The sequence below is a fragment of the Gallinula chloropus genome (assembly GCF_964237585.1).
Source record: "Gallinula chloropus genome assembly, chromosome: 1".
In the NCBI taxonomy this organism is placed as follows: Eukaryota; Metazoa; Chordata; class Aves; order Gruiformes; family Rallidae; genus Gallinula; species Gallinula chloropus.
Genome location: NC_140085.1, coordinates 183,816,340 through 183,888,428, shown reverse-complemented (window position 1 = coordinate 183,888,428; position 72,089 = coordinate 183,816,340). Strand labels below are relative to the sequence as shown.

Genomic DNA, 72,089 nt, shown 5'->3' with positions numbered 1-72,089 from the left:
ACCTAATTAAAGTTTATAATTATCTGAAGCAGGGGATGCAGGGGGAATCAGCCAGCCCCTTTTCAGTGGTCTGTGGGGACAGGACTAGGGGCAATGGCTGCAAGTTGGAGCACAGGAAGTTCCGCACCAACACGCGGAAGAACTTTTTCCCAGTGAGGGTGACAGAGCCCTGGGACAGGCTGCCCAGGGAGGTTGTGGAGTCTCCTTCTCTGGAGATATTCAAGGCCCGTCTGGACACCTATCTGAGTGATATGTCCTAGGGAGCTGCTTTGGCAGGGGGGTTGGACCTGATGATCTCTGGAGGTCCCTTCCAACCCCTACAGTTCTATGATTCTATGATTCTATGATTCTATGATTCTCTGGTGGCAAAAAGCAGCTGCTTGCAGGTTTTTTTCCTTCTTAAATACATTATCACAGAGGTGCTGTGATAGTTGCTGATTGGCTCAGCCTTGGGCAGCAGCAGGTCTGGCCTTGAGCCAGCATGGGCTCTGTTGGACCTAGGGGAAGCTTCTGGCTGCTTCTTGCTGAAACCACCCCTGCAGCCCCCCTCCTCCACCAGAACCCAGCCATGCAAATCCATGACACCGGCACACCAGCGTACAGGCAGCTCTGTAAATCCTTGGGGTGGATGTGCCCAACTCTGGGGCAATGCTCTATTGCACCCAGATGACTGCAAATGGGAGGGGATGGGTGCACTGGGCTCAGCAACAAGCAGAGCAGCAGGGCAGTAGTTGCCACCCCACCAAACACTGGGTGACCCCTGTAAGCATCAGGTGGGCAGGAGTTTCTCCAGGCTCCTTGCTACAGAGACCTTTCTCTAGCTTAAACCAGCCTTGCCTTATTCAACACTAGCCTAACAAGGATGTAAGCAGTTAAATCCCTGTGACTTTCTCTTTTACACAGCCCTGCTCTCTCCTCCTCCTTTCTACCCCACAGCCTTAAGGTGGTGCAGTTTTCTTTCATTTCAACTTCGGTTTGTTCAAAAGAAAAACATTAACTCTCTAGGAAGTTTCAACGGTTGTAAAAATAACCTGCTATGAGCAGGCAGAGAGGAAAAACCCTGTCCTCCCCTGCCAAGTCGCCTTCCAAAGCAGTATCTGCTCCTCCAGCTTATTACAGGTGTCAGGTTGCCTCAGGATCCCTTGGTGATTTTCTAGGATGATCCATGAAGGAAACATATTACACAACTCTGAGCTCAAAGGTTTATCCAGGAGGCTGCTAGATATGTGCATGCGGAGATACAGCCCAGGCCACAGCCCCCCCCTTCCCATAGCAGGGTGACTTTGCTGGAGACCTGGGATGGGTTTTGTGGCCCACATCCTGCCTGAAGTCTTGCAGGGTTGGAGCCTCTGGCAGGGCAGAGATCCTGGTGCTCATGGGGAAAAAACTCCAGAGGAGGATGTAGTGCTTTTTAGGGCAGCATCCAAGGAAGGATCTTAATACACAGCAGCTTGGAAACCTGAAGAAAGTCCTTCTTGCTTGGGTAAACCACAAGTTCTCATCTTACTGAAGATAGAGACAGGATTTGTTTATCAAAATATGGTAAAACTGTGTGATTTTCATATAACTATTTTTGTCTCCCAGAAGAGGCACAAAAAAAGCAGTAGCTTTTCCTCACTTTCTTTCCTGGGCACGTCAATGTTTGCTGTGTACCAGGAACAATCCTCATGTTTCACTGTCTTCTTTGTAAGCTCACCTAAAATCCAACGTTGTCAGCAGTTTGCTGTGTCCATCACCAGGAGACACTGGGTACAGTGGAACAGTCATGCTGTTGTGAAACCTTTTTGGCATACAATTCAACAAGTGCTGCTGCTCCTTTAACCTGTTCATCCTGCCTTCCACTGAGAGCTGTGGATGATTTTAAAGAGGGTGACTCTCATCCCTCAGCAACTGCCAAGGACACCGTCTTCTCTTTAGAATAATGAAGAGGTGATTCATGGCCAATAGTTTCATCATTTATATCTGCTTCTCTGGTGGGTCAAGGATATTTCAAAAGCCTTTGGCCCCAGAGTGTGTGTGCCTGTGTTAAGAGGCTGACGGGCACAGCCTGTACCACCCACACGCGCTGCTCAGGCAGCAGCTCAGGCTGGTGTGTGGTGGCTAAAGGAGACAATTTAATCTTTAATCTTCCTACTATGTCCCCAGTTTAAATCAATACCAAAAGTAGAGGGGATGCTCTTGTGATTTGGCTTAAATACGCTTCTGATCTGGGTAAGCTGAGTTGAGATCAGGTTTTTTTAATGCCCCAGCATGTGGTTTCTTCTATGTAACCCTGTCATTTCAAGGACAGGTTGGAGAAAGGAAAGAAGGGCAAGGTAAAAGCAACATTCCTGCAATGAAAAAGCCATTCCCATGTTTCCTGGGGAAACCTGATATGGTGTCCATCAGAGTGGTCAAAAAAAAACCCCAATGCCAGCCAAACCTGCCATGAAAAACTCCAAATGCAACAAGACCAGCCACAGGAGCCCTTCACAGGACTTGTGCCTGATAAATCTCAAGATGAAAGATGATGCTTGGAAAATTAATTACTTGAGCCTTAATTGAGTTCTTTGCTCTCCCCTGTGTTGGCTCCCTGCTGCTCAAGAAGAGATTTGTAGGAGCAGGGCACGAGCTTTGCTGAATGCTGCAAGCAAAATGCTGCAGGCAAGAATGGGGACTGTGTAGGTGACAGGGAAGGGTCACAGGTGCCACAGAGTGCAGGAGTGGAGCAGATGTTGTGCCTTTGGAGCCAAAGTGCAGGCAAAACTCACGGGGGAGTGTTTGGAAAGAGATTGACATGGTGTCACCCATTATTTTGGAGGGTATGTAGGAGAGAAAAGGTGTCAGCCAGTCTAGGTCTCAAGCAATCCGACTTCTGTCACCTGCTTCATTAACAGCAAGCATCTGCTCTGGATTCCTTCCCCATTTCTTGGCTTCTCAAAGGTGGGTTAAAAGCCAGTTCCCTGAGCTGTGGATAAGGCTGGCACCTTGTGAAGTCACTGCTGTAATATGGTGGTTCGGACCTACGCTTGTGACAGCTATCCAGGCTGTTGCTGGTGTTTCCTGTGCCCATCACTGGGACATCTTTCATCACTGGGACTGGTCTTCTCAGAGGTTTCCTGCTGATCTGTTGGAAGTGCAACTTGGGCAGCAATTAAGGAAAGGCGACTGCCCTCTAATTCATTGCTTTGCCTCTTGTCATCCTTTTGGGGAATGAACTGAAATGTAGGTGCTACATCATACCCCCTATGAGGGATTTATTGTTATTTGAATGCTATAAGTAACTCCCCAAAACTACAGCTCCAAACAACATGTGTCTATTAGTCAAATATATCTGAGACGTGAAGTTTTAATGGCTGCATTTGTCTTCCCAGACTGCATTTCTGCTGGATTTACAAAGCACATTCATATTTCACTCTCTCCCTAACAATATAGGTTTCTAATGATCTGCACAGAAATCTTCTCATTTCTGCCTTCACTGAAGTTAAATGAGAAGGAAAGGTGAAGAGTGAGTGGTTGGGCTTGATGCTCTTGAAGGTGTCTTCCAACCCAAGCAATTCTATGCTTCTATGATTCTTCCCTGTTTACAATCCACAAGGATTTCCCCTTCAGCTTCAGGACCCCGATGTGTATTTCCAGTGCCTGTAATTATTCAGCAAACTACCACCAGCACCTAGTGAGACTGGGGTACAAACCCAAACGTACCAGCTATCAAACCAGGTATTTACATCTAACTGCATGTCAGTCCTCCAAGCCTCTGTAGTAATCAGAGATGTTTATTCTGGCACTTTCCCCATAGCAACCTAGGAGATTTCAGATGTAACAGCCATCAGTCAATGCAGACTGAGCATATTTGGAGCAGAGAGACCCCCCTCCCCCCAGCATTGCTGTCATGCCTGTAAGCTTAAATTGAAAAGCAGAGTTTTCTTTTGTAGCCTGGAGCATTGTTATATCTTCTCAAATACAAGGAAGCCCTATTCCTTTCACACTGATGAAGCGATGCCAGGCCATCACCCAGCGTGCTCTATACAGCATTAAAAAAACCCCAAATTAAAACCCGTGGTGCTGACATAATTATCTGAACTCTCACTTACTAGCGGGAAGGGCAGAGATCTGGCGGGAGCTTTGGCAGAGGCGTCGCCTGTTTCCTGCCAGGGAAGGAATTCCCCATAGCCAGGAGGGCACCTTTCGGTTTCTCTTCCCCTTGGCCTCCCTCCTGTTCTAACACGGGCGTGCTGAGTGCTGCCAGGGGACGTGGTGATGTGCGGAGCGGAGTGGGACGGCAGCTCAGCTCAGCTCCAGCTTGTGACTCTGCTGAGATGCTCTCTGAGGGGCACCCACCCCTCCCAACGGGAGGCCCTGTCACCATCGATTTCCAAAGTGGATGAAGAAGTCTTACAGGGTTTGGGTTGGGGTCACCGCTGTTGCTTTTCCACCCTGCTTGTGTTTACCTTGGTAAAGGCCCTCCTAGTCTTTCACTTAGTAGATGGCCAATGGCGGAAAAAAGCAGCCTGGGGAAAACCCCCAAAAAACCAAAGAACCCCCCAAACCTCTCTCCTTTTTTTCTATTTTCCTCTTGGATCAGTTCTCTGACCTGGTTCACCACCAACCTGCCAACTGTCTGTACTGGCTCATGGTAGAGGCCCTCTGGGAGCAGAACCAGCTCTCGTGGCTGGGCTGGGAGGGGGAAAGCTGTGCCAAAAGTCAGTACCCATCTCCTCACCTAAATAAATTGGTATAAAATATTAATTTCAGCTAAATTTTAGGAACCACACTAGGCTGGCTGACACCCAGTTCAACTCAGGCAGATTTTACATCCACTGTGTTGAATCATCATAAAACTATCTGCAAACAAATGCTTACAAAAAGCTCCCTCCCCTCTCAGTTACTCCACACTCACATTTTTTATTCATGTTATGTTGTCATTGTCATGCTTCAGCATTATATAGAGTGTTGCCAACACTCGTGCTCTTTGGGGTCACACTATAAACCCACTGCAGCTTGGGACAAACAGTGAAGTAAGAACTAAAGCCCTTCCTATTAGCCTTCCCTTCCCTTCCCTTCCCTTCCCTTCCCTTCCCTTCCCTTCCCTTCCCTTCCCTTCCCTTCCCTTCCCTTCCCTTCCCTTCCCTTCCCTTCCCTTCCCTTCCCTTCCCTTCCCTTCCCTTCCCTTCCCTTCCCTTCCCTTCCCTTCCCTTCCCTTCCCTTCCCTTCCCTTCCCTTCCGTTTTCCTGCCTTTTCTTATCTCTGCCTCTCTTTTGCTTTCACCTTGCCTTGCCTTGCTTTTTTCTCCTCTTGCCTTGTCCTTTACTTTCCCTTTTTCCCTGCACTGATGAGAAAATCTGGATGATCCCACTTGAGCTCACCCTGAAGAGAAAGCCAACCTCAGGACTGGCTCAGCTCAACACCCGCTGCTGGAGAACAGCAGTCGGTGAGTTTGTTTCACCAGTGGGTCACATGTTCTTGCCCTGGGATGACAGCATCCATCCATGGGTTCTGGGGACAGGAGCAGCAGTCGGCTGTGGCAGTGCCTCCATGCTGCTGCCAAACACCTCATGGCAGGTTTGGAGGTGATGGAACCCCAATGTCTAACAGCAGGGCCCTGGCAAGTTCAGTGTGGTGCCTGGCATTGCCCCATACTGTCCAGTGAGCTGTGGGGCCTCGGCCAAGCCCCATGGGGATGCATCAGGGTGCCCCTATGCCAGCCAGCCTGCCAGAGCCAAGCAAGGACCTGAAGACACTTGCATTTAAGCAAGCTTGCTCGCAGCTGGTGAGATGCCATTGTAGCAAGCGGCTGTCGTCACTGCTCTGCTGGTTGTGATAATAAAATGAGACAATTTAGAGCTGTACAGCTCCAACTGGGAGCGTTTCCCAGCTCCAGGCTCTCTGTGTGCTTCTCAGCCATGCCCTGGCTTTGCTCTGTCATGTGTAGAACCTAAAGTGCCACAATCTGTGTGACATTAAGGGCTCCTGTCTGCAGCCTCCTCACTGCTCTGTGTCTCCTCCCCATACTGCTGGGTTCTCTTGAGCCCCTGGGTGGTGGTTTTCCCTTATCAACTCACATTGGTTTAGTCTTATTCTCATGCCTGTGCACCTGCAAGCCCTGTTATGATGGTGCCCCATGAGAAGTGATGGCCACCAGCATAAGAATCACCTTCCTCTCCCACTTTTCCTACTCCTCAGCTGCTGCTCTCAGCTTACATTAGGAGAGCTGAGAAAATGCACACACAAAGCTTCAGAAACCACCAGTGTGCCTCATCAGCATGTGCTCCCACCAGCACTAACAGCTTTGTCAGCAAGAACGACCAGCAGAGAGTTTGAAGGGGTCAAAAAAAAAAACACCCCAAAACCCCAACAAACCAACAAAAAAACCACCCCATATAGTTATAATGGGAAATTTGTCTTCAGGGAGGGCACCCATGCCACCATAGAGAATGTCCAGGGGAGGACAGTTCTCTGGGGACCTCCTGTTCCTTCTCCTCCCAGCTGGCCACAGGGGACAGTTTTCCTTTCCCTTCTGTTTCTCTCATTTTTTTATCTTTCCCAAAAAGCAGCTATTACCTCTGGAGTCAGTACAACAGCTACAGACCCTGTGACTAAATCTTCACACAGGTCCAGCTGTCTCAACATCCTCTGCACAACAACCTGGGGGAAGCTGCCAGCAGCAGAGTGCCAGCCATCAGGCAAGAACTAATGGCAAGTGGTGCCCATCTTCCTATGGGACTTGGTGCCCACCAGCCCCTGGCACTGCTGCACTGGGATCAGGCTGGGGGCAAGCTCCAGGAGTGATGAAGATCTGGGCAACCAGGAGATGAGGTCTGTGTGATACCTGGTGGCCTGCAGGAAGAGGTCCATCCAGGCACTTGCAGGAGCACCCTCACAAATCAAGGTCCATCAGAAAGGCAGAGAGAGCTGTGAGCAAAGAAAGTGCCTGTTTAGTTGATTCTTCCTTCATCTCACAATGTCTTCAAACACTCAAGGCAGCATCAAAGATGAAAACAAATTCCTAGTCTTAACCAAAACAACTCATAAGGCTTCCCATGTTGATTAATAACTCCAGTCCAAGGGGGGAACACATGAATATACAAAACAAGGTTAGGATCCATCTTCCTGCTTCTCCTCTCCTGTGGCACCGTTTCAGTGGTGTATCACTGGGAAGAGTGATGCCTAATGACATCCTGGTGCACGTGAACCAGACCGGGTCTCATCAGAAAGCCACTCAGAAGGATGAATGCCAGCCTGCTTTAAAAAGTGACAGTGTGAAAAACAGCATTCCCTCACTTGTCACAGCTGACCAAGTAGAGCAGATCTCTACGTGTGCCCAGCTATTTACTCTCATGATCGAAAGGAAAACCCTCTTCCCGCGAGCACGCACCCCTGTGCTCAGCTTTACGCATGTGCAGAGTCTGGTTTGTCAGTCAAAATAGCTGTGCACATTGTTATTTTCAGGATTTGAGAAGCTATTGCCATGGGGACTGAAGATCCAAATAGATCCTGAGATCAGATCGCAGGAGGTTTTAAAATAAAATCGCCGTTTCTGCCAATAATCATGTGAAAGCAGCTGCAGTGTGTGAGTGTGAGGGCTTGCTGCTTTGGTGACTTCTTACAAATTGAAGTTAATGGAGCAAGGAGAACGTTGTATGTTGCTCATAACAGCTTCACACCAAGTGTATAATTATTTGCAGCCTTTAAATATGCAGAACATCTCCTCAGATGAGCAGGAGACGGTGGCGTTAGCCAGCTGAAGTGTAGTGTGGTGTTGGTACCAGACGTAACTATTCTTGAATTTTCCTCCATCAAGGCACACAAAGGGAGGTGTCTCCTGTTCTAGATTGACATAGCACCACATCTCTGACTTCCTTATCTCTGCAGCAAGATGAGTTATTATATAGAGGGAGATATTAAATAAGCAAACAAACAAAGAACAACTCATTCCCAAGAAGAAACTAAAACTTGTTCTGCAGAACAGAAGTTCTGGGAATCTGCCTCTACTTCTCCATAATCTCTGCAGTGAAGTGATCTCAGGCTGTGCTGTCAGCTCTGGGAAATGAAGCGATGTCAGGGCAGGTTAATGCTTGAGTATGAGAACACGAAAGAAAATCCGCCTTTCTAAGGATGCTGTAATCAGAGCTGCATTAACTGGGGACAGAGACAGCCTGCTCTGGGTGGGTGTAGGGAGGCACTGGTTGCACAACATGCACACAACGTGGAAATGCACGCTGCACCGCTGGGAATGAAGGGTCAGGGGGGAATGAGAAGTCTCCCAAACCCATCTCAGTAAATCTCTGCCTTGCCTGCCATAATTATTCACATTAACTTGTCTTTGTTTATGCAAAAGGTTATTCATCTGAGTTAGTGAAAACAGATCAAATCCAAGTGAAGGCTCCTGATAAGCTGGAACGATGTGAGCACTGGAGATACTTCGGTGTCACTTTGACTTCCACTAAAAAAAATGCCTCCTTTCTGCAGTGCAGGTGCAAGTCCTGCAGGAACCAGTAACTGTTTAGCAAAAAAAAAAAAAAAAAAGAAGTATTGTTAAAATGGGCCAAAATCTGAAACGGGTCATCAGGCTTGATGATGGTGTGGTGGGTTGACCCTGGCTGGAAGTCAGGTGCCTCCAAAGCTACTCTATCACTGTCCATCCTCAGCTGGGTAGGGGGACAAAAATATAACAAAAAGGCTCGTGGGTCGAGATAAGGGCAGGGAGAGATCCCTCACTGATTACCCTCACGGGCAAAACAGACTTGAAGCAGGGACATTAATTTATTACCAATCAAATCAGAGTTCGATAATGAGAAATAAAAGTTATGTCTTAAAACACCTCCCTCACCCCTCCCTTCCTCCTGGGATTAACTTTACTCTGGATTTTCTCTTCCTCCCCTCCCCCAGCAACACAAGGAATAGGGAATGGGGGTCGGGGTCAGCTCATCACAGGTTGTCTCTGTGGCTCCTTCCTCCTCAGGGGGAGGACTCCTTACACTCTTTCCCTGCTCCAGTGTGGGGTCCCTCCCACGAGAGACAGTCCTCCACTAATTTATCCAATGTGAATCCTTCCCAAGAGCTGCAGTTCTTCACCAGCTGCCCCACTGTGGGTCCCTTCCATGGGGTGCAGACCTTCAGGACAAGACTGCTCCAGCATGGGTCCCCCATGAGGTCACAGGGCCTGCCAGAAAACCTGCTCCAGCATGGGCTCCTCTCTTGATGGGACCACAGATCCTTCCAGGAGGATGATCTAGCATGGGCGTCCTATGGGGTCACAGTCTTTTTGGGTGAACGCCCATGCTCCAGTGTGGGGTCCTCCACAGGCTGCAGGGGAGTCTCTGCTTCCTCGTCATACTGCATGGGTTACAGCAGGACAGCCTGCTTCACCACAGTCTTCTTCATGGGCTGCAAGTGAATCTCTGCTCCAGTGCCTGGAGCACCTCTTCCCTCTCCTTCTTCACTGACCTTGGTGCCTGAAGAGTTGTTTCTCCCACATGTTTTCACTCCTCTTTCTGTCTGCTTTTGCCCAACATGTTTGGTTCACCTTCTTAACTATGTTATCCCGCAGGTGCTGCCACCATTGCTTGGCCTTACCACTGATCGGTCTGTCTTGAGCAGTCTGGCATTGGCTATATTGGACATGGGAGAAGCTTCTAGCATCTGCAGCCCTTTGATGTAACCTTCAGGCACAGCATAGTCTGTGCCAGGGATCTCCTGGCCTTTGTTAGCTCTGGGACTGGCTTCAATCAGTTTATCTCCAAGCTGCCTGTGCTGAAGGCTATGGGCCATGGCAAAGACTGCCAAGAACTGTTCCCACTGGTAAATACAGTTAACCCATCAGATTTTGTTGTTTGTGGCACAGCCCAGCCCAGCCTCCTGAGCATCTCCATCCCAAAGCCAAAGCCTAGGCAGCTGGGGACCCATGGCTCTACAAACACAGAGGTTAACACTTGCCGGAGCCCAAGTTTTATGGACTCAACTTGGATCAATGTGATCAAATGCTGAGCTCCTTCATTGAAACACACACAGAGTTTATATAGGTTTCTATACACGGGTTACATTACATTGCTACTGGTTAGATGCCCTGTTCACACACCTTACACACGTCTCACTATTGCTAATAATTGGTTAAAGCTACACAGTCATGCTGTTCCTTTTTAAGGCAGTTGTTAACATTCTTGCAGTTTGTTATCTCATGGATTGTTTCTTACAAGCTCCTGTTCTCACAGACATCTGCTCTCCTGTTACTGCATACCAACATGTCTCTGCTAGCTTCCCCAGGCCTCATTACATGGGGGTCAGCAATAAATCTGGATGGGCCACAAAACCCACTCCTCTCATACATTGCTACAAACACTCACCTGAACATGAGCCAGCAGTGTGCCCAACTGTCCCAGAAGGCCAGCAGCATCCTGACTTGTATCAGGAATAGCATAGCCAGCAGGAGCAGGGAGGTCCCTCTGTGCTGAGCACTGGTGAGGCTGCACCTCAAATACTGTGTTCAGTTTTGGGCCCCTCACTACAAGAAAGACACTGAGGCCCTGGAGTGTGTCCAGAGAAGGGCAACAAAACTGGTTTGAGACTGGTTAGTCTGGAGAAGAGGAGGCTCAGGGGATGCCTTATTGCTCTCTACAACTACCTGAAAGGAGGTTGTGATAAGCTGGGGGTCAGCATCATCTCGCAGATAAGTAGTGATAGGACAAGAGGAAATGGCTGCAAGTTGTGCTAGGGGAGGTTCAGGTTAGAAATTAGGAGAAATTTCTTCTCAGAAAGAGTGGTTAGGCATTGGAACAGTTTGCCCAAGGAGGTGGTGAAGTCACTGTTCCTCAAGGTGTTCAACAAAAGGTTGGATGAGGTACTCGGGACATGGTTTAGTTAGTAATAGAGGTGGTAGTGGGACAGTTGGACTAGATGATCTTGGAGGTCTTTTCCAGTCTTAATGATTCTATGATCTCAGGAGCTTTGCTTAGATTGAAGCTCTAGACAGGATGGCATTCTGGCTCCTGATCACCATCTGCCTTAAATCTGGGAAAGCTGTGCAGGCCCTGGTGCGAGCCTCCCCCTGTCCCTCTGGTTCTGCAGCAGCCTGGAGCTCAGACATTGGGAGAAAAGGATGTCTTCAGCTCCTGGTGGGTGCCTGGGCCCTGAGCACATCCCCCTCCTCCTGGGGCCTGGGCTGCCTGGGCCCAGGGCCAGCTTTGTCAGAGCAGCTGCCTGGCCTTGAATCAAAGAGCTGTTTGAGAACAAGCTGTGAGGAGCCTTGGCGGGGACTCACTCCCCTTATCTCAGGAACTGCTTTTAAGCAGGGCCCTTGCCCTTGGTCTCTGCCTAAGCTACATTGCAACTAGCCCCATACCTTGCCATATAACTCACCGGTCTGAACCCTGACGTGACCTGGCACCTGCCTCGTCACTACGGTCTTGTCTGGTGTTTGGCCTTTTGACTGATCTCAGCTATCACCACACAACCAAGCTCTTCTTGCTCGGATACCGTGGCAGCAGGCCCTTGTCCATGAAGCCCCTATCCCATATCTACCTTGCTGTCACCCTCAACCCCAGCTCACCTTCTGGCATGGAGTTGACTGACAGTGGGAAGCAGAAAAAGATGAGGAATCGGTGTGTATTTACTTGGTGGTTTCTTGTGAGAATAGCGGAGGAGGAAAGTGATGCTCAGTCCCAGGAGAAGCTTCCCCTAATTCTTCTCCCAGTCAAAGAATGGACAAAGTTGCTGAGACGGCAGTTTGGCTCAGACTGAACACAGAAAACCTATGAATAACCAGAGATTTTACAGTTCCTCCTTCACTAACAATGTCCCACAGATTCTGGAAATGCTAGCAGACCAGCCAGCTGCTCCATCAATGCCTCTGTTCCTGATTTGCAGAGAATAAGGCATTTATAAATCTTGACACTGTGTTGTTCACTGGATCTTCCAAAACCAGCTTCACACCAGCTCCTTCACCAGCTCTGTGTTGCCCCCAAGAAGCAACTTCTCCCAGCAGCAAGGGCAGCAGTCTGGGACTGGTCCTGGCACAGATGTATTGAGGAGGGTCCCCATTTCCCTGACCCCTGTATCAGTCCACACACCTCCTGACAAGCCAGTGGAGAAGACTTTTTTTTTTTTGTTTTTTTTTTTTTGCAAAGTCCCAGTGACTGTGCTGTCACTTGGCACTAACTTTCTGGTGTAAATATAAGGACTATTCTGGGTCAGATCAAAAGCCTGTCTTATTCAGTAATGCATCTTCAACCATCACCAGTAAAGAGATGTCTTAAGAAAAGCATAAGAGCAGGAAAAAAATGTGATGTGTCCCCCAACACTTTCCCAGCTTTCATCCACTTTCAGATTAGGGGTTTCCTGATCTGGGTGTGGAACTTTGTATACAGCAACTCTCCATGGTGTTCTCTTTGGTGGACCTATCTTGTTATCTGAGTGCGAGTTACCTCATAACATCCACGGTATTTGATGGCAGCCTTTGACAAAAGTGGAGCCTATAAGAGGGTTTACCTCACATTCACTACTAAACCTTAGTTACCATGAGGTAAGAGCATAACTCTTTTCCTATGAAGAGAAATTTTTACTGCAATGATGGAGAGAACTGCAAACATGCATTAATAATTTCACTGAAGTGATACATGTATCCTAAGGGAAAATGGGCATCAAAGGCATTGTCTGTAGAAGACTTTGCCTTAGTTTATGTGTTACTCACCCTTTTTTTGTCCAAAAGCAACACCCAGTGAGACGCTGCTCAGCCGGTTGCTGGAGAGCTGAATGTATGGTGGGGACAGCTGAAGATGATGCAGGCAGGGACCCTGGCTGCATGCATGTCTGAGCCTGCACCAGTCACCCTGCCTTAAACAGACACAAGAAAGAAAGACATGAAAATTAGTGTCTGCTGGGAGTTAGAGCACGTCATGAAGAGTGTCAAGTTTTGTAGGGCTAAGCTCCCTCCCGTTCTACCATGCTAGTGGCACTACATGGTTACAGCTGTTGTGCAAATCAAGCCAGAGGTGCTTAGGTGTCCCATTTGGAGATGGGCAATTAAGATGTGAGACTCATGAATGGTTTACATCAACTTAAAGGCTTAGATAACTGTTCTTGCACACTTTGTGATTACAACCTGCACGATTTTACAGGCTGTTCTTGAGAGGTGGCCTACAGCCAAATCAGCAGCAGTGGTTTAAGACAATAACATCTCCCCACCTGCCCCACTCCTCTGCTGGGAGCAGCAGAAGGCATCCACACCTCCTCTGCCCCACAGGTCTTGGCTTCAGCTGCTTATGGCTGTGAACAGAGAGACCGAGGAGCTGACACATGTTTTACTTGCCTCTCCTGCCTCGCCTTCCAAAATCCACTAGCAGGGTGGGACTGACAACAGCTAGCGTCTTAAAGCACTGCGCCTAAATCTCTCCAATCCTTCTTGGAGGGACTGCCAGAAAGAGCATGACTCAGGTTCATTACATTTCTTTGACACATTGGTTTTCTTGTAGCTGTATCAAGTGGTGAATATAGACAAGATCAGTGACTGCACAACAGTGAGTGACAAGCTACTGCGGGGTGAGTGGCCTGTGTGTGGCCTCTGACTCCGGAGCCGTAGATGGGGTGCTGAGCTGATCATGTGCACTGCCCAAAATATGGCAATATCACCTGTTGGATTCATTTTGTTTTGCTGAAGCCAAAAGGTCATCCCAGAAACAAGCACAGCTCAACCCTGTTCAATAATGGGACACCTGAAGAGCTGTTATTGTACCCTATCTTTGAATTATGAAACATCTTTCCTCTCTGTAGCTCTTTAAGCTATGAAGTTTATGTTGTCGGAGCACTGGAGGCACCCACAGACCTCACTGGCCCTAACCAGCTCCTTTTCCTCCCCATCACTCCTTCCCACCACTCAGAAGCCCTGTTTCAGCCTGGCCAGGATATCAGCCTGTGTATCAGGGCCAGGATTGTGGTGAAGCTGGAGACTGGCACTGTTGCAGCGGTGCTGGGGCAGGGACTGACAGCCCCAGAGTGCTGAAAGAGAGTGCAGGGAGGCTGCTCAGTGCCAGCGAGTCCAATCGGTGGGTTCACAGCCCTGACAGGTATCTTGCAGGGCTCTGTGACAAGAACATATTGATATGAAGCTTGTGTGGTTAGGAAGAACGGCCACCCTGAACCACATGGTTTGTTTGGTTTTCAAAGCAGTAAATTACTCGTTCCTTGTATTTTCGTAGTGTCTGTTAATTACAGTGCCAAAAAGCAGCATTTGCTCAACTACATCAAAATGTTTTCTTTCTGAATACATGCAAGTTTTAATTATCTAGTCAAGAGCTCCACCAAGAAGCTTTATTCAGGCAGTAAAACTCATCAAACTCCCATGTAGCTCTGTCTGAACTGGTGTTCAGTTCCTGAGTGTCTACTAAGACTAATGAAATGCACTATAGAAACTCTGAAAGGCTTACATCATGGATAGGAAAAAATGGGAAAGACACAGCATTGCCACTGTTGTATCTATAAATGCTACCTGTTCGAATGGGAACAGATTTAGGGATCAGTAAATTGGGTTGTCCCAGTCTGGAGACACTCCATTTTTTATTTGCATGCTTTCCTTTCACCTCACAGATTATGCTGGATGGAGCTGAACAAAAGTCTGTTGTTAGTGGTAATGGTGAGCAACTCCTTCAGAGGATAACTGCAACACCCCACTCTGGGAGGGACTGGATTGGCACTGCTCTGATGTCCCAGCAGGCCTGAGTAAGCCACAGCTGGCAGCTACGGCCACCTTCCGAAGCAAGCGAAACAAAGTTCTCAGCTTCTGAATCTGCTCTGGCAGCTCTCTTGGAGACCGACTGCTGGATCCAATTCCCTTCAAAAGAGCAAGTGTCAGAGCCTAGAAGCCATTACTGACATTAGTGGTCTTAACAGTCACATCAGCCGTGCCATTTGGGCTTTGCCTGCTCCTGGCTCCTTCTCTTCCACTGCTAGCCAGAATGGTGCAGCACACCCAGACAAAGCCCTTGGGAAAAGGCATGGAGGAGTCCCGAAACTACTTGGATATGAGAGGGATGGAAACACTACATTGCTCCCTCAGACAAGAACGTTTGGCACACAGCTGAACGACAGTGAAGAAGAGCATTAGTCTTCCAGATTTTAATTCATCTCCATCAGGCTGCAAGCCTTACTTTGCCAGAACTGTGAGTTACAAGTTACAGTCATTTGAATGATAGAAAGAAGGGCTGGGGGAAAGCAATTAAAGAAACGAGCTGTCAATTAGAGGGAGAGACTCTGAAAGAGGTCTGTGGAAAGCGCATATATATATATATTTATATATATATATACACATAGCTATATATATAGGTTGCAGAACCTGATGGGGTATAGGGCGAGGTAGATATGAACATTGTATGTTTTTGTTATGTTTGATTTTTATTTTCTTGGATGCTTTTCTTCCAAATAAATAACACCGTGCTTTGCAGAAGGTGTTAGATCACTGCTGAGCATTGTCTACCATTGCCTTACACCATCCCTACATATCCTCTTTTCTAGCCTGGTTATGACCATAGAATCACTTAGGTTGGAAGAGATCTTTAAGATCATTGAGTCCAACCACAGCCTAACCCTGCCTAGTCCACCTCTAGACCATGTCCCCAAGCACAACATCTACATGCCTTTTAAACACCTCCAAGGATGGTGACTCCACCACTGCCCTGGGCAGCCTGTTCCAATACTTGACAACCCTTTCAGTAAATAAATTCTTCCTGATACCTAACCTAAATCTCCCCTGGTGCAATTTGAAATCATTTCCTCTCATCCTATCGCTCATTACCTGAGAGAAGAAACAGACCCCCACCTGTCTACACCCTCCTGTCAGGTAGTTGGAGAGAGCAACAAGGTCTCCCCTCAGCCTCCTTTTCTCAAGACTAAAAAGCCTCAGCTCCCTCAGCTATTCCTCATAGGACTTGTGGTCCAAATGCTTCACCAGCTTCGTTACCCTCCTCTGGACATGCTCCAGCATTTCAAGTGTCCTTCTTTGTCCTGGTTTTGGTCAGGATGGAGTTAACTTCATTTGTAGCAGCGGATGGAATGCTGTGTTTGAGAGTTAAAATGGGAGCAGTGCTGATAACACCCTGATGTTTCTAGTTGCTGTCAGACAGTCAAGGACTTTCTCAGCTCTTCGTATTTCTCTATTCATGAGAAAGGAGGGGCGAAGCCAGGACAGGTGACCCAAACTGGCCAAAGAGAGTATTCCATGCCAATTATGTCCTGGCCAGTGTAACAGGGGGCTGATGGGAGGAGGAGAGGGGCGGCTCCGGGATGCGTGGTTTTCAGGGGACGGTCGGGTTCCGGGACGGCTCTGGGTGGCACAGCCTGAGTTGTGGGTTCGGTGAGAAACTGCATTGTGTATCAACAGCTTCATATATTTTTGCTCTAAAGTCCTGTTAGCATTGTTATATTGTATCTTTCTGCTATTTTAGTAAACTATCCTTATCCCAACCCACAGGCCTTTTAGTTTCTTGGTTTTGGGGTTGTTATTTGCCCCTTCCTTTTCCCTTCCCTTGCCTCTCACACCCCACCCCCACCCCCACCTTCCCTCTTCCCCTGCTCTTTTCCTTTAAGGAGCAGGCAGCTGCATGGATCTCTGCTCTCAGCCGGGGTAAAAACACGACATTCTTGTAATGAGTGGCCCAAAACTGAACACAGTACTCGAGGCGCAGCCTCACCAGCCTTTAGTATAATGGAACTATCACCTCCCTGCTCCTGCTGGCCACACTTCCTGATACAGGCCAGGATGCTATTGGCCGCCTTGGCCACCTGGGCACACTGTCAGCTCATGTTCATCCAGCTGTCCACCAACACCAAAACCCTGTGCCCAAACCCCAGCCTGCTGTCTGCTATTGACCTCGACGTCCTGGGTCCGTTTGCAACGTATACAACCACCACCCCACCTGCACTAATGACTCAGGGGGATGGGAGGGGAGGTAGTTGCCATAATTTCGACAGCTTGGGGCCAACCTGATGGATGGGCAGAGCCCATTTGTAGATCCAACACCCCCACATGTATGCCGCTGCCGTGTGCATCTGTGGAACGGAGAGCTTGTTGGCAAAGCCCTGGATTCACCTTCCAGGTAGGGCTGGCTTGCAGGACGTGGGGAGTGAAGGAGCTGCGGGGCTTCCCAAAACACCTGGACTTGCTCGATGCACCTTGTGCAGCATGTCCCGGGCGACACGCAGCTGCTGGGTGCTGAGGGAGGTGTGGCGCAGACCTCCCGACACACCTGGGTGGGGAGGTCATCGCTAGATGTGTTTCGGGGCAAAAACCAGGGCACAGGGGCTCGAGGGAGCTCCCCACAGGCCGGGGTGGCCCCGAGCCCTCCGCGGCTGCCCTGCCAGGCCTGATCCCGGCAGGGCAGGTCGGGCACCGGGCCCTCTCAGAGGCACGCGGTCACGGAGGGCCGGCTGCACACCACGTGCCAGGCCCTCCCGGCCGCCCTCGGTGTGTCCCGGAGCCCCAGGGCTGAACTGGAGCTCCCCTTTCCCCCCCCACGACGGGACCCGCGGAGCTCCGGGCCGAGGCGCGGGTCCGTCAGCGTCCCCGCCCGCCCTGCAGGGCGCGCTCCCGCCCGCTCCACGTGCGAGGCCGCCTCACGCCGGGACTACACCCCCCAGGATGCAGAGCGGGGCGGCCGCGGAGCAGGGTGGGCGGCGCAAGTCCCCGGCCCCGCGGGGCCGCCCTCCGGTCGTTATCGCGGGGCGGCCGAGGCTAGGCGGGAGGGCCGCGCGGCGATTGGCGGGGGCCCGCCCGCCCGCGTCACGTGCTCTCGCGGCCGCGCTCCCAGTCACTCAGCAACGGCGCGCACGCTCGGCTCTCAACTCTCCCCCCCCCGTGACCCCCCCCCCTTTCCCCGCTCCCTCTCGTCACGGAGCGTCCCGCTTCCCCCCGCCCCCCTCTCCTCCCCCCCCCCGCCCTCCCCTCGCGCGAGCCGCCGGGAGCCGCCGCCGGAGCCGCCTCGTAGGAGCTGGGAGCCGTCGCCGCCGGGAGCCGCCGCCATGGCTGAGAACGCTGCCGCCGCCGCCGCTGCCGCCGGCCTGGAGAACCACCGCATCAAGAGCTTCAAGAACAAGGGCCGCGACGTGGAGGTAGGTGCGGGGCCGGCGGGGCCCCGGCTGGGCCCGGCCTCCGCCTCCGGCAGGCGCTAGAGGAGGGGCCGGGGCCTGGCCGCGCTCGCGGCGCCGCCGGCGGGCGGCGGCAAGGAGGCGGGGAGCGGCCGTCCGGGGCGGGTGGCGGCGGGGAAGGCGCCCGCGGGGGGCTGGGGGGTTCTTTTTCGGGTGGGTTTTTTTTTTCCTCTCTTCTCTTTTTTTTTTTTCTCCTCCGTCATGCGGGCGCGGCTGGCGGGGGGCGGAGGAGGCGGCGGCGGCGGGGGGAAGGGTTGGCGCGGCCGGGCCGAGCGCGGCCTCGGCGGGCTGTGTGCGGGCCCCGCCGCGCCCCCTCCGCCGCCTCTCCGGCTTGCCGGGGTGCGGGAGGGCCCGTCGGGCCCCGCGCCGGCGGCTGTGCTCGCGCAGGGCCGGCAGGCGGCGGGATGCACACACACCCCACCCCCCCCGCCCCGCGTCCCCTCCTCTCTTCCCCCCTCCTCCCGCGGCTCTCCTTTCTCCCACCCCAGCTGCCTCCCTGTCCTGCCTCCTCCCCGCGCCCCCTCCCCCGTGCTCGGCGGGATCGGGGCTCGGATGGGGTGGACAATGGTGCCGGCTGCCTTTTGTGCCAGCCCCGCTGGGCGGTAATAGCCCTTCCGCCGGGGCGAGGGGCTGCCCTGCCCGTCCTCCCGTGCCCCGCTGTGCTGCTGCCGCACTCGGAGGCCTGTGCTGGTGGTAGGGGCCGCTCCCACGCTCGGATCAGCCTTTATACAGCGTACTGCGCTGGCCGATTTTGCTCCCCGCACTGCCTTAAATCAACCTTTTCTTTTCCCTTCTTTTTTTTTCTTTTTTTCCTCTCCCCCTTTTTGTAATGCTGGTTAGGCACACAAGTAACCGTCTGCTGGGCGTCTCCATCTCAGTCGAGAAGGTGTGTGGTGCTTACTAAGGCTTGTGGGGTAGTAGGTTACTCCCCCAAATTTGAGAGACGCTGGGTGATTAGAAGCATATTCCCTGGAGGTGTTCCAAAGGTCTTATGTATCTGTGTGTCATTACTGGGGACATCGTCCATTCTAGTCACAGTTGAAAAGGGAGGAAATCCCAAATTTTATGTTTACCTTTCTGTAGTAGGAAAGGAAGAGGGAGAGAGTTGTTCTGAAATCAGGCAGGGATTGAAATCAGATTAGGATTCACTGGGGTGAAAACCTAAATATGTGTCAGATTACTTTGACTTCACCTGAGGGTGTTTTCCATGCTTCTATTGATGTTATCACTTAATTTCACTTCTGGAATCAGTAGGGCTGGAATTTTAGTCCTTTGAAAGCAGGTTTTGCATTTGAGCAGAATTCACACCTCTGCTGCTATTGTTTGGGTGGAGACAAGCTTATGCAGGTCAGGTTTAACAGCAGCAGTGTCTTTAAGATGACATTCACGGTGTAAACTAATCTTTATCTTAATATTTGCTTAACTGTGTGACAGTGAGTCTTTCTCAAAGAAAATGTTGTATGTAAGGAGTATGAGAACTTCAACACTTCTGGCTAACATTAGTTTATGTTAGAAAGTAACTAAAAATTGCCCATCCTTCTGTTTAGCAGTTGCTTTTCAGGGTAAGGAGGAGGCGTGGTGGGTTTCTTTTTCCCTTTCTCATCCAGTGAGACTCTTCCTGCTGCTCCTCATTCATTTTGCCCTTGTCTCATCTCCCCCGTATTGGTTACTGGCTTTGTTGTTGCTTTCTCAGTCACTGGCCTGAATCCATCAGAGCTCTGAACAGGGAAAGGTTAGGTATGTTCGAGCCTGGTGTGAACTGATCTGTCATCCATACTTGCTTATATTATAGCGTGCCTGAGACTAGGGGAATTAAATGTCTGCCTCTGTGGGGGCAAAGAGAGGAATTGACTGCCTGAGCTTTACTGAAGTCAGTTATACTCCAGCTAGAGGTAGTTTAGCTCTCATTTCCTCCTGAAGGGGAGTAATTATTTTGGAGTAGGGTATTAGAGAGAAGTGTATCCCCTAGGGTTATCTTCCAGTGTGCTGACCGACTTCCTTTAGTGGTTGAGCCCAAGATCGCACCAGCAATGTTAATATGGTTAAAGTTCTTTTTATCCATGGTTTTGGAAAAGTTATAGCCTAAGAAACACACAGATGAAACACAAAAGTATTTGAAAGTTGTATACCCGTGGATATTTGCTAAAATGAAATTTAGATTAATGTAAAGCACTGTAAAAGGTTAGAACTGTGTCAGCATCTTTCAAACCAGTTTGTATGAAATGTCAAAAATTTTCTAGTACACCTTTTGGACTCTTTTCCTGTCTTGGTGTACTTATTTAAAAGTTTGTGTTAGAAGTACCCTTCTAAGTAAACTTTATCTAGCTTAAGTCTCTAGAAGTAAAACAGTGTAAGTTAAGTTTATAGTGGAGAAAGGAGAGGTGAAGTGCTATGTAATTACCACTGCTTAGTGTGCTTCTCTTGAGATACTGCTACACAGACTGACTTGCTGATTGGACAGTTTGTGTTTAGTCAAAGTTATCTGTTCTCCACAAATGTCTCTTTTCTATATTAAATACTATACATAATTCCCAACTGTTGGCAATTAAATGCACTCAGTTTGTTCCCAGTGCTGCAATAAGGAGTTTTATGTAGAGATCCTGCCTCTAGTTTTCTGCACTGAGGTTTGGAAACCAGGCAGCATCAGTGCTGTCACTGACATCTGAATCTGCGCATTCTGTGATACTCCACCAAGGAGAAAATAAGCGGTTAGGGTGATGGAGTAATAATAAATCATGGCATGATATCTAGATTATATCTTTTGGAAAACCTAAAATATTCAAAGCCATACGGTCTCAAGTTCAGTTTGAAAACAGTGATGTTTGAGTCACCTCCTGCCTGGAGACAGTCACACTGCCTTTGAACTCATCAAGCTTGAATACATTCTTTAGTAATCTTCCTTTGGCTTCTAATAAATACTGATGAGTTGTTATTGATCCCCTCTGGGTACAGACTCTTCTGGCAGACCAAAATACTTACTCCTTTAATTTGTAGTTAACTCATTTTTTATTACTGGGTTTGCTAAGCCATATAATTGTCTTTGCTTTTTGTTAATGCAACTTTAAGGAAAACAAAAGATGAGGAAGTACTTTTGTTTTATGTTAAGACAGACCTCAGTACCCCATGATCTTGCTGTGCCCTTCTTCTGAGAGTGAAGAAGTGAATCTGTTGAGCAGATGTCAAAGCTTATGACTCCTTGACCTGCACAGGTTCACTCTGCTTTTTCTAGTTTGATCACCTTTTTGTTACCTTCCTCTGGTAAGGAGGCAGGGTTGTATATATAGAACTAGAATTCTGATAGAGGTATTAATACTTTTGAAAAGTATTTAGCCTCTGAAAGGGATAATAACAAAATCAATCGCCAGAAACGAAGCGTTACTCAATATTATTTTGTGTTCTTGCTTTTATTAGTGAGACTCTTCTATTTTTATAGGTACTGACATGTGATTAGCAGCAGACAGAGCTGAGCTATAATGAGCCAAGACACTAGTTGCTTCATATGGACAAACAACTGCTGGAAGAGATTCTTCTCACAACCTTCTCAATTTTATATTCTCCAGACATGTGAAAGAGCTTTAAAAATTGTTCCTTATATAAAGTGAAAGCTTTTCTGTGTTGATAGTAGGCATGTAGACTTAAGTCTCAGTAGGTTTCTTTTATAAATGATTATTCTTCTGAAAACTAATTATTCTAATACAATTGAGGCTTTACAGGACAGGATTAAACAGTTGCAGTCACTTAATTTGTAATACCCCTTATAACTGCTGCATTTATTTGTTTATAGCAACATCTAAGATAACCTAGCTTTTAGAAAACCTAATTTGAACCTTCTGAATTTTCTGTTTGCAGAGCTCTTCAGCTTTATTATTTGCCTAGTAATATTCTTCTTAGATTTTTTTTTTTTAACTCTTCCAGCTTCTTGGACCAGAAGTGTTACTTATTCCTTATTACAATAACAGGCACCCACATGTTGGCTCACTGTTCTGATGTTTAAGGTGACAGATGAACAGTTCAGTCCATTCATTTTTGTTGGGATTAGTCAACATCCCTGAGTAAAACTGACAAAAAAATTCGTGATGAATGGAGATGTTACAAGTTGTAGGGCTGTGTGCATGGCTTAATGTTATTTTTGTGTGTGGTCATCTGATCAGAAAATGCATACTACATCAAAAACAAAGTTCCATGTGTACAGGTTGAAAAAATCATAAATCCCAACAACCAGTGAGGAGTTTGTGTGCTAAAACCTAAATAATTTTCTGTGAAAACACTTTAATGACTGGGATTAAAATTGCCTTTTTATATACTTGTGATATTCCTAATAATCAGTCAAAAGAACACAAAGTCCTGTGTGAACTTCTGTTGCTTAGGCCGTAAGATTAACCTACTGAAATTTGTTGAAGGCTGTTTACCAAAATAAAACACAGCCACTCAGTGATCTTTCCCCTACTCCTGGTCTGTTTGATTTTAAGCCTCAGAGGTTCTGGCCACTGAAATCTTTTCCCCAGTTACTGTTTTCTTTGGGTCGTTGTAACACCTTTGGGTCCAGGGACTTTAAAGAATTCCATTTTATTCTGTACCTTCAGCATACTGACCCCAGATGAGGCAAAGGAAGAAACTGGGCTTAGACTAGATCTCTTATCATCCTCTGACAGCTTCAGTATATTTGCTGTTGCTGCTTTGCTAACAGTGTGAATCAAGTTCTTGAGGATGCTTGAATTTATTCATATTTTTCTGTCATGCTGCCATGATTTTTTTTTTTTTTTTGTGAGCAAAGGAATATTCTGGAGAGGCCAAATCTGTAGTGTCTCTGGGCATCTCAGAAAGGTAGAGGCAGACTTAAAGCCATGTTCCTGTCAAGTGCCAAAGGCTTATTGCTGCAGAGGTACCGTAGCTGCGCAGTGTTAATGAATGAGCAGACATGCTGCTACCAGCTCATTTCTTGATGTTGTTCTGTGCACTGACTAGTGTTTTTGCTGTCTCCTTGTATTCCCTCCAAACACTACATGAAACAAATAAGGCTTCTGGCGATCCCAGAAAGCCTGTTATTCCCAGATACTTTGCAACAATCCAGTTTTTTTCAGGAGCTTGCTTTTACAGATTGATCAGCTTTCTGCCTTTCACTTTGCCAGCACAGGATTGAATAATGGCAGTAGGGCTGTAACACTCCTACTGGAGTAGGGCTGTAACAGCTGATTTAAGTTGGTTTAAGGTACTTTGGACCTGCTGTCTTAATAGCCTCACTGGCTTGGTGGCTTTCAATAGTTTAAGTAAAAACACAGGTGTCAGGTAGCTTCCTGTTGGGAACTGGATCATATATAAGATCCAGTACTCTCATGCAGAGTTTCTGACTCCTGCAGCTTCTTTATTACCCTTTCAGGCCAGTGTATATGTATTCTCTTGGGAGAATACAAGTGTACATGCTTGTACCTTGGAAAGAATTACATGGGTTAGAAGTAGATGTGGGAGGCCTCCTTGGTTGCTATTGCTACAGAATTCTCCAAATTTTAGTCTGTCTGCAAGTAAATAGTACAGTGCTGTGAAATGTTTGTGTGTCTCATGGCAGAAAACTTAGTCCACTTAGATGTACTATGTTGTGTTTTCCTTGTGAGGTTCAAAATCAACTGTATGCATTGCATTTTGAATGGTTTAAATACATGGATACCTTAAGAAATCATTGTTTATTCCAGAAATACCTGTAGAGAAGACAATTTGGAGATGGCATCTCATGATGAGCATAATCTGTATAAGCTGATTGGGATCTGTGCTTGCTGTAGTGAGGCCCGATTACTGCTGTTGTGATGTACCAAACATTCGTGAATCTTCTTGTAATTACAGAATTTGTTTTTCTTTATTCTTGTGTGTTTTTAATTCTGCAACAGTTGCCCCAGTCTCTCTAAAGCTTCTACTATTAAAGGAGTGTTTTTTAACTTAAACTCTCAAAGTCTGGTCGAAGTTGGTAGCAGTGTAACTGTCATGCTAGTTTTAAGAGCACTGTAACTATTTCTACATAAGTTCTTTGAGGCTGTCATAATATTTGTGCAGTTCCAGCACAAATCCAAGCAGGACGTTTTGTCCTCTAAAACTATGTTATCTGAAAAGGCAGCGATTAGGAGGATGTACCAGCTACAAGTGAGTGATCAGATTAGTATTTATTGCGGGACTGGAAGTGGAATGAGACATCTAATTCATAAGATTAGGCTAGAAGAGGCAGTGAACTGGTTGAAGCTGATGGTGTGTGTCATCAAGTAGTAAAGACAAATTGCCAAGTGAACTGACCTGAAATTAAAGAGAAATATAAACCCTATATATTTTCCAAGAGTAGAGTTTATCAGTTGATTCCAGAATAACTAGAGCAGTGAACCTCTGAGGATGATTCAGTATTCTTGATTACTTCTGTAAGAGCAGAAGGTTTTGCATTTCATTTCATGAAATCTGATGTGGGTAGTCAAAAGAGCTTGTTTATTCTAAAATGTTAGTCCTGTATCAGGACTGTCTGTGCCTTAGAGTAAACTAGTTGCAAAGCTCTTCATGGTTCTTTAATTCTCCCGCTTCTTCAGCCTCCTGAGCTGGCCCTTCATGTCTAGAGAACACCTGTGCTGGCTCAGAGGTCGATGAAAAGGGCAGAAAATATACCTTGTCTAGTAATACTTAACTGTTGGATTATTATCCCTTCACAGTCAGACTGACACCATTAAATAGGCTGGGGAAACTCCATATTGTTTCTTCTGGGTTAGCTGATGCTTGTCTCCTTTCTCAGGTTAAGCAAATGTTACAGTCAGTTTTAAACTTTGTGTGTATAATAAATACAGCAAGTACAAAATAAGGATATGTGCTCTATGAATGGCTGTGGAGCAGGAGACAAAATTAGAATCTTCTCAATTCGAACACCTATTTCTGAATGAATTTTTTCCCCTCATTCTGTCATGTTTGACCAGCTGAGTGTCTGTTCTTGTGCATTTTTAATCTTGGTTGTTGTCAGATTCAGTAGCAGGTGGACTCTGGAGGTAGTGATACATGATCTGCAAACTCACCTTGGAGAAATGGCTTCCTTGTAGTTTGACCTGTTTGCCTTGATGGAGATGTATTTTAATGAGTGCTCAAAGCCCCATTGCAAACTTGCTGTGTGGAACATAGTCAGAGCTCATTCATCTACGTGCTTAGAAGGTGGTCAGACAGGGTGCTAGGCTGACTTGTGGTCAGGTTTTCAGAGATGCAGTAAGGGATTCCTGGCTAGTTATGATGTGAAATTCCAAAAATGCATTTCTCAGAATGTCGTAGTCCTTGCTTTTCTTAGTTAACTACAGTGGCAAGTCAGAAAGTTGATGGAATTATCCAGAGACACCTTGTTTGTCTCAAGTATGCTAAGGTTACCCTAACCATGTCTTTGCATGCAGCTCTTTGGCATCAGGATCTCTTGCTTCTTTTCATGCACGCAAATGTTAGGCACAGAGTCAGTGGTAGTGATTTCTCTGCACCAAAAATCTGACTTGCAGCCAAATATAGAAGGCTTCATCAAGAGAGAATCCTGAAATGAGAGCGCCCTGCTAGGAGTCAGCAGGATCCTGTTAACCACAGTTCATCAGGTGTGCAAGAAGAATGTAGGCTGGTAATGGAGATGTTCATAACACTGAACCAACAACAGTGAAGAGCAAGCTTCCAGACAAGAAAAAGACATTTAAGAATCTCTGACACAGGCATTCAATGTGATGGCACCTCTGAGCATCACAAGCTGCTAGCAGCAGTTCAGAATCTGGCAGTGCCCTCTGCCTGTGCTCGGTGCCGGTGGGGATATGTCCCACTGTTCTCTGTGCTCAGTGTAACCTGCCTTTTGGTGAGTCCTGTGCCTGTGAGGTACAGAGGAGTTTTTTTATTAGTTCTTGTCCATCAAAATCAGATTTTTGGTGGCCTAAGTGACTTCTTAGGGCTAGCAGATCCCCTTTTTGGGAAAGGCATATAAATTGCCATTTTGAGAAACTGGAAGTATCCTTCAAGGAGAGAAGCATGATACCTAAAAATGTTCAAACAGCAGAAACATGGAATTGGGGCTTATGTCATATTAAAAAGTGAGATAGAAGCATTTAGAGTTCATAACACTGAAATTATTAAATCAGAACTGTTGCTGACAGGGTTCATAAAAGATCATGGGATGTTGCTGGAGTGTATTTTCTAATTCCTCCTGCTCCATCTTTTTCCTGGGTTGTCAGCTGGGTTTGTTGTTTTCTTTTGCATCTTAAACAGAATGATCTCTTCATAGATTTAATTAGGCAGCTAGCATAGCACATGTTTAATCCTTTTTTCTTTTGATTATAACTTTCAAAAAATAGAGAAAAAAATCTGATTTGAGCCATGCAGTGTTACACCAAAAAAAGCTTGTTGTGGTTGAATATAGACCAGCTCTCTAGGGACTTGATATGTTGTTTTTTTCATGGCACCCTGTGAATATATGCAAATTGCAATTATTGTTTCCCATTTTATAGATGGAATAGTAAGACTTTTTTTTCCTCGCTTCACAGGGAGGTGCTTATAAATATTACTGTAGAATGATTGTCAGAGGTACTTTGGTACTACAGTTCAAGACTTTAAGTGTCTGGAAAGGTATTGTCTGTTCAAATAAGGAGGTATTTAGCCTGATATGTGTTAGTTTTTTCTTTTTTTTTTTTTTTTTTCTTCTTCCCCTTCCTAGGGGAAACTAGTATAACTATTTGGCAAGCTTAAGAATGTCTGGTCTTCTGTGGCATTTGCCCCAGAAGTCTGTGAGGCCTCTCTGACCAAACACTTTATTTTGTAATTAGATTCTTGACAATTATCTACAGTTTTATAAAGGTCTTTACATTTAAAAGAATTGAAGTCATTATGCTGATCTAATTGTCAAAATGTTAGCCTGATGTTTGCAACTAATTGCCATGAAGAGTTGCTTTCATTCTGCTCAGCTATTTTCATGTCCTGTACAGAAGTCAAGATGGTATTTTGGCTGTAAAGTGTGGCGTTAAAAGTGGTGGATTTTGTTTCTGGTAACATGTTGGAAAAAACCCTGAACCTATACCTCTGAATTGGGGTGTTCTAGGCTATAGAAGAGGAAAGGGGCTCCTGCACCATGCAGTGGCAGTCAGCTGTTCTGCTTGCATAGACAGGTTGGTGTACTTTCCCTCCTTGGTAAGGGAATGGCAGGGATGCTAGCTTAGAAATTGTAGGAGTAGACAAACCAAGTGTTGCACAGTGCTGAGTTAGCTTGGGTTCCTGTGGAATGACCTGGAAACTTCAGTTTGACTTCAGGTACAGCTCATGTGGCTGTGTTGAGGTCTTTGGTCTGATGTCAGTAAAAGTGTGATTAAGAATGACGTCTGAAAGGAAATGCTGTAAAGCTTTTGACCAGGTATCACGTTCTTGATTCATGCAACAGCAATAACTGGAAACCTACTAGATTGTGTCTTTTTTTACCCAGTTCAGTTTTGATGTTGAAAAGAGAATTCCAGCTCTTTTAATACAGAATAAAACAGCAGATAACCTGTTGATTGTATTCTGTACTGCTTTTTGTCCTTCAGTATTGGTGCAATTTGTGTTGAATGTCACCATCTAGATTGCTTCAGGTCCAGTCTCCTGAGGATTGTTTGATATGACTGTACTTGTAAACTGGGTAATTGGTGTATGGAAATTAAAACATGAGTGCTCACATCTTGCTGCTTTGGTGGTAGTAGCTCGGTGTGCAGGTTAAACAAATGCAGAGAGGATATCCGGTCTCTGACGAACATGCTTACAAAAGAGCTGGTGAGAAATAAACTTAGCAATTGCTTGTCTGCCAAGATCTTCTGGAGCAGTGGAGGTAGGTAATGTGGATGGGCAGCTTTGCTTCCATAGGGCTTTCAGGTGAGTCAGCATCATGAGCAGCAATAATTGGAGGCTTGTGGCTTTTCATATTGGCATGCTTGTCTGACTTCAGTGAGTCATTACCAATCACTAAGTAAAAGAGTCACAGTGGATATCTCATAGGTCCGCTTTGAGACTAGCCAGGTTCAAATACTTGAATTATCTTGCCACAGACTGGCTAACAAGAAGCAGTTGGAATTCATTTTAGGGGCCCCAAATTTGAGATTAAAACAAAATTAAAAATCAGTGTGGCAGCCCCAACTGCAAAAGAACTAGTTTTCCTTCCTTCAGTGGCCTTTAATTCTGAGGACCAAACCCCAGATTATGGCATAAAATACAGTAGTATCATAAATGCTGTGCTGTGCTCTTAGTGTAACTGCATTAAAAGTTACAGGCCAAAAGGAAACTTTATAGCATTAAGGTTCTGCAGCACACATTGAATCTGAAGCAAATTCTAATACTTTTTGCAAAATAACAGAATGTTTCCCTAAAAGAGAAGCAAATACCTTTTGGGTCAAACAGTAATCAAATGATATAAAATTCTCTAGGAGTCTCGGGTCAGGGTACAGGCACATTGTAAGTGTATTTGGCTGCTTTGGTAGTTCTGTTGCTTGTACTGTGGAATCCATCCCCCCTGCCTGCATTTCTAACTGGGTCAGCATAATTTAATATGGAGCTATGATAACAAAGCCAGAGGTGAAGTTGTTCTAACTTTGTAGTCTATATGACTGAAAAAAACCACTGTTTTGCTTAGGAAGACAATTTTGGGCTTTATGGGAGTACTTGGTAATTAGATGAGCCTCAAAATTCGGTGTGAGGATAAAGAGTCTTCCTAGAACATATGCTGGTGAGGAAAAAAGACTGGGTAATAATCCATGATGTTTGTAACTAAAGGAATAAACCTAGCAGGAAGAGTTAATTTTGACTAAACATTTGGTTTAGTTTGGCATGAATGTCAAAACTTTGTGTGTGTCCAAAAGAAATAGAGGAAATCAGTGCACGCAGTGTCATTGGGTTTAGTTCTTTCATTTGTAGCTGCATTCAGAGCAATGCAGTGCTGTCCCAGGATTTCAGTTTAGTAGTCACAGCATTTTTCCTTCAGTGTATTGTGATTTGCCTGCAATCCTTGGAATAAGCCATGCAGTCTTTGAAAGTGTGAACAGGTTGAACAGCAGGCTCACTTTCTATCCGTGTCCCCCTGAAGCCAACTCTCCAGAAGAAGTAGAACAATGTAACCAAAGCCTCAACTTTATACATACTAACAAATTGTATTCCTATGCAAATATGGAATGTTTAACTTCTGATCTTAACCAAAGATAGGCAGCTGACAACCTTAATCATCTCAACTGTTGTATACAAACAAGCACTTAATTTTTTCTGCCCCAGACCAGCCCAGCTCCTGAGGCTTTTGCATTTTTGTGTGCATTGCAGTATTTCATGCTCGTTAAAAGGTGTCAGAGAAGGAATAAGTAGAAAAGGGTAGTAAAGCAGTTTCCAGGGAAGAGCAGTGTTTATTTCATCAATGCAAACACCTTCTCCTTTCACTGTATTGCACCCACACCTGTGTTTTAAAATATTTAAACTGTACCCTAGGACATGTTCATATGCGGGGGGGTGGTGGTGGTATTAGTTAAATCCAGTCCAGCTTTTGGAACTGGCCCAGTTGTTGGGATTTTTGTTTGGTTGTTGGGGTGGTTTGTTTGTTTTTTTTTTTCTTTCAGTAAGGCAGGTGGAAGTACTCTGGAATTGACTTGCAAATGCTAAGCTCTTTGGGTACCTTGTATGTTTAATCAAGCTACTTTATTATCCCAGCTATGTATTCAGGGTAGCTCCCTCCTGTAAGCATGTATCTCCTTGTTTTCTGAGACTGGTTCCTGTAATGTTGAGAGGCAGGAGCAGAAATAAAGAATTTAAATGACCAGTCAGCTTTTGATGAAGCTTGTAGATGGAGAGAAATTAGAAACAGTCAGTGATTTTGTTCTCTCTTTTACACTTAATAGCTGAACTTTCAAAAGCAATTAAATGTACACCTTACTGTAGTTTCTGAAAATGTCTATTTTATATCCACAGAACAGCCAAAACTAACCTTGGTGTGTGGTGTTCATATTGTCAGGGTGAGCCTGGCTTTCCTACTTTGATGGGCTAGCTGGAGGCTGATGCATACTGGCTGGCCTGCAGGAGGGCAGTCGTGGCCAGAGCTGCTTGTGGGGCACCTGGCAGGCCGACCATGCTGGCAGTGTTCATATGCTGGCTGGCATAAAACCATGTGTTTCCTGCCTCTCCATCTCTGATGCTTTCTGGACTTGCCTCTTTTGCAATGGAAGTGGTGTACATGTGTTGATTAAAAGATGGTGCTCCTCAGGTATCCCACTTAATGAGGTGTCTAGTCTTGGGTGGGCACTACACTGAGCTCTAGATCTTCGTGTTACAATGGTAGGTAGATTTTTGGTCGTGAAGTGATGGTTATGCTTTCATCTTCCCTCTGACACAGTTGGTATAGCTAAAAATGGTTAAAATGTTTTAAATTCGTACTACTTCCTTTTGTGGCATTTGATTATTTTTTTCTGTAGAGCGAATGTATGTTATGAAACATCTTGTATGTGAAATTCATTTTCAATTTAAGAAAGCTTTATCCCAGCATAACAAAGGAAGTGTAATGAGCTTCTCACTAGTTATATCATTCACACATTTAAATAGTTTTGATTTTCTGATTTGCACTGTAGCTGGGGATGAAGTGATGCCTCGGAAAGCCGGAATCAAAGCTCAAAGGCCTTGGTGACTGTTAAGCAGGTATCCTTCATTGCAGCGCTGGGCACACAGGGGATCGCTCCTCCGGATGTGTGTGCCCATTAAAGACACATTTCTCATATTTATACAGATCAACTCTACATATTCATTAGAATTTCTAGGAAAAGGCAGAGTTATGCAAATTATTTTCTAAGAAGTCATTTATATTAATTCCCCACAGACACTGAGCATGCTCAGTGACACCCGGGGGTCCCTCCGTGGTCCCCAGGGATGAAGGCTGAACGCCCTCCTCGCTCTCAGCGCACGTTCCCCATGTCTCCTCTCCAGGCTTATCTGGGCTCCCAACACATGCACCAACTAGTTAGTTTTTCGCTGAAAACAAGATATACTCTGTCTCTTAATTGGTTGTTAGTCTCATTATTTATGACTCCCCTATCTTCTGCTTCCTCTAGTTTCAAGGCTGTTGCATTATTGTAGTTAAGTTTTGTAGCTGCTTTCACGAAACAGCTTACGTGATTACAGCCAAATTCTGCTAAAATCCAAAACTAATCTATTCCTAAAAACACACAAATTCTTTCTTCTTTATCTTCAAGGCTGTTACTGGTGCATTGTTATGGTTAAGTTTTGCAGCTGCTCTCACAAGCAGTTTACACAGTTTCTCTTAAACTAATCTATTCTTAAAACCATGAAAATTCTTATATTAAAGTTATATTGTCTCTTAAGCTACACCTATATCATTCTATTCAGCATGATTACATTTCATTGAATCAGAAGTAATCTTATCAGGTATCCAGAATTTCTTTTCTCCGAAAGCGATATGCTTAAGGGATTTTGAAGTGCTTACAATCAATTAAGATTGATTTTTAGATGCAAAGTAGAATTTTCAAATCAACAGATCTTAGGACTAGTCTCTTTTTTGAGATCTAACTTCCATAAAATGGTACCGATGTTTTAAATCATTCCTTCAGAAATAGAAGGACTATTCTCAAATGTGGTTTAGTCTTTTTGAGGTATCCTGAATTTTCTTCTGGTAGTCTTGTATAGCTTTACCGAAGTGTTCTGTTCTGTTGTTTTGTGTTGTGGTTTGGGTGGGGTGGTTTTTTTGTGTTGGTCATCCCCTCCCTCCCCCCAGGAAAAGCACACCACATCATGTGTGTGCTACAGAGGGTTTTGGAAAAAGTGTTATTTTGTGATGTGTGTTAGGCAGGTACATGGCTGATTGCTTTTGGGATACCTTGATTTTTAAAATCCTTTATATATTATTATACACACACACACACACACACCCCTACCTATATATTTAGTTTACAGAAGCTATATGAGTTGCCTTTTCAGGTTGCTTAATGTATTGTGCATTTAAATGTTTTCTGTGTTAGAGAAGCCAGAGGAGCTTACTAGACTTCTCTAGAATCTAAATGCTGTTCAGAGCTTCAAACTGAATGTGCGGATGGGCAGTCTTAAGACATCCAGTGGTAGTGTTACAGCAGTGATATTTGCTCTTTAACATGTAGTGAGCATCCTGTGCACCTTTGTACAGGGTTTCACAAGTGGTACTTGGGAAGTGTGTGTGGCTGAGCTGGAGAGTCCCAGATCTTTAGTCACTTAAAAATAATTCTTTGACTGTGCTGACAGTAAAGGTTACTGTTACACTGATGATTCAGAATTGCACAGGGCTATCTTTAGCTGTTGCTTATTGATATCAAGAGTTTTACATACAGTTTTATCTTCTGTCATAAACTTAGTATCAACTGGAGAAAAAAAAAGGAAAACCTTTCTTGTCACAGGTGGCTCTGAGAGGTTTGAGTTTCTTGTCAGCTCCTTGTTGGAAGAGAGATAGAGCTGAAATGCTGATCTGATGAAGATGGCTGTACTCGGTGTCGCTTCTGCCTATTGAGTGTGTCAAAGGCTGTTTCACAGGGACTAAGACAATCTTTCAAGCCTTACTTTGGGGGATGACTTGAGGCTTGTTTGAGTTCAAGGTCTAGTGTCTCTTCAATCTCCTGTCTTTTGGTCTGTTTAGCATTTTTGTGTTTTCTGTTGACCTGAAACAAGGTTGTCTTGCTGCAGCCCTTAACACAAAAGCCCCAATGCACCTAACGATTTTCTTTATCAGCATATAAAAATAATTTCAGTTTTGATACCTTGATGGAGCCATGGATAATTTTTCTTTCATGTAGAAGATGTGAGGGAGAGATTCTTGGCATGTAACATTTTGTATCTGGGTTTGGAAGGGTATTCAGAAATTCAGGGTAGAAGTGAGAACCCTGTATCTAACAGTGTCTCGTACATCTTTTGGTTTGTTTCCCTCCCCTGTTTATTTTATAAAATAACAAAATGCCAGGGAAGTTGAAATTAGAAACATGGATGAATATCTGCTTTGGCGTGTTACAAGACTTAAAGTAACTTGTAGCATTACTGTGGTTATGTCCACCAGTCAGACACGCTGGTAAGTAATTGTTCTTCACAGATGGCGAGCTAAAGAGAAGAAATCTCCTGTTATAAAAGCCTTATGAACTTAAGTGTGACTTAAGTCATATGTAGCAGTAGCACAACTTGGTAAATGTTTGTGCTGACTGATAGTTACTAGCCTCAATTTTTACTTTTTGCACCTGAAATATGGTGCATTAATATCCCTGTGTTTAGGAATTGCATCACAGTTTAGATTCTGTAGAAATAAACTGTCATTTTGTGACTTGTAGGATTTAGTCTATGCCAGGTTTTCCATTTCTGCTACTTCTGGAGTCTGATTATATTCAGTGAAAGTACAGATTTGCCTTGGGCAGAGATGTGTACTTCAGTGTGGTATGAAGTTACTACTTTGAGTACATTAAGATGAGAAATGATGAAACGGTGGAGGTAGAATGCTGCATTACATCCACGGGTAACATCTCGCTTCATTGGATATATAGACTTTAGCAGATCTTTGTCCTCCCAGCCTGAAAGCTGGTAATGAATCCATGGGGTTAAGTTGCAGAATAACTTGGTCTCTGCTATCTCTTTTAGCTGACCTGTGTTAGCTGGGGAAAATGTTTAACCTTTCTACTACTGTATGAAACCCTTGTAAATGCCTATCAGGTCCTCATGTGCTGGGACTTCTGGGTAGTGTAAAAGCGTGGTTTACTGCTTAGAGTGGTAGTGCTTTCATAGAGGGAGGCTTGCTTGGAGCTTAGACCACTTTTGTGTGCGGTTGGATTATAGTATTTCTTCCTCCTGAGGCTGAAGGAAGGTGCTGATAACGTGCTGGATTTCTAAAATGCTTCATCAGAAACAAACTTTAAACACTCGTTAGGAAATGCCAAGTCAGGACAAAAAAATAACTAGATCAGTGGAGTCTGTTTTTTGGTGAATAAAATTTGTGTGTACATGTTTTTTTCTTGTACAGTCTATAATTGCCACAGTTGACCTGTATTACGTGGAATTCATGCTCTTGCAAATATTGGTATATAATGGTCATCTTGTGTGTCAGGGACATGAAGAGGAACGGTAGTATCATCAGGTTAGAAATGTTGTCAGCTACATCTAGCTGAGAGCACCAGTCATGATCTGACCACGGCAACCAAGTTTAACTGGCAGAAGGCACCACAGGTTCTTCGAGAACTTTGGTCCCATATACTTCTAGAAGACTCTGGCCTTAACACTGTCCTGTTGATTCTTGGGTGATCCTGGTGACCCTGACATGCTGAATTTCTAGAGATGCAGTGCCAGCAGGAGACCATACAAGTCTGGGAACCCTTAATTTGGAGGAGCTCAGATAATGCTCATCAGTTCTGTGAACTTAAGGCTAAGTGATATCCCCAGTTAGCAACCTACTTGCTCTGTGAATGGAGAAGCAGCTCTAGACTTAGTGATGAGTACTGCCTATTCTGCCTTTGAAAGGAGGAAGGATAAAAAAACAATGTACCAGAGTTGCTTTGAAAGAGAAACTGGATCTAATAAGTTTAAAAGGAAACAGAAGAACAGCTGTAGGATAAAACCAAGGTGGTATGGAGATTGCCTTAAGAAGAGTATTAAAGCTCAGGAAATGTACACTGCTAGTCAGCAAAAATGTCAGTGTAGTTGAAAAACTTGGTTTTTTGAAGAATCTAAAGAGTTGTAGCTCTCTAAATGAAGAAAAGATGGGAGATTCGTGCATGTTACATGTAAAACCATGGTTCAGTAATCAAACATTTTGAAGATCAGATTGATAAAAGCAAAAAAACCTAGTAAAAAATATCAAGACAGAATTGTAATAGGATAGGATCAGTGGGGCTGAAATAATGGAAGTATGGAACAAAGATAAAACCCTGACTGAAAAGCTGGATGAATTATTTGCCTTTAGAAGGAAGTTCAGTATAGCCTTTATGGATGGATGAGTAACTGTCTCTAACTAAAGCACTGTTAGAGGAGGTTTTAGAGTAAATTGATGAAATGAATAGTAATGCCTTGCCTGGGACTGTGCTGTTTGCTTCTTCTTAAACCAAAAATATTCAGCTGCTGAACTGTTGAACACAGCATATAGCCTCTCTTAAATCTGCTTTGCTTCCAGAAGAATGGTGGGTGGCAAATGTTATTGCTGTCCCCTAAAGAGATTCAGATTTGGTCTTAATTTTTCTGCTTAATAGAAAATACTCTAGAGTATTATCAGAGAGATAAACAGTAATATGTCGGAGTGAATTTTAGTTAGGGAGCAAGTTTAAAAGTTTGTTATGCCTTGCATCATTTAAACCACTGAGATTTCAAGTATGACATACAGTACTGGATTTTGGGGAGAAAATACTCATGGATACTCAAATGATTCGTCATGTGATGGGGTACCCCTTAACATTTAAGATAAGTAGGAGTAAAATACTATATTTTAGGTGGAAGTGGGGCAGTTTTACTAGTGGAAGTACTGTAAAGGGCTTTGTTGTGTAGTGCATTCAGAATGATCAAGAAAATGAAGTTTTATTGCAGAAATCCAAGGCAGCCTTTTAAAACTACACTTTTCCACTGAAATGCAGAGTTATCATGGAGAAAGAAGTATTAAAAAACATTTTTAGGCTATTGAGTGCTCTTACATTTGACACAGTTTTTAAGTTAATTCAAATATAAAATTCTAATACGAGAAACTTGAATGGCTGGTGTAGCTAGTTAGTTACATGCACTGACTTTCCAGATTCTTCACTTGTCCATTCCCTACCTACCTAACATTCATCAGCAATCCAGTCCTGTCAGCCTGAGCTTTTGCAGCAGGCCTAGATGGTCACAAGAATCAAATGATTTAGCAAAATGAGAGGGGCGGGGAAGAAAGTGTGGCTTTGGTAGATGCTCTAGAGCTTATGTCCTATTGCTGTGAAGAGGAATTGCTTTGTTAGGCCTTGTAGTTCATGCTTGTAGATGTAAAGGGAAAATTGTGTCTGTGTTTACTTGAGTAAGTTGGTTAATTGAGTAGTGGACAGGGATACAAGCCTTCCTTATTTTCAAGTCTAAAATAGTTAAATGAACACTGCTGTGCAAACTGGTTGAGAGCAGTAAAGCTCAGGTAATGCTTTAAGCACTGAAACTATGTCCTGTATAGATTCATGGTGTGAAGTCTGCTCACTTCATTTACCTATGTTTGAGCTTTAGCATGTTTGGTATTTCCTCAGGTGGACGATGGGGGAGTGTTGGCATTGTCTCTGTACTCTTGGTTTTCACTGATACTTTTGAGCTTAGGGAGGTTGTTTGCCCGAACTCAAAAGGAAAGTGATAGTAGCATTGAAGGTCAGTAGCAAGGATAGGACATAGAAAGTATTTTAAAAGGCTAATTTTAGTTAGTGTGAGTGATCTTTCTAGGCTGCCAGCGGTCATCCAGTCCTGATTTTTTCTCTGAATTGCATTCTGATGCTACATGTCTCTTTTCCACTGATTGAACCTAGGGAAATTGCCTTCACTAAAATTCACTAAATTAATGAAAATTGTTCTTTCCCAGTCTTTTGATCTCTTTTAGCTAAGAGGTATAGCAGCATTGGGGGGGATGTATCTTGAGTGCCCAGAATAACAAAGGAGCTGAAATAGTTAGGGGGTTAGTTTTCCTTTACAGTGTTTAGGGTATAGATTGAGGTTAGGTAAAGTAGACTCTCTGCCACTGTGTTTGTTTCCTTTTTCCACAAGCCCAATCTACCTTGTTTGCATTGAGTTTAGTCATCTTATGTCAGTGGTTGAGTTTTTGGTCAGATAACTGGTGAAGGTTATACCTTCAGGTGGTGAAGGTGATCATGTGTGAATGTGAGACTGTCTAACCTGTATTTACTGATTTTTTTAGTGTGCACACATAAACACTTGGAGAGTCATTCTGGTGCAACTCTGTAGAGAAGTCAATGTTTTCTGCCTTTAGGATACTTATTGTGATGTATGACAAGCTTTCTGTAAGCTATATAGTCTTCTAAAGCATAACCCCCCAAAAAACAACCACGAAACTCAGGAAGCAGCAGCACTCATGCACAGTGCTAGGAAAGATTGAATTATAAATTACACATACTGTTTTCCTTATGTTTTTGATGTGTAGCTATACCTTTGACCCAGAAACAACTGACTCCAAACCAAAACAATTCTTTCTTTACATACAAAACTTTTTTTTTTTTCGTTTTTTACAGACTATGAGGAGACACAGAAATGAAGTTACAATTGAATTGCGGAAGGTGAGTCTGCTTTTCTTTATCAACTCTGTTACTTTGCTAATACTGCTCTGGTGTCTTAATATTTTATCATAAACTTTGTGGCCCCAAATTAGTATGAAGAGTTATAAGTGTGTAGATTGCTAACTGTGGAACGTAATGTTAGTTTTACTCTCCAACTCCTTGAGCTCGGTACAGCAGCACAGTACTGCTTTACTTCAGTGTATTGCTTGGAAATAATCCACACATTTTCTGTACCAGTGCTCACATTAATACAGTGAAGCTGTCAGCTTTCAAATGTATAAGGTCTCCCCATGGGAAGAGAGAGAGCTTTAGCCTTCAGAACATGCGGATGTTCTTGTGTTTTGTTTTCTGGTAATTACTGATTCTGTTCTGTAGAGGGAGTTAATTTTAGGTCAGATTTTGGTTATATTGGGTAAACGCCAATATATCTGGGAAGATCATGACAATCAGAGGTGATCTTGTTCCGTACAGGATTTGTTACGCCGTCATTCATAACACTTCCAAGAGCCTTTCTAGGCACCTTAAAGGGCTGCTGCTGGAGGGCATTTTCACAAGCTAAACTACTCTTGGGAAATATTTGTAAAGAGAAAGGGTAAATTTTTATCTGCCTTTGGGTACTGTCAGTATTTTTGAGGACTGACACTGGCCCCTTGAGCTTGTCTCAAAGGGATAAAACTAAGTTCACCCATTTCTCTTCCTTAGCTTTGACTTGTTACTGCTCCTTAGATCCAAGTTGTCTGTGTCTTTCTACAAGTTCCAACTCTGGAAGGGTGCAGGCCGCAGCTGAGGTTTGAATGGGACGGTGAAAAATAATTCTTAACATAGTATTCCTATTTATATTGAATATGTTGTCGACTCTCACTCCTGTGATCCGTTATATCCTTCGGAGACTTCCTGCTGTACTGGAAAGCAAGGGTACTTACATTGTCTGCGTAGTTAAATAAATGCAGAAATATTAAACATGATTGCCTCTTGTCTTTAGAATTGCATCTGCTTTTTCCAGACTTTTAACTGGAATTTCCATGCTGTTCCCCAGTATGCTTCAAGGCTTCCCCAGCTTGGTATCACATGTGTTTTCTAGTGCTTTCATTAATGACTTGATGGAAGTGTAAAGGCCAAGCTCCTTTGTGTCTCCTGTTTGATGCATATCTCCAGTTTGCCAGTGGAATCATTGACAGTCTGAATGGTGCTTGCTTAGGAGTGAACACTCACCCAACTCAATCTAAATTTGGTTTTCATTATTTGCAAAATAAGAGAGAAGACAAAAGCCTTGCTAAAAATCACAGCGAAGGGTTTATAAATAGAAGTTATGTTGATGGAATTAGCTTGACTTATTTTTACAAATTTAGTCTGCACTTACCACCTGATTGTGTGGGAGCTACCAAAAATTTTGTGCTAGTGTTTTCCTGAGATCCTCCTGCTCTTTATTTATAAAGAAACTTTCCCCCCCCCTCAGGTTTTACAGAAACATTTCTGTATCTCATTACAGTGTCAAAAATAAATATTTCTAAAATTAATCTTGAGACTGTAAGAATCGGTTGAAGAAACCTAATTGGACCCAAATGACTAGGAAAAAAAAAATCTCAGTACTTATATGAACATGATGTCTCATCTAAAAATCATTTAATGATTTAAAATTTTCCTAATCAAAGACACTAGCTGAACATGTCTGGAAGTGTTGCTTAGCTTGAACTGGGCTATGGTGTTACCAGTACTGGCAGATGACTGAGGTGTGGAGAGAGCTACTTTTACAGTAGCAAGTACCAAGTGAAAAATTAAATTAGCCAATTTTTGCTTAAAGTGGGATTCAGGTAATTAATTAAATTATCAGCAGGTGAAGTTTATGCTGAAATGTTAGAAGCTCTCTCTGCACAGAGCTGGTGTGTTGACTCAGTGTAAAACTTGCTGTGTAACTGTGAAATCTGCACTGGCAGGAGTTGTTCATAACACTTGGGCGGCCTATGCATGTGCTAGCAAAGCAGTGCTGCAAAAGATAGCTTAGCTGATGTGGCATATCAGTGGTGAGACTGCATGTGAGCATTTCAGTGCAGTCTTTGGAGAGACCTATGCAATGCAAGTGAGAATTTTTAATTTAAATTTAATTATCATAATTATTTTTTTTAACAGGTGGTCATTTCATAGCTGTTTTATTCCAGAAGCGTGGTGGGGACCAAGTTACACACTTAGAACAAGGCAATGGATTGTGTGTGCAGAAGGAATCTTGTATGTGTTAGTAATATGTGAGTGAAAATGTGGAAGAGGAAGCCTGTGAGCTGGTATTGACTCTTCTCTGGGAACTGCACATAACACAGATCAGTTACACATTTAGAGAGGCTTAAGCCCTGGATGTGGGTCAGGCTGTAAATCAAGAGCAAAGAGCAGCTGCAGAACTCTTAAATGCAGGAAGTTGTGTTCTTCAGGAGTGTTTGCTGAACGTCTTCCCCTGCAGGGACCAGAAGGAACCTGCTTTAAGAGATTCACCATGTGTCCAAGTTTTTGGGTTTGAAGCAACTGAACTAGTGCTAGTGGGCAGTTGGTTTGCTGTGGGAACTCTGTGGTAGATGTGAGGCCATTGCTTCTGGTGCAGAATTGGGACTGAAATATAAAGGGATATATTTATTCAGCTTGCAGAAAAAGAAGGCTCCAAGGAGACGTTATTATGGCCTTTTGAGGGGGCTTAGAAGAAAGATGGGAACAGACTTTTTAGAAGGGCTTGTGATAGGACAGGAGGTGGTGGTTTTAAAATAAGAGGGTAGACTCATACTGGATGTATGGAAGACATTTTTACTGGTTGCCCAGAGAGGTGGTAGAAGCCCCATCCCTGAAAACACAGTCAGGCTGGACAGGGCTCTGAGCAATCTGATCTAGTTGAAGATGTCCCTGCTTATTGCAGGGGGATGAACTACGTGACCATTAAAGGTTCCTTCCAACCCAAACTATCTTGTGATATTAGGCTTCAGTAGTAGAAAAAAAAATAAGCTTGTAATATCACTGTTTCAGTCTTCATCATAGAATCATACAATGTTTTCAGTTGGAAGAGACCTTCAAGATCTTTAAGTCTGACCATCTATCCAGCCCTACTAGGTCCAACACTAGACCATGTCACTAAGCACCACATATACTCTTCTTTTAAACACCTCCAGGGGTGGTGATTCAATTACCTCCCTGGGCATCCTGTTCCAATATCTGACAACCCTTTCAGTAAAGAAATTTTTCCTAATATCCAACCAAAAATTCCCCTGATGCAAGTTAAAGCCATTTCCCCTTGTCCTGTCATTAGCTACCAGGGAGAAGAGACTGACCCCCACCTCACTACAGCCACCTTTTAGGTAGCTGTAGAGAGCGATGAGGTCTCCCCTCAGTTTCCATTTCTCCAGACTAAACAATCCCAGCTCCCTCAGCCACTCCTCATAAGATTTGTCTTCTAAACCCTTTGCCAGCTTGGTAGCCCTTCTCTGGACACGCTCAAGCATCTCAATGTCCTTGTAGTGAGGGGCCCAAAACTGAATGCAGGTGTGGCCTCACCAGCACTGAGTACAAGGGAAGGATCACTTCCCTACTCCTGCTGACCTCACTCTCCCGATACAAGCCAGGATGCCATTGGCCTTCTTGGCCACCTGGGCACACTGCTGGCTCGTACTCATCTTTATGGCTGACGCTGCTACCCCAGTATGAGTGCGTCAGACTCAGTAAATGCCTGTGTTGGTGTGACTTTAATATCCACCAGTGCCTCTTCAAACAAAGGAGTGTCTTCCTTTTATCCCAGCTTTCCAGATGCAGAGTGTATACCCAGCTTTTGAAGAAAACAGCCTGTGCAGCTGAAGCAGTGCATAGTTATGGGTTTGTCTTTTGAATCAACTCTTGCTTAAATAGTAAATAAATGGATCTGATGAAGTTGCTTACATCTCTGTGGTGTGAGATGGAATAAATAAATAAAATTGCAGCTTTGAACAGTAGTAAACACTTTTTGCATGCATCATTGTGAGGTGTTTATTCTTTTGAGATTACAGAGATCAAGGTGCATTTGTGACACATTCTGTGTTTCAGGAACATACTATCTTTATTTACTACCTTCACACCACAGCTTTTATTCAGAAAAAAACATTTTCTTTTCCCCCCCTTTTTTTCTTTTCCACTCACATTATTTGATTAGGAATTGAGCTAACAAAGCTATCTGTGACTAAAGGGTTGCAGTCTCCAGGCAGAATGCTGGTCAAGGCAAGGGTTGGCACTGTGAGCCAGTCAGATGACACTCCTGATGGTCAGATGCCCTTCTCTAATCCATTATTGGCCTTGCTGAACTTGTTTTTTTTTTTTTTGCATTTTGAGAATGGACTTGTGGTGCTTCTGGAAAGATGGTCTTGGTCTTTGGCTAGTTCAGTAATGGGCTCAAGATCTTAAAAACCATCAGTCTCTCTTTCCAGACAGACAAGATAATGATGTCTGTTTTGATGACAGACACTGTCTCAGGATTTAGAATCTAAACTTCTCAGTGTAGTTAGTGTCTTGCAAAGTCTCATTTAAAATATTACTTAATTTCAGCATCACAGAAAGCTGTATGCTGCCCTGTTGGCAACAGGGACTCTGGAATTAGTAGGCTAACCTAGCTGATTAGTCTTGCTCTAAGTGGAGTAGGTCAGTTTAAGGTTCCATACCTGAATGAACCCTGTAACTCCACTGCTGTGAGAGATTCTTTGGTTCTTGGTGCTTGACTTTCTATGAGGAGGAAGCTTAACTTAGGTAACTTGTGTACTTTTAAGAAAGGTAGTCCTTAGCCAGGCCAGTGCTATGGTCATTGAATTAGATGTCACCCTCCAAAGGAAGCATTAACACTCCTAACCTCAGCAGAAACAGAGGATCCTGTCCTCCTTTAAGGACTTCTCACTGGAATCCTAAGAACTTCCAGGATCTCTTACCAGGTTTATTTTTGACTTTCTTAGCAAACTCAGCTGCCTCTGAGGGCTCATAGACATGAGCTCATGAAAGCTCTAATTGCCAATTAAGTTTCATGCAAGGCAACACAATTATTTGCTAAACAAGTGGTGGGTTAAAGAGCCACGGGCACATGTCATCTTTACCTGTTTCTGTGGCATACTGTACATATCCCTCCTGATCTTTCTTAAATAAGATTGCTTATGTCCACAGTAGCTCCTAAATAGTGAGCCTTGCAGAAAGGAGTCCTATTTTCATCTTGCTGAAGGAGCAATGGTGGGAAAAATCTTTTCCTGATTCTCAGGAAGTCTGAGAGTATGAAAGAAAAATCGGCACTTTCAGGTTCAGGATAGTAAAACTTGTTTCAGTTATACATCTTTTCCTGGTCAGTGTGAATGCATTACCATGTAATCACAGTGAAGTAAATTTTTTATGTGTAAGTCCTCTACAGGTGTAAATCCATTACTGTAGCCAGCTACAGTCACAGGGAGCTAAGCACTATTAGTAAGTTCTTCCAAAGGCTTCTCTATCTAGTGTTAGTAGTGCAAATTCTTGGGCAAGATCTGGAGTCTACCCTACCTTGATTGATTCCTCAAAGAAAAGACCCCAGGAGAAAAATTATTCTTAGTGTGTTCTTCTGGAGACTTAGTTGAAAAGAGCTTGAAGAAATTCCTTGGAGGCTTGCTTGAGTCTCTTTTAGTAAGATCATGTTTTTGCCTAATTGAACAGCCCTCAGTCTTTTCGGTCTGTGCTTGGGGATAGTGGGCCACACTCTGATTGAGGCACATGTATGCAATCACTCATTTTTAGTCAACCTGCTCCTCATCTGAGGAAGATGTGCTCCAGCCAGACAGGAGCATTATGTCTGCTGCTTGTTGTCACAAAGGTGAGTTAGCAGAACTCAAATGTAGAAAAGTTGCCTTTGTCTTCTGTTATCTGTAGCTGTGCTCTTCATCTGAAGAGCAGCCTTAGAATCTGTTTGGATGGAAGGGACATAGTTCACCATGCATGTAGGATATAATTTTCATGTCCATGGCTTTTAGGAACATCACATTGACTTATTCAGCCTTTTTACAGGTTTTCAGTTTTGGTTTGTTTGGGGTTTTTCTATTTAGGTTTGTTTGGGTGTTTTTTTTTTTTTTAAACCTCTGTGTTAACGAGTTCCAAGTCAGTGAGTAGAGCAAAATAATGGTCCTTTCCCAACCATTAAAGAAATTGGATCTTTACCCAGGTTCATATCCAAGAGCTGTTACTGAAAATTCACTCAGGCTACATAGCCCACCTAGGAAAACATTAAGAGAAAATTTAGTAGAGGTTTTCAGAGCATCCCTTTAATGTGTCAAAGTTGGAGTCAGGCTTTTTTTTCTTTATGTTGGACTATGGCATGTGCTTTCAGCTCCTAAAGCTAAAATTGGAGATTACATGTAAGTAAAACCTGGAAGTTCAGCTCAGTCTGTGACAACAGTGGTAGAGCTCGAAAGGGATGTCCAGACAGCCTTGGTGAGACACTGTCATGGGTTGGCCAGAAAAGCTGTGGCTGCCCCCTCCTTGGCAGTGTTCAAGGCCAGGTTGGACGGGGCCTTGGGCAGCCTGGTCTAGTGGAGGGTGTCCCTGCCCATGACAAGGGCTTGGGGCAAGGTATCTCTAAGGTCTCTTCCAATCCAAATCGGTCTGTGGTTCTATGGACCTGAATCTACCTCCATCCCTGGCCTGATCCTTTAGCCTTTCCTAGGATGTAGGGGCAAAGAGCTGCTTGTTGTCATCTGAGTACAGCTGATGCTATTTGGCACTCCCAATTCCTAATGTTGAGATGTCTTTGAAGTTCTGCTCTTTGTCCCAAGAAGACACAAATAGCTTAACTTTCATACCAAAAGAAGTTCTTCCTACTATATGCTGAGTTTCTAAACCTTCCTGTGACCTGAAGAAGCTTTTCTTAATGGAGTTTGTCACCTGAGGGCAAAGATTTCTTTGTTTCTTTTTGCTTTTGATCTTTCCCAGCAGAGTTGAGACTCTTCATAGAGTTTTCCCATGTGTCAAATGCTGAAAAGTTTAACATCTTTCACAGCTCCAATAGAGTATCCTATTGGCCCCACATCCTGTAGTACTAAGTGGAATGCAGCATAGAGCTTGATGGTCATCCTCTTTGCTGACAAAGATTCTTCTTCTGTTAATCATATTGTCTTTGAAACTTATTTGCTTTGACAGGCATTTTTGTTTAATCCTGTGGCCACCTTCCAAGAAGGTAAACAAAAAGTACTGGGATATGCAGGATTTGCATGTTTACTGTTCGTGCAGCCTGACCTTCCCACTGTTAGTGAAGCAAACGATGGGTATCTGTCATCAAACACTCTTAACAGATCACTATGCTGGACAAGAATGTGCACTCATGACATCATTACTGTTTCTAAACATTTGGCATTTTTTGCCTGGAATATATGTCTGTGGACCTTTTCATACAGAAACCTCCATAGACCGTCGTAGTGGGATCTCTACCAGAGTGTTGCTCTGCAGTTGCATGTGCCATGCATGGTTCAGGCAGTGGTTGAGTATCTTGCTTTTTGAAGGAGCCCTGCTTCGTTTTGTTGGTGCCAGGGTCTTGCACTTTATCAGGGATTTCATTCTGATGCCTCTCTCTTTGGAAGGGCACTCTCAGCAGGCTTTGAACAGGATGGGCATATCCAGGTATGCTCATTAGTCCTTATTTTCAGCACAGGAGCCTGCAGAACAGGCTGGTGCTATGATTTAGGTAAAAACTTCTGAGTTTGTCACAGTATGACAAAATGCATTTTCAGTTCACGTCAAGTGTAAATCATGTTCTTCTACATTATGTAGGGGAGTGATTGGTCTATCAAATCACTATGGACAATCAGTTAGTAGCTGTCCAGGAGTTGGATGCTTTTGCGAATGGACAGAGCTGTTTCAAATAGAGACACTTCTTAGGACTGGAAGGTTACATAAACACATCAATTTTATAAGAAATGCTAATAAGAATAGCTTTTAGGAAGAAATTTTTAGTGCTTCTCAGTAAGCCTCTCTGCTTCAGGCTGCTATGGAAGCACCTCTATATATATTCTTGATGGTCATTGTTCAGCCCAACCATCTGCAAGCAGTGAGTAGCGACAGGAACATTCTTGCTCACTCTTACTTTCCCTGGCTGAGGGCATTTTTTTTTTCTGGAGCCATTGTGCCATATGACTGATTGACAGCCTGAAGATGTTGCCACCCTTTGTAGAAATTCTGATGTCAACCTGCAGTCAGTTATGCCCTGTGAAGTTCAGCTCTCTCTTAAGGAGGGTAGAATACCTTGGTATTAGAATATGCACACGTTTATTTTGCTTAATGTTAGGAATCATTCTCTAAGGCATACTCATGCTGCCAGAGGAATTGGATAGTTGTGTATGCAGGTATAAAAGGCTCCCTATGGAACTATTAACATGCTAGAACAGGAGAGAAGTGGACTCCTGGTTAGCTCAGTTATGGTGTATATGGCCATCTTTAACATGCAGCTACAAATGGAAAGCTTTTTGGTGTTAACCCAGTCTTAACCATGCTAAGATTTATAATTAGTCTGATGCAGATTTGCTCTTGTCAGAGATTCTGTCCCATAGCAGAATTCACACCTCTGTTTATATGTTTGATGGGCCAGAATTCGAAATATCGTTCCTCTGTTACCATCTTTGCCATCGGTGGCCTCCCTGTGGGGTGTTCCTCCATTCCTGAGAGATACCCAACAGTGAGTCGGAGCTTGGTTTTACTACACCTCTCCCCATGCTGCTGCCAGCAGAACAGCCCTTCAGTGTCTGATCACCTTGGGATCCATGGGACTCTCCTGCAAGCAAATGGAGTGCTTCTGAGGCATGCTGTTTGGAGATACCCACTGCATTGATGTACATGTGGACAGCTGCTTGAAGGAGAGACACAAGTTACTATTCTGTTACTGTTGTTCTGTAACTATGCATACCTGCTTTCCTTTCCTCTTTGTCGGAGTCCCTGAAAGATTTCTAGAGAATTGGAAGACCTTAAATAAAAGGGTTCATCACCAATTCTGTGGCCCTATAAATACAACTCAAGCAAATTATTCAGCTAACAGTACTTGTACAGAAGCACGCTCACTGTGAATGAACGTGAAGTGTGGAGTGAGTAACGGTGGCAGACAAACCGCAGTCTGCCACTTAAATTATTCAGGTGAAGTGGCATGGAATATTTCAGTGGTTTGGCCACTGGCATGCTCTAGACTTACTGCCTGGTGTTTGTGGAAGGTGATTTACCAGCTTTTTGGCTGCTAAAGGCCATGCAGCTCATTCTTACTGTTCTGTGAGGATGCTGTTCAGCGGGACTCTCACTTTGTTCCAGCTGTGTTCTCTGTGTTGTACTGGGGGTTTGGACTAGGTGACTCTTAAAGGTTTCTTCCAACCCAAACCATTCTGTGATTCATGGCTATATTCCAGCATCTGCCATCCTGGCATTTCAGGATGTTTGAGAGAGGATCTCAAGATACACATCTATGTTCTTGCTGGAGAAATGTGAAAATAACAAATGAGTTAATGTGACATTTCCTAACTAGAATTTTGTTTTCACTAAGTTCCATAAAAATAATTTGTTTGCTAAGTTCTTGACTACTATAAATATTTCATCATCTTTCGAATCTGCAAGAGGCTTGTATCTCAAGGGCTTTTTTTGCAGAAATTTGTAAGTAAAGACCACCTGCCTTTATTGCAAGATCTTGCAAAACACATAGTTGAGCACTGCTGATACTGAATCCTTTGCTTGAAAAACAAATAGATGTTGCCAACCATATCTATGAACAATTCTTACAACAAGCATATTAGCTGAAAACATCACAAAGCTCTTTCCCTGAATTTTTGGAGCATGAGATGTAGAAAACCCAATCAAATACTTTAGGCAGAACAGAATTGGGGAAACCTGTCATGTGCCGTAGCAGTTTACTTGCTCAAGGAGACAGTTGACAGTTTCTGCTCTAAGACCCCATTTCATTCAGGTTGCACCTTTTCAGTAGATAGGAAGTGTCTGCTGGGCCAGTGTGTGCCACCCTCATAAATAAATATTTCTCCTTATACATTCATGCACAAGTAGGCTTGCTCCCCACCATGAACTGTGGTGGTAATACCTCTGGGTGGGAAACAGTAAGACCTAAGCTATCAGGACATTCTTCGAGCTTCAATCCCTCCCCTCAGAACTGTTTTACCATAGCAGCATAGCTGATCATGTAGGAGCAGTTATCTGAGGCAGGAAGGAGACCCTTCCTCCACAGGGTGATGTGCATAGTTGCTGTGTGCTGAAGAAAGCTGACTGCTGTGTGAAGAGGGCCTGGGGAACCTCAGTCTGGTCCCTGCAGCTGCTGAGGTGAAGGCGATGGAGGAGACAAACAGCAGGAAAATGAACTGTGCTTGGGCAAAGCCAGATGGAATGAAGTTGGCTCATTGCTTAAAATGGCAGTGCCAAGTACTTGGTGTGGGGAAATGAAAGAAATACATTGTAAATCTTCATGGTGAATTCATCCTTCCTGCAGTTTGTCTGCATAGCACTGTTCTCTCAGCATTTTAACTGCCTTCTCATTCCAACTTTATTCTTTCAAAAGCACTTGACAATGAAATAAGTTTAGTGCTTGTCGGTGTGGATGTGCTCTGACTGTGCTGCCTCTGGAGAGGCCGCCTTAGCTAATCAAGGTGGTCTTGTGTGCTCTTTGAGGATTTAGTTTCTGTACTTAGACTTGACAAAAATTAAACTATGGCAGGTTTGTAGAATTTAACCTACTGCATTAAAGGGCTATTTAATTCTGGTGCTTGTCTATTGATTTAGTGTTCACTTATCTGATTTTGAAAATTCTTAATGTATTGATTGCAGGCTTTTCAAGCTGAGGCTAGAAAAGTGGTTTCACATTCTTTTTTAACATTTCTAAAAAATAAGCAAGTCACAGAAATTTTGGACCTAACAAACATTTTCTAATATAGTATCGAGGATTTCTTCAAACATGGTTCTATTTAGATTTTATATATATATAATCTATATATATATAAAAAAAATCTATTATATAAATTCTGTTTAGATTTTATATATATATATATATTACAAGCAAGACACAAAATCAAAGACTGATTTGGGTTGGAAGGGATCTCAAAGATTAAGCCATGGGCAGGGACACCCTCCACTAGACCAGGTTGCCCAAAGCCCCATCCAACCTGGCCTTGAATGCTGCCACAGAGGGGGCAGCCACAGCTTCTCTGGGAAACCTGTGCCAGGGCCTCACCACCCTCACAGGGAAGACTTTCTTCCTAATGTTCGTAATTTCTTTCCTTTCTTCCTAATCTTAAATCTGCCCTCTTTCAGTTTAAACCCACTACCCTCAGTCCTGTCACTATGCTCTCTGATAACACAGCCCCTCTCCAGCTTTCCTGTAGGCCCCTTCAGGTATTGGAAGGCTGCTATAAGGTCTCCCTGGAGAGGCCTTATAAGCTTAACTCTCTCAGCCTGCTCTCATAGGAGAGGTACTCCAACCCTCTGATCATCTTTGTGTTCCTCCTATGGACTCCCTCCAACAGCTCCATGTCTTTCTTGTACTGGGGACCCGAGAGCTGGACATGGTACCCCAGGTGGGGTCTCAAAAGAGCAGCATAGAGGGGTAGAATCACCTCCCTTGACCTTCTGATCACACTGCTTTTGATGTAGCCCAGGATACAGCTGGCTTTTTGGGCTGCAAGCACACTTTACCAGCTCATGTTGTGCTTTACATCAGTCAACTCATGTTGACCATCAGTCAACACCCCAAGTCCTTCTCAGGGCTGCTCTCAATCCATTCTCCACCCAGCCTGTAGTTGTGTTTGGGATTAAGCAGGCTCATGTGCAGGACCTTGCACTTGGCCTTGTTGAACTTGATGCAGTTTGCACAGGCCCACCTCTGAAGCCTGTCAAGGTCCCTCTTTGTGGCACCCCTTCCCTCCGGCATGTTGAACGTACCACACAGCTTGGTGTCAGTCAGCAAACTTGCTGATGGTGCAATTGATCCCACTATCCATGTCTCCAAAAAGATATTAAACAGCGCTGGTCCTAGTACTGACTCCCGAGGAAAGCCATTCATCACCAGTCTCAGTTGAGAAACCAAGCCATTGACTGCAACCCTCTGAGTGCAGCCATCCATCCAGTTCCTTACCCACTGAGGGGTCCGTGTGTCAAATCCATGTCTCCTCAGTTTAGAGACTGGCGTCATGTGGGATTGTGTCAGGTACTTTGCACAAGTCCAGGTAGATGGTATCTGTCACTCTTCCCTTATTTACCAGTGCTGTAACCCCACTGTAGAATGCCACCAAATTTATCAGGTATTATTTGCCCTTTTTGAAGCTGTGTTGGCTGTGACCAGTCACCTCAGTACTTATCATGTGCCTGAGCGTAGTAGTTCCCTGGGTCTTTCTTTTTTGCCTTCTAAAAAAAATGGGGGTTATGTTTCCCCCTTTCTAGTCACCGGGAACTTCACAGGACTGCCACAGCTGCTCAAATACGATGGACAATGACTTAGGCTCTTCATCTGCCCGTTTCCTCAGGACCTGCAAATGCATCTCATCAGGTTCCACTGGCTTGTGCACCTTCAGGTTCCTTAGATGGTCTCAGACCTGTTTTTCTACAGTGGGTGGGTCTTCATTCTCCCAGTGCCTAGCTTTGCCTTCTATGACTTGGGTGGTGTGGCTGGAGCACTTGCTGGTAAGACTGAGGCCAAATATTCGTTGAGTACCGTGGCCTTCTCCATGTCCTGGGTAACCAGGTGTTCTGTTTTGTTCTGGAGGGGGCCTACATTTTCCCCTCAGTTTCCTTTTGTTGCTGACATACTTAGTGAAACCTTTCTTGTTGCCCTTGATGTCCCTGGCCAGATGTAATTCTGTAAGAGGTTTAGCTTTCCTAACCTGATTCCTGGCTGCTCAGACAGTTTGTCTGTATTCCTCCCAGGCTCCACCCTCTGTAAGGTTTCTTTTTGCATTTGAGTTTTCCCAGGAGGTCCTTGTTCACCCGTGCAGACCTCCCAGGGGTTTTGCCTGACTTTGTTGTGGTGCATTGCTTCTGAGCTTGGAGGAGGTTATCCTTCAATACTAACCAGCTGTCTTGCACCCCGCTTCCCTCAAGAGATTTGTCCCATGGTACTCTACCACCAAGGTCCCTGAAGAGGCCAGAGTCTGCTCTCCTGAAGTCCAGGGCAGTGAGCTTGCAATAACATGATATAATACAACCTCTGTAATGAGTACTGTTTGAGTATCAGATAGTTGTTTGGGTGCTGAAAACCCTGACCTTCCTTGCTAGTATAATAGATTTATTTTAGGTGCTGTAGCTGTTTATTACACCTTTTCAGTGCTTTGCTTTATTAGAATTTGAAAACTTAATGTGTTTATTAACCCTCCCCCAAAATAAAACCCTCAAACCCCAAAAAGGTCTTCAGATGTACATGCCACATCATCATATTCCATTGCCCTCTGTCTGTGTACATCTGGACATACCAAGCAAAAGATAAAATCTAAAGTTTAAAAAATACTGTTTCACACTTTTGGAATAATACTGTTGGGACATTTGGTTACAGTTAGAATTGATGAATTTGTTCCCTTCCTTTTAAAGTAGCACTTTAGGCATTCAGAAGTTCTAATCAAGCAAGGCAGAAATGTTGAATGGGTACTTTACCTCTGAAAATATAATTTTTTTTCTTCAGGAATTCCTCAAAGGATCTAAGGCCGAAGGGTGCTTTGTTTTACATCAGAAATTAGGTTAACAGTGTGAGTGGGAAATAAATAGAAGTGCCAGCATATGTGGAACATGCTACTTTGGACACTAGATGAAATCTAATTTACTCTGGGAAATAATGTGTTGTGTGTGGCTAAACATTAATGTCAGGCAGATCCATGTTTATTGTAAATGTCTGTCGATGCCCAGACTGTCAGTTTTGATTCTTTCAGATGTCATGGATTGACATAGTTCTGCCTGTGATTAACAAGCTGCTAGATTCTTACAGCTGAAATACTGCAAATTTTATTTGAAGTTACAAAGCGCCTTTGAAAACCCCACAGTCTTACCTAAACTTCTGTTTTGAAAGGGGACACTACATTGTCACCCCATACTAATAAGCATTAAGTGTCTTTACTTTTCTTCATTCCTTTGCAGAACAAAAGAGATGAACATCTTTTGAAAAAAAGAAATGTTCCCCAAGAAGAAAGTTTAGAAGATTCTGATGTTGATGCTGACTTCAAAGCAGTACGTTACTTCATTCTGGAATTACTTGTATAACTTGGGGGGTGTCTCAAAATCAGTGTATTCTGGTTTTATTTTAACATCTGAAGTCTTGCAGTTATTTGAAAACAAAATTATGAACCAATATGCTGCTGTAATTAGTATGATGTTCACATGTTTAAAAATAATATAATGTAGCAACAATATTACTAAAATCTTTTTTGTTTTCTTTTCAAGCAAAACGTAACACTAGAAGCTATACTGCAGGTATGTGACAAACAGGTTTTGTTTATTAATTAGAAGTACCTGTACTATAGATTTTTAGTTTTTACTGTGGGTTTGTGGTTTTGTTTTTGTTTCTTTTCAGAATGCCACAAGTGACAACCCAGTGATCCAACTGAGTGCTGTCCAAGCTGCAAGGTAAAAATAAATATACTCACAGAAACCTATTACCTCATTTTTTTTTCATTATGAAAGTTACTTATTTTACTTTTACATTTAATTTCACAGAAAACTCCTATCCAGTGACAGAAATCCACCTATTGATGACTTAATAAAATCAGGAATTTTACCAATTCTGGTAAAATGCCTAGAAAGGGATGATAAGTAAGTATACTTCTAAAAACGTTGTCTTTTACTGAAAATCTGTAACCAAAAGGTGCCTCATTATTTCATATGAAACTGAGGATTTGTAGCACCCATAGTATCTGACACAGTGGACACATTCCATGATGATAAATCATAAACTCTTCAGGAGTATTTATCCTGCCACTGGGAGCTTACATGAGCATATCCAGAAAAACTTACTAAATTTCTCATGGGTTTTGAATATTCCAGACTCTTGTTAACTTTTTAAAAAACCTGTCTGTGTCTTACTGGGTATACTTTTGTGAAGGCAGAGAGCATGTCTGGTTATAAGCAGTGTCTTCTTTTTCCCAGAGAATTCTTGTCATCTATTTCATTAAGGTTGTATTAGCTTAAGTTTCTAGCTTCTTTAGTTTTCACTGCAAGATGGGTTTCCTCCTGGCTCTGTGCTGCTTCCTCGTGTGATGACACAACACAGTCAACACACTCTCTATTATGAATCTTTGTTGAAAAACAAGAGCTTCAGTAAAGGAGGTTGAGAACATGAGCGTGTACTTGGAGGAATGTAATGACCTGCAAGAAAAATGCCATCTTCCACAATCTGTGAGCAACTTATTCAGATAGATGCAGACTAACACATTTGAGGTAGATGTTTTAGCCTGTCTTTGATCTCAGGCAGCTAGAAGTGTATTTACAGTATTTCCATTTTCAAGGTTATTTCTACAGCCATGAAGGCTAGAAACTTCAAAAATGCTACTTGGCATTTTGGGTATCATTTGGTGGTTACAGAAACATGAAGTGTGAGTTATGTCTAGCTTGTTTATCAAAACAGTTGCTTAGAATGCAGCTGCCAATAGCATTCAACTTAGGATGAGCATTTTGAAATGGGTCGTGAATAACTGTCTGCTCTGGTAGTAGCTGGTTCAGGATCCTGAAAATTCTTTTAATTTATTTCCAGGGTAGTTTTTGTATGATTTTTCTTTGTAGATGTTTTTATAAACCTTTTGGAATTGAACTCAACATTTTATTAAGCAGGCCTTTTAATTTTTATTGTTATATAATACGTAGCAGTATTACATAATAATATAATTTATATAATATAATACAGACTTTGTATAAATCTGTTCTACAAAACTGTATAAAACTGTTTTAAAAAACTGCTGTTGGCATATACAACAGTTAACAAGCATCTTGGAAGAGATGTTCCCCCAGCTTTCATAATATTTGTAACTAATTTTATCTGCATTTAATTTGTCCTTTTTAAAACAGCTATGATGCTGTCTGTTGATAACTGATAATAGATCTTCCCCTGTCTATGACAGAGAAGAAAAATACCCTTATACCTGCTTACACTTGATTGTTAAAGCTATAGCTGTAGGCTTATCATAAGAAAGAGAAAGGAGAGACCAAACTAGAACTAGAATTTTAATGTGTCTGGTCCTAGAATGTAAAGGTTTATAGATGGCTGCTGACAGGTACTATTTGTCTTTAGAAATCCTTATTTCTCATGCACTACTATCTTTTTTTTTTTTTTTAATTTCATCCCAAATAAAAACCTTAAAATGCTTTGGAAGTTCATATGCACACATGCAGAAAAAGCTTAAGGGCAGTGCTGTGTCTATATATAAAACATAATTGCTAAAGACCCAAACCAGCATGGAAAGGAGAAATATTCACCTAACAGTAAATAGCCTCTGCTCCTCCCAAAGCCAGACACCTTGCTGTTAATGCTAACAGCCATAAGCTGTAAACTTTTATACCTTGTAGGACTCCTAACCTTCAGAATTTGCTCAAACAACAGTTTTCATGCAAACTGTTTTACAAAACTGCTGTTGGCATAAACAACAGTTAACAAGCATCTTGGAAGAGATGTTCTCCCAGCTTTCATAATATTTGTAACTAATTTTATCTGCATTTAATTTGTCCTTTTTAAAACAGCTATGATGCTGTCTGTTGATAACTGATAATAGATCTTCCCCTGTCTGTGACAGAGAAGAAAAATACCTTTATACCTGCTTACACTTGATCTGGGGTGTAATGTTGGAAGGGCCAAATTTTTATTGGTTATGGTCAGACGTGGTTCTTACCAAGAACTGCTGATGACAGCAAGACACTTGCATTTCCTTCACTATGAATGGTGTTTGGATCTACTGGATGTAGAAAGATCTCTGTTAAGAGTGGCATAATTAAGTTCTGTGATGCAAAGTGCTAAAAGTCTTTCATACAGGAAATAATTAGTTACCTAGAATACTGGTCAGCTTCACTGATTGGTATGTACTTCAGTAAGTGTTACTGGTTTTTAGGTTTTCTTTTTTAATTACTAATATGAAGTCAGAATGATGTGTGCTTTACAAAAGGCCATGGAATGGTTTTTTGGTGACTTGCTTTGTGGGTGGGGTTTTTTGTTTGTTTTGGTTTGGTTTTTTGTGGTTTTGGTTTGTTGGTTGGTTTTAATACAGCTTTTCCTAGGAAATATCCAGGCTTACAGGGTTTTTAAAAAACTTTCAGCCCAGTGACACTACTTAAATGCAGCGTTGTCTCAGAGTGGATACAGCTAGTAATGCTGAAATCAGCTGTAAACTAATCTGCAGATCATGTTTTGACTTACTGCTATAAAATTATTTCATTCCAGTCCTTCATTACAATTTGAAGCTGCATGGGCATTGACTAACATAGCGTCAGGCACCTCTGCACAGACTCAAGCTGTTGTACGGTCCAGTAAGTATTGCAGCTTTGAGGGGTGGTGGATATTGTGGCTAAAAGGGAGAAAGGGGTATTTGGATAAAAAATGCCATTTATTAGCAGAAACAGTAAAATAATAAATGTATGTCTGTCCTCTTTCTAAAAAAAAAAAAAAATAAATCTACATTTCCTTTTAAAAATTAAGCTGATTGTCACTAGCGATTAATATTAAGAATCCTAGACCTGATTTTTCCTTAAAGAAGATGGAGAATGACAGGGTATGGCAAAAAATGTTAGTCCTTTCTAACTCTTGATTTGATTTTTGAAATCATGTGCTGTTAATTCTGCTGTGGCTAAAACTTACGTTAGGGAATAATTCTTTCGACCTCAAAGGTATGCTCATAAATCTTACTAAAGTTGGTAAATACATACAGTTGTGTAAAGTTTCCCATCACAATAGTGAAGAAAATCGCCTGCCTTTCTTTCACCCTAAGATTAGTGTCGCCTGTACACACTGTGTTTTGCTGCCTTCATGGTTTGCTTAATCAACCAGTAAGACCTCAATTATGAAAAGAGATTCAAAATAAATTCTGATGTTAATTTCAGATAAATCATTAAAATTAATTTTTCGGGATTGTGTGTATAGCTTATATGTATGAGCACAGTTATCTTAAAACAATGACCTTTATGCTAAATGCAGCATTTTTCTGTTAAACAGGAGACTATACATAAGCAATTATATAAAAAAAAAAGGCTTGGGTTATTCATATTTAGTGATTTTATATGGAAAAAAAGGTGACTTACCTTTTTTAAAAAGAAATCAAATAACTGTGACCCTACCTTTCAATTCAAATGCAGTTTTGTACATTTTAAAAGCTAACAAAATATCTCACTAATTTTTAGATTCTTCATAGGTAAGATAGTGAAATAGAATAAAAATGCTTATCAAAACAAGATGTGGGTAAAAATCCAAAGCCTTTTTTAAAAGAAAAAGCTTTTTAAACATATTTTTTAAAATCTTGAATTTGTTTCAAAAAATCCTGACATGATTTGGGCACCTCTGTTTTTAGATTGCTTTTCTGGTGTCTAAACACCTTTGAAAATCTATTCCAAATTTTCCATCCTTTCCAACTTGTTCAGTGGTTAGACCTTGTTTTCTTACTTATTCAAATCCAACAATGTTATCTTATTTGAATGAAAGAATCTAATGAGAAGGCTGTGCACAGCATTAGCTTTGCAGAAAAAATTCATGAAAAAAAATCTTAAAAATTAAAATCTGAATGAAAATATAACAGTCAAAAGGAGTGCTGGTATGTGAACAGTTCAGGCTGGAAGATGTCTCTCCCCAAATCTGTTTGGCTAATGCTCGAATAAAAGACAGTGTGATAAAAGTACTTGAGCAAAGAAAACAGCATTTTCTAGGCTTTACTCCTGAAGACAAAGTGGAAGAAGTTTAGTCTAAAAGTCTTGATGCTTTGGCTGGGAGATGAGTAAGGGAAAACAACCTCCCAACTTGACTCCCTTTAGATAAGGAATGGTTGGAGGAAACAAAGCAATAGGCATCTTAAGAAGAGGCTGGTGCAGCTTAAACACAGAAGAAGATGGCCTCCTGCAATCAAGAAGGACAGATGGCAATTGGAAGGCCGAGCTAAACAGGAGAAGTACTATACACAGAGAATAGATCTTGGCAGGAGGCAATTTGGAGCAGAAGTAATTATATTTTTGAGAGCAGATCAGATAACCTGCAACTTGTGCTTTCTCAGACTGTCCTCTTCCCTGAGTGCTGTTAGGAAATAATTTCATTCGTGCTTTTGAAAGCATACCAGGGCTGCAATCTAATATAAACTGCATACTTGACCCTCCTCTCTCAAATATGTTGAATACACCTATGTATAATCTCAGTAATCACGGAGAAGGAAGCTAGAATATTCCACTTGAGCTAATGGAAGTGGGATGATTGTTGCAAGAACAGCGAGAGGGTTCTTAAGCAACGGTGTGCTGCTGCCCCTCCTAACTTGTCCGTTGTAGGCAATTGCTGAATTACTCATCTAGGGTGGGGAAGGAGTTTTAGGTTGTCTTTATTCTTCATCGCTCTGTGTTTTTCAGGAAAATACACCAGGGGGGTTGGGCTCATTATCACATGTTAAATTATCAACAAAATACTGATTCACACTTGCTCACAAATTGTGTTGCAATTTTTTTTAATTTCTGAAGCTATTTCTACAAGAAAATATTCTTTCCTTCAACAGTATATAAATTGATGTGTTTTACTTTGCTCTGAAAGACCACAGGATGTGTATGATCATATATAGATTTTAAAAATTGCTGCAAGAATTACTGTCTTTCAAAGAGTATGGGTTGTCTGGAGGAAAGTAGTGCGTGGAAACAGTAGAGGGATGGTTTCTTAGCTCTATTAAATCAGTACCACTTCCTTAATCTGGTATATTGCCTGCATTATATAAGAGCAAATTAAAACGTGTCTTAGGCCTGGCAGATGGATGTAAATCTTCACTGCATATGGAAACTAACTATAGCCACCACTTGGGAGGAAGCTATTTTCTTAAAGTCAGGATTTGAAACACGTTTGCACAGTAAGCATGTCATTCTGCAAGGTTTGTATTGTGAGCTTGAATAACTGGAAACTCTGAATTATCAGGACATTAAACCTAGCATCTGCATACTTGAGGGTCTTGGGTATCACTTGGAGAAGTACAGGGAAATGTTTAAACGTGGGGAGAATTTTTGTTTAATAGCTGCTTGCCCTCAGGTTTATTTTTTCCACTTTTTAGATATGTATAGAAATGCTTAACTGAGGTTTTATGTGCTCTTCATAATAGAAACATGGATCTCAGTACATGGCATGGTAGTGAGTGTTTTGTGCTCACTAGTAAAAGTATTGTGCATGTACCATGTTTCAGTAAAACCAAAGCCCATCTTTGCATTCTACAGACGCAGTACCCCTCTTCTTGAGACTACTTCATTCACCACATCAGAACGTGTGTGAGCAAGCTGTCTGGGCTCTCGGAAACATTATAGGTAACTCTTGTTGTTGTTACAATGATTTAAATTCAGGGAGTGTTTCATTTTAGAATTTGACTTTTTGAACATTGACATTGTCATATGAGACTATGTTTCCTCTAAATTCTGTGGCTTAATATAGTAATTTTTTTCATGTGGCCAGAATTACATATGTACGTCCTGGTTTTTTCTGAAGAATAGTATCACATGCTGCACAAAATATTAACAGGATAAATTTTGTCTTGAAAAATATACATACCTATCTGTACGTGTGTATATTGAATTGAACACGAACTGTTAGTAGTAGAATATTGGTGAGGAAACATAGAATTTCAGTATCCCAACATGTCATTGCATACATTTCAGGATTTTTCATTTTTAATGTAATTTCTTTTACAACAATTTTCATTTCTGTAGGTGATGGTCCTCAGTGTAGAGATTATGTCATATCACTGGGAGTTGTCAAACCTCTTCTGTCCTTCATCAATCCCTCCATTCCCATCACCTTCCTTCGGAACGTCACATGGGTCATTGTAAATCTCTGCAGGAATAAGGACCCCCCACCGCCTATGGAGACAGTTCAGGAGGTAAATAAAGAATTACAAGACAGATAATTTTTTATGCTCTGGGCTAGAGGCCAAATGTTTTACCTTGTCATACTATGAACTTATGAATGTGTGTTGCCACTGTCTTGTGCCACTCAGCGCTTGTTAAATGAAGTAATTTACCCAACTTATTACAGCCTTAGTAAGAAGTATCAAAGGCATTTGTGACATCTGAGCCGAGTGAGGTTGATGAGCCATGCATTAAAATGGACACAACGAAAAATTAAGGCAGTAGAATGTGCTAACATACTCAGCATTTCATGTTCACATCCAAAAAAGGCTATAAATGTGATTTTGTGTATAGAAGTAGTTAAATGTAATCGTTTTCAGTAAGGGGAAAGGCAAGTAAACTATTGAACGTAGTGAGTGTAGTTGTGTTTCAGCTAACTGAACATGCAGTCAGTGTCAAGTCCCCACTTGAGAACAGAAGCACCTGAAAATCCTTTCAAAGCACTGAACAGAGCAAATGTGTTTGTATAGGCACAGCTAGTAAAGTGATGCTATTGAACTAGAACTGTAGTTGTAATGAATGTGAAGCCCTTTGTCTTAAAGTAAATTCCAAAGTGTAGATATAGTTTTCAAAGCCATGTGAAGTACAATCTTGCTAGCAACTAAACTGTAAGGAAAATTTTTAAATGAGGCAGAGAACAGGGAAAACTTTACACATAGTACTTTACCAACTACAACCCCCTGTTCTAAGCGTGGCTCAGCTGTGTATTTTCTCCTTACATTAATGCAAAAATAAAATTTTACTTTAATACAAGAGGGTTTTATAAATTTATATTATGCTTATGATTTTTATTTTATCATGTGATAACGAAGCTTTCAAAATAGGAGGGGGGTGTCTTATATCGTTTGTTTGCTTGTTTTTCCTCAAAATATAGCCTGTTCTCTGTGTGTCTTTGAAATATAAACAGTTTTGTATTTTCACAAATTTTAAATAAGACATACAGATATTATATACAGTATATACTGTAATATATTATAAATACTTTGAGGGAATTACCAGCTGCTGGGAAGTGTGTGGATGCAATATGCTAATGCAGTCTCAAGCTAAGCTTTGGGACTGCAATACTTGGATTGGTGGTAGTACAGTCAATTCTGTTCTGCTGTAATGACTGATGAACTTCTTTTCAGATTTTGCCAGCATTGTGTGTTCTCATTTACCATACAGATATAAACGTAAGTAACTTCTAAAGTTTTAGATATTGAGATACTTTGCTTTCTCTAGAGAGAAAATGCTGCAACATTGTGTTTGTGGCAAACTTATTTTTGTGTGTTAGTTTATGTATAATTAAGTCACACATGCACAATTAAATACTAAGACTAATGTAATTGTCATTCAGAGCATGAAACAAAGTGCAAACATCATCTCTGAAATATCTTTTCTAAAAGATTTTTTGTATCCTTTGCATTAGAAGCTACATTTTAAAAAATCTTGCCTTACCAGAATTGAGCACTAGAAATCCAAAGTGCCAGCTTGATTTCAATTCTGCCCCAATTTATAATTTTGCACAGATGTTATATAATGCATGTGTAGAAAAAATTTTACAAACCAGTCTGAACAAATATTGTGGTCGTATGGGTAAATCTGATTTTAACCTGTTGGGTGCCTGACTTTGCAACCTCCTTAACTAAGGAAATTCCATGCAAAAATTTACTTAAATAACAGCAAAAAAACTATTGTTTTGTGGTACCTTGGACAACTTTGCTTCAGGTTTTTAATCCTAAACCTTCAGTGCTTCCCACATTCCTGATCCATAGGTTTACATATATTTTCTAAGTCCTAGAGGGGGTACTTATCTCTTGAATTCTTATATTGGCATTTCAGGAACAAAGATGTTTTTAACTAGGGGATACTCAGGTGTTCTCCTCCTGAGTTCTGTCAGGACTTTGTGATGTCTTTGACTCTCTGATCCCTACAGTGATGCTTCAATTTAGAGAAGCAAGAATTGAACCTCTGTGGTGGGCCTGGGCATAGAGCATAAGATTAGAGGAACTGTCTTTCATTACTTCCATGCTGTGGTAATGGTGTTTCTGCTGCTCTTTTAACGGTGAACTGGACTTGGCTCCACAAAATATTTGCAAAACAGTTTAATTTGGGCTTTTGCCAGGGTTTTCTCAGTGTAATGTGAGTGGGGGACATCACATGGTGACTTTCCAATTTGTAATTTGGACAAACCCGACTGGAAATTCCTAGCAAGACCAAGCATACTTGTAACATACAGGCTTATTTTCCCTGCCAAATTTGAATGCTTTTGCAAGCAATGATTGTGTGAGAGCTTCTTGAAGTAGATATGAGACTATATCATGCCAGATTTTGACTGATCTCAATTAGGGTGCCCATCTCTTTGATCCTGAGAGTCAGGTGCTAGTTTGGAGGTACCAGTCTGGTCCCAGCCTCTGTACTGGAGCAGCAAACCTATCTTTGGAGATGAGTCAGTGATGCAGGTAGGTCAGCCAGCAGTCCTATGGGCACTTCTGGTGGCTGCTGCTCTCATCACCAACAGGACTGTGGGGCAGCCAACTGGTGAGGCTCCACCTCACTGCTTCTGCTGCGATTGCAGCTCCACTGCAGCACATTGGGCTGTTCCTGTGGCGTTAGCAGGTGAGGGCACCAGCAGGCTGTGTCAAAGCATTAAGTCTGTGTTGACTGGTCCATGGAGCTGGGTGGAAGTACCCTGTGGGTCAGGACTTTAAAGTCCTTCCTATGTTTCAGTAATTTAGTATTTAGCTATGTTAATAGGAAATTTTAAATAGGTATCTCTTTTAAAACTAGAGTAGATCCAGGTACCTCAACAGATGTTGTCCTCAATGGGAGTCCAGATTTTTCTTCCTGCAGTTCCTAACATCATCTTTAGGTGATGGGATGTCCCCCTTTCTGCTGGCTTTGTTTCTGCTTCAGATACTGTCTTTCAATGACTATAACTTGTACCTTTCTTTTTGTGAAGGCTCTCAAAACATCCTTATCTAAGTCATCAGTGACTTAGTCTTTATTTTCTTCAAGATACTAAGATTGCTCTGAGTGATAGTAATTTCTGTGCAGGTTTTCACTTTGCTTGAACAGTTGCCACCTTACAATAGTTGCTAGTCCTTTAGTTGATATAAAAACTCCTTTCCTTCAACCTTAATATGAAGGCAAAAATCCCCCATACATACAGAATGGCTTGCAGTTTCACTTCAGAACTGCACCATGGACCAGAAATGGAAAGTTGTAGGTAGTTGGATTAGAGACCAAGGGAATTTGGGCATTCTGTAGTGAACAGATAGCACAGCTAACAAATTACATCAGTGCTAGGAGGCTCTGTCACTATTTTGTTCAGGAAGATACTAGCACAACTACTTATTTGAGCTGGCTGTCTATCTTTGAAATGCAAATCAAGCCCAACAGTTTACCTTTGTGAGATGCTGTATGCTGTCACTTCATGCTCCAGAATGTGGTATTTAATTCTTGTTACTGTTACAGGGTTGGTTTTTTTTTTTCAAGAGAGGACATAGAGAAAGTATTATTGTTATTATTGTTATTATTATTAGCCCCAGTTTTCACGGCTGTACATAATAATCTAAGATGTTATTAATTAGGTCTCATCATAATGTTTTAGGTTTTGGTGTACTTTGTGTGCCCTTTCTCTCCACCACTTTAAACATGTGAAATGTTGAACCATAAATAAGGACTCTGTTATATGGATTTCACTGTTCAATGTGTAAACCATGTTATTTTCAATTTGTAGATTCTTGTGGACACTGTTTGGGCTTTGTCCTACTTAACAGACGGTGGAAACGAACAGATACAAATGGTGATTGATTCAGGGGTTGTACCTTTTCTAGTTCCCCTTCTGAGTCATCAGGAGGTTAAAGTTCAAGTAAGTCTGGTTCAGTTGCTCTTGAATAGGCCTTTGTAAGCTGTTGTCTAAAAAATGTGCCTTAGAGTGTTTTTTTGTGGAGTACTGAAATGAGCATTTATAGCTACATCTGCTGCAGGTAAAACAATTTTTTAAAAAAAGTTACCTACACTGGGGGAAAAAAATTATTAAAATGAAAGAAAACTCAAGCCAACCCATTCTATTACAGTAAAGTGACAGGTTAATGAGCTTCCATTGTGTGATTACCAAGGGTGTCTTTTTTTTTTTTTTTTTTTTTTCCTGTAGCCCTAAAATAATGGCAGCAGATTTTATGTTTTCCAGAATTCAGGTTATATGCACTCTTTTCTGTTGCTGCATATGTGGTTGTGTCTGGATAACTCATGGAAATCAATTACTATTTTTGGACCTTTTGAATGTTAGAATATTTGTAGATGCCAAGTCCTTTTAATAAAGTAAATTTCTAATTAGCTACAAAAGGTAGGTTAGCTGAGCTCATTTGATTAATTTCAAAGACAAAGGGAAAATAAATGTTGGGAGCTCTCTTAGGTATCTGTGTATTTGTGGTAGTTGTTTAGTTTGTAGGATTGAGACTTGGCTGTCTTGAAATTTGTCAGACTGGTTCACTTGATGAAAAGGAATCTCTCTGGTATTCTGTCCCTTGTAGAGCATTTAGGGACCAATAAATAAAGGCAGAAAGTCCATTTCTGAAAGTCAATGAGAAGAAAGCTGGTCATGTAGGGAGGGGTGTTCCAGTCCTGTAGCAGAGCTGAATGGAGAAGCAAGCAACCTTGGCAGACACAATGAAAGCCCAGATACAGTTAATGTTAACTGTAACTTGGATCAGATACATAATGAATTAGCTTTTCTACTGTTTTAATATTAATTTATTTTCTAATCTTTACACTGTTTTTGAGTTGTGCCGCAGCGCAGCTATTCAGTGAAATCCTGTACTGTGTGTTTGTTTGCATGAAACTAGCCATTTTTAGGATGTAGCTCAGAAAATGAAGTGCCAAATTGTGTTTTGCAAAGTGTTTTTTATAAAGAGACATCTTTAAATGATCTTTGTTTTAGTATAAGTAACAGCAATGCCTTTAACATGCAATTTTTTTTTCCTTCCCACTTCGGATATTCAGACAGCAGCACTGAGAGCAGTAGGCAACATAGTAACTGGTACTGATGAACAGACACAAGTTGTTCTCAATTGTGATGTTTTGTCTTATTTCCCAAATCTCCTGACGCATCCAAAAGAGAAGATAAATAAGGTATGATTTGTTTCTTCCAGACTCAGTGTTTTTATTTAGGAAATAAAGCAATAGTCTGTAGTGTATTGCAGAGTAATTTCCTACAGCTTTTATGTCTGGCATGTGAGCAATTTTATGTGAAGATGCAGCCTCTGAGGCTGGTATTTAATTAGGGTTAAAGCCAAACAAACTTAATGAGGATCCTTGCATTGGTGTTTATGCCGAGTGCTCTTTGGGAGAACTGATGGGTTTTGCTTTGGAGTGTGGTGCTTAGGGGGGTTTCTTCATTTGTGAAGTGAGAAACCGGCTGACTTGTGTTTTTCATAACTCAACGTGTTGAGTCCACAGGGCTGAGTAAGGTTCATTCAGTTTTTCCACTCCACTTTTTCATAGTGGAGTTTGTTCTCTCGTCCACCTTACCTAGGGACTACCACAGCCTTTTTCTGAAAATCATTCCTATGTTTCCTCTCCTTCCTCTTGGCCAAGGCAAGGGCCAAGAGGCCTAGAGGGAATAAGGGGAGTTAGATGAAAGTGATCACTGCAATCCTTGTGTGCCATCTTCCACTGCAAAGCTGGGGCTGGCTGAGGAGGAGGCTTCCTTGTTTAGCTTATGTGATTCTTCCACTTAGTGTACCATTGAGGGGGAAATCTGTGAGGAGTCTCTGTTCCTTCAGGCCCTGTCAAGAGCTCTGAAGAAGGTATTTTGACAGTTCAAACTGCTGTGATTTGTTTCTGCCTGCCCGCCTGGCTCTTGACGAAAGAACGATGAAGAGCTCTTTTTGAGGTCCAAGGAAGTTATTTTTGTGCAAGGGGAGTCTAGAAATGTTTGAGTTTTAAGTGTATGTTGTGAGGGGTAAATACAAATAAAAGCAAGATACACATCCCTGGGGAGTGGAACCTTTATGTTTTTTTCCTGCAGTACTTCATAATTGGCTGCTTGCCACATCTGTTCAGCTTTTCCTTACGGTTGGAGCCTTTCTGGGATGTTCTAGATTGCTGTGACAAGTGTCCACCTTTGTGACCAGGAATTTGTACCTGCCTGTAGATCAGTGTTGGCTGTGCTGATGAGCCACCTGAAGGGGAAAACTGTTTGAGGAAAGTCTCAGGACTCTAGAGTCCTGTGTGATACTTAAATGAGCTGTGTGAGCTCCACTTCATGTTCCAGGAAGAAAATGGGAGCTGGAGTTAGTCTTTCTTCCAGCACAGAAAGCTACTGCTGAGCTCTGAGTTCTCAGGAGTAGGACTTCAGGATAAGTCCTCTTTTTTATATGAGGTTTTACTAGTTTTCTTGTTTTCTTAGCAAAACTGATTGAAAGTTTAAAACATGGCTGCAACTCCAGCAGTGCAGAGTGGCTGGAAGGTTTAAGTCAGTGTTGCTCCTTGAGTAAGTAATACTCTGGACCTGAGAATTAATCATACCAATTTTACATTGATCCCCTGCATGTTTGGCTTTCAGAGTGCAGTAAGAGTTTGTGTGCTAGAACTGCTTCTGGGGAGGAAACCCAGAGGTTCTGTTTAGAGATTCATCATGGTACAATTTTATGTTTCAAGGTTGCTTTGTTCTGTGGTTTGGTTGGGTTTTTCTTTTTTGTCTGTTGACTAAGTTTTAAAGGTGTTTTGCTTCTTTGTTTTGACCAATTGTAGGAAGCAGTTTGGTTCCTTTCCAATATCACAGCAGGAAACCAGCAACAAGTTCAGGCTGTAATAGATGCTGGGCTAATCCCTATGATCATACACCAGCTGGCTAAGGTCAGTCAAACTATCAGCTATGCAAGTTGTCATCCTCTTTTTATAAATCTGACATGAGGAGCCTGTGATTTTTAATAATAAGCTTGACAGATGTTTCCATGCAGATTTTAATAAGCTATTAATTTTATTTTTCAGGGGGACTTTGGAACACAAAAGGAAGCTGCTTGGGCAATTAGCAATTTGACAATAAGTGGGAGAAAAGATCAGGTATGTGTAGCGGGATTTCATATTGTCACTAAAACGTTGCACATGCAGCCATTTGTAAGAAGCACAATGTTGAAAACACTTCTTTTTTTTCTTGTTATTTAGGTTGAATACCTTGTACAGCAAAATGTAATCCCACCATTCTGCAATCTACTCTCAGTAAAGGATTCTCAAGTGGTACAGGTGGTGCTGGATGGTCTGAAAAACATCCTCATAATGGCTGGTGATGAGGCTAGCACAATAGCTGAAATTATAGAAGAGTGTGGAGGTAAGTGTTTATTAGGCTTTTAAAAAAATAATTTGCTGGATATTTCTCTGTCTTCCTCTTGCTGCTGTTGATATTTATTGCAGTAGTATTTTTTCATCTTGGGCTATTTGAATAAGCAAGTGAGACCTTTGCAGCAAGGTGCTGCTTAGTTTTGTGGGGGGATTGTGGGAAGCGGTTGTTGAAGGAGCTTTTGGTAGCTGAGGTATTTTTTAGGTTGAATTTATGAGAATTGTGCTTCTTTTCATTTGATTATTGCATATACTTCATTCTGCAGTGAAATACAATTCTTGCTTTAGTTTATTGCATTGAAGGAACTGTTAGGATCATAAATTCATTGCAGACCAAAGCTGGATGAGGAGTCAGGCTTTTACATACTGAAACCCAAGTTTTAACACATGCTATAGTGAGATAGCAGTAAAGGGATGTTGGGAAACTTGGTACAGTGGAAGTTTTCCCCTTGTATTGTACCATATCCAGTTTGAAAATGGAACTAAGGTTTTAAGTAGCTCTTGGTGAAACTTTGTCACCTTGTTTTAAACTCATGCAGCCCAGAAATGAAGCAACATCCTTTGGGTGATGCACAGAAAGGACAATGATTGGAACACAACCTATGTAGTAGCTTATGTATGTAGTACATACTGTGTGTGTCGCTTTATTAAAGAAGAGAGGAGGTTCTATCATTCCTTCCTCACAAAATATGATATTCTGTGGAATGCAAAGGTTCACAAGCCTTTTTTTTCCTTTCCATTGTGGCTGCAAAGATAGCAAATTGTGCTAGACAGTATTTGCAAACTGAGCGACATCTTTTCTGGTATGTTTCAATAGTAATATTCATTATTTTTCTTAGGTTAATTTTTTCAGAATAGTCAGTAATTCACTTTAAACTTAGAAAACTCGTCTCCATTTTCTTTTATCCAGGGTTAGAGAAAATCGAAGCCTTGCAACAGCATGAGAATGAAGACATTTATAAACTAGCATTTGAAATCATAGATCAGTATTTCTCTGGTGATGATGTAAGTATGCTAACGATTGAAGAGAGTGTGCTGCACTGGTAGCTTGGGATGTTGTCATTGTTCCTTGGTTTGAATTGTTAGGAAGGTGGGTTATCTGGGAAGTCAGTTTTCCTGCTCTTTTCTCAGTACAGCTTCCCCTAATTGAAAATATTCTGAAGAGTTTCAATACCAAGAACTTTCTTTAGCAACATCAAGATGACAAACTGATTGATGCTGGCCTAATTATGTCATACTGACATGTAAATTGATACACAATTACTTGTGATTAGAATCTAAACAGTTTTCTGGGTTTTACTTTCTCATACATCAGTCTTTGGAGTCGGGGGGTAGGTCTTGAATTTCAGATAGATTACTGTATTTCAGCGCTCTAGTTGCTCGGTCTGGATTCTGCATCGAAGAGAGTCATCAAAACTAAGACTTTCTGCAACTGATTGATCCAGACCATGTGATATTTTGTTGCACCCTGATGAGGTATTTTGATCTAGAGCTTTGGGCTGTAGTTCTGTCTGCTGCTGGCTGCTTTGTGAGTGCCTCAGAAGCACTTACAAGCAATTTGAAGACATAATAATTCCTTTTTCTAGGCCATCCAAGGTGTCTGTAGTTCTGCAGACTAGCAGAACTATCAGTTTTTCTCTTAAACTGAACTCTGGATACCAGCTCTAACTTTAAGACTTTTTAATTTTAAAATCACGGGTCCATTTTGTGATTGTGAAATTGATCACCAGAAGTTAAGATATGTGAAGGGTTCCCCATGCTTGTAATGATTCTGAGAGCAGTGTCTTAACAGTCTCCATAATGACTTTGAGCTTCTGTAGCTAACTGAAGGACACAGTCTAATTGGCACAGGTGGAAAAATACCCTTTTTGAGCCTAGTACTCCCTTCTGTGCATTTACTTTTTACACAAACTGATGCAATGTAATCTATGCTCGATTTGATGAATTCACCTCCTTTGTTCAGGAGCAGCACTTTACTTCAGATCAATTCTTTTGCCATGTTTTTTGGGGATTCTGAAACTTGAGATTGTAGAAATTTCATGATTGGGAGATAGAAGTTAAAAAATAAAACCAGACAGATTTTCAGGCAGTAAGTAGGAAAATAACCCTTGTCATTTGAGGGCCGGTGCAAAAGGAAAAAGAAAAAAAAACACAAACAAGCAAAACCCCAGAAAAAAAAATTCCAAATGCCTCTAGGGAGACAAAAGATCAGTTTAAGATCGACTGCCCAGGAGTATTGCTGCCTTCTGTCACTTCAGGGTCTTCTGTACTCTCATGAGGTGTTGCTGACTACTAGATATCCCTTCGTCCGTAATTCCATCTGCTCCTTTGCTGAGCCCTATGAAGTGCACATGTACTTAAGGACCAGCACTAATGGCTTCCTGGCTTTATTGAGTTAAAGGCATATGAACTTGGGTGACGTTACTTGGTGGTACCCCAAAGGCAAATGTGCTCATTTATCAACTCACAAACGTTTTGCAAAGCATTCTGAAACCAGACTGGATTTTCACTTGGGCACGACGTGCCCCACTCTTCCTCCTGAGGATTGTTGTTGTCACCGAAGGTCTTAATCTCTCCCTCCAATTTAGGAATTGTCATCCAAGGTAAAGGGAAACAGATATTTTAGGTGAGTCAGTTCTGACACCTGCACTACTCCAAGGCCAGATCTCAGAGCTATTTAGTGTCCCCCACACACAAATTCTCTTACCTGCTTCGGAATGAGATGCAGTTTGAAACGAGGCGTGTGGTTCCTGCAGCCTGGTTTGGAGAGGTTCAGCGAGTCGATGCAGCAGATGCTTGGAGGAGGGTGGGGAGGGTTTGAGGTTGTGCCTACTGATGCTACTGACCGCGTTACTTGCTGTTCCTAGAAAAGGAATACACAGATTGTGCTTATGAGAGCTATTTAAAACCGCTCTGAAAGGAGCAGTTCTAAATCCCTCAGCATCGGATAGGAGGTACTGACGACTCTTTTAAGCTTGATAAAAGTATTTCTATCAGCTGCTGAAAGAAAACGGGAGAAAGTACAAAACTATTTTTGGAATTTCTAACTAGTGATTAGCCAGTTCCAGAAGTCCTAAAAATTGGCACTGAAAATTAAATCGCGCAGCGAAAATAGGAACTGCTTTGGCCAAGCAGCAGCCCAGCCTCTAACCATTTCAATTCGTGCTTCCCTATTGGTATCCGAGCAGAGTTCATGTGTTGTTCTTTTTAAAAACTTGGGAAAAATGGATCTTGTTTTTATTGCAATAATATTTAAACATAGAAGAAAAGATGAATCTCTTGTACGTGTACCAAATTGGGCAGGGACTTGGCCTCTCATGCACTTTCCCTGTTGTATTCCACAGATCGATGAAGATCCCAGTCTCATTCCCGAAGCCACCCAAGGAGGTACTTACAACTTCGACCCAACGGCCAACCTTCAAACGAAAGAATTTAATTTTTAAGTTCAGAAAAGTGCAGCTTCTCTGTCCCACACCAGTATGAAGCACCACCAGATGGCTACCAAGTGAAGAAACAAAAGGCTCCAAGACACACATGCCTCTTCGTTTTGATGCTTCTAAAGCAAGCCATGTATCGGTCACTTTGCAGTTGCCAAACGTCACTATCACATGGACTGTAAATGCATATGCATGATCTCTTAAACTGTTTCAGAATTCTTTTTAACAGTCCCAACTACCTTTATTTGCCTTTTTTCCTGGTGCCACATGCTGACAACCGCAATCTGCAGTTCTGTTAAGAAAATTCCATAGTGGTGGCACATTGGCTTTCCACGGAAAAGTAGCTTCTTTGGAAAATGGTGCGCTGTGGATCAAGACACTTTGGTATGATGCGTACATTTTGGAAGACTTTACAGGGGCTCAGTTTGCTCTGAGCCTCCATCATCATCCTCCACAAACATATTTTCATATACTTTATGTGGAAGAATAGATTCAAAAATGCAAGCCAAATGAATTTCATTGGTGAAACTGAAATAAAAGTAACTTAAAACAAACACTTGGCAATTGATTAAACACTTAAGTTTAAAACAAACAGAAAACTACTTCAGCTATCAGTAATTGATGTGTGTTCATTAACTGCCTCAGAAACCAGGGTTGGAGAATGAACTGTAGATTTGGACTGGTAAAGCTTTTGCCATTATACCTAATTTTTGAGAACAGCGAGCCCTATTTGACCACTCACTTCAGCCTGTGTGTTCCTGCTGTTTTGAAGTAATCAAATGCTGTGCATGGTATTTTACCTGAGCTACAACCTGTTATGGACTTGAACTTCTGTTTAAGCTGAAAGCAAGAGTCCCAGACTGTAGAGAAAAAAAATTTCTGTCCAAAAATATATTAGTTAAAAAGAATCTTGCTTTCAACTTTCAGTAGTCAATATATTTTGTTTTAAATTGATAATTGGATATGGTTGATTTATATTGGGTTTAAACTGTGGAGCTTTCATGTTTACTGTAATTTAGTCTTAAACTATTTTTTACTTAGTAACCAGTGCTTATGATGATGTGGTTGGCAACAAACCAGCAACGACTTAGAAGCGTCATAAAAGCTTCATTCTTGGAGTATTGGAAGAGTAATTCAGAAATTAGTCTCAAATCTTATTCACGTGATTAAAAGAGATAGAAACTGGTTGATGTGTGAGGCTGGATGGAAGCTGCCGTTACTCAGCAGAAACCTGATGTGCAGCGCACACTGAATAACTTTACCTGAGGTATGTGAGGTCACTGCTTTTGGAAAACCGCCTGACCCAGTCGTTTTCAAAGGGATTTTGGTATTGCTGGGGCGTGAAGATGGGCAACTTTGAAATTCTGTAAGCTATCACACAAACTGGTTTTGTTGCTGTTGTTTACTGGGTGTAATTTCCCAATGCATTGATGTGAAGGGATAGAAAAATCTAAACTAATTTAGTTATTGGATGTGGGTTGTATTTACTGTGATGAAGATAAGGCCAGATGCCATCAGAGCTTTGTGGATCAGCTGTTTTTCCACTGATGAACAACGCATAGCAGGTGTGCATTCATTAAATATATATCTGCCAAGGTGGAGCCACTTTAAAGAGTGAGTTGTCTTGTATCTCGACTGGATACAAGCGTATGTTTAAACTGCAAGATTTTTACTTGCTAGATAATCTGTTTTAATATAGTGGTTTGGCCTCTGATTATTTATAGGTTTTATAAATTTTAGAATCAATTTCTCTTTAAGGTGGCTCAGATTTTTCAACTCTTGTGCACATAAAATTGAGTTGGAAGTTCATTGTGCCTTTTTTCTTTTCCCAAAAGTTGAGTTGAAGCTTCATATGGTAACTGCATCCTATTCACACACTATAGTCTAAAAATCTTGAAACTGTGTGGTGTTCGCTAAAAACAACAACCAACCAACCAACTAAACAGTAAAAAGTCAAAGTTAGGTAAGGTCACAAAGACTTTGGGAAGTCACAGTTCCAGCAGATGTCATTGTGAACAAATATTTCCCCCGCCCCCCCCACCTTCCGATTCAATTCAGTTTCCCTCTGCGCTGTACAGGCTGATGGGCGCCTGTTCAGCCTGTACACCCGCCTACCCTACAGGTTCCCTACCGATTGATACCGAAACAACAGTTCTCCACTACTGTGAAGACTCGATCCTTTTCTTGCACTCAATGCATTACGTTCAAGTGAACATCGGAGACCTGGGCAAGGCAAGACAAAAAGCCCTTTGCTCAGTTCTCTCTGTTGTGACCTTATCAGCTTTTGATTGGGATTGCACCATTTCATAGTTAATAAAGAAAACAAAGTATATTGCTGCACTTTTACGTTTTCAGAACAGTGTTTAAAATTGCATTGTTTTTATTATTTTTTTAAACTATCAGTTAAAATAGACTAAAACGTTCTTTCAAAGAGGCATCTAAATGTGTTCCTAATTTTGTATATGGGCTTAGGTTTTGTAACCAATAAAAAGCTGCTATCAAATACTATAAAAAAAAAATGCAAGACCTTATTTTGAAGATGATGAAACTGCTTAGTCTTCATGGATTGTCTTAGGGGGTTTTGTCTTTGACTCGTTACTAGTTAGCAGAACTCCGCATCCAAGTTTGAAGTATGTTACGGGATTGAATAAAGCAAGCTGATGCAGTTATCTCTGAAACTTTGGATACTGTTCCAGGATGAGTTTTATACTTTTTAAAGGAGACCTTTCCCAAACACGAGCAGGATGCTGTGGTAATGGGCTGCAGCCGATCCACAGAACTATATTAAATCGTGACTTCTGTTCAAAGGTGCACCCGCGTGTCAAGGAACTGTCCCAGTCTTTTTCTGCCTCCAGCAGAGCAGCTCTTCCAGGCTCCCAGTCCTGGGCCGAGCGCTGATTCAGCACTAACTTTAAGCAGG

General features: G+C 42.4%; 1 protein-coding gene across 1 annotated transcript; it reads left to right on the top strand.

Annotated features, from left to right (window-relative positions):
• Positions 1 to 18,309: 18,309 nt before the first annotated feature.
• Positions 18,310 to 71,838, top strand: KPNA3 (karyopherin subunit alpha 3; the record flags this gene model as incomplete). The annotated part of the gene is made up of 17 exons (XM_084280356.1): positions 18,310 to 18,447; positions 37,314 to 37,358; positions 51,444 to 51,533; positions 51,747 to 51,776; positions 51,877 to 51,929; positions 52,020 to 52,115; positions 54,727 to 54,812; positions 57,726 to 57,812; positions 58,212 to 58,381; positions 59,537 to 59,581; positions 62,131 to 62,262; positions 63,396 to 63,524; positions 65,148 to 65,252; positions 65,388 to 65,459; positions 65,562 to 65,724; positions 66,643 to 66,737; positions 69,077 to 71,838. 17 exons carry the CDS (start codon positions 18,310 to 18,312, stop codon positions 69,173 to 69,175), a joined length of 1,635 nt encoding a protein of 544 aa, XP_084136482.1. The 3' UTR covers positions 69,176 to 71,838.
• Positions 71,839 to 72,089: the final 251 nt, after the last annotated feature.